The sequence below is a fragment of the Notamacropus eugenii genome, chromosome 5, assembly GCF_028372415.1.
Source record: "Notamacropus eugenii isolate mMacEug1 chromosome 5, mMacEug1.pri_v2, whole genome shotgun sequence".
NCBI classification, from domain to species: Eukaryota; Metazoa; Chordata; class Mammalia; order Diprotodontia; family Macropodidae; genus Notamacropus; species Notamacropus eugenii.
This window is the reverse complement of record NC_092876.1, coordinates 109,792,970-109,865,058: the sequence shown is the minus strand read 5'-3', so window position 1 is coordinate 109,865,058 and position 72,089 is coordinate 109,792,970. Positions and strand designations below refer to the sequence as shown.

Genomic DNA, 72,089 nt, shown 5'->3' with positions numbered 1-72,089 from the left:
TCTTTCTATATTTTTAAGTGGGCTGGCAAATTAATTTAGAAAATGGACATACACAATTAAACTGCTTCTGACAATGTGAAAGATTTCCTTGCATATGATTGCCTCCTCAAGCATTGTTTAAAAAGGTAGCAGAAATAATTACAGCTGATACCTTGTAAGCCCTTTCATCCAGAAATTTCAAGGAACTTCTCAGGCTTAAGATAAGTAGAATCGTATCTCTGAACTAAGAAAGGCATAAGCAAGAAATGAGTGGAATATGAAGGAAGCAAGTACCAACTTTTTCAGAACTTGGCCACAGCATAGAATTACGTAGTAGTTACAATGGATTTGATTGGCTAGCTGGTACAGTGGATAGAGTGACTTGGAATCAGGAAAGCCTATGTTCAAAATCCTGCCTCAGGCACCATCTGTGTGACCCTGGACTTAAGTCACTTAACCTCCTTCAGTCTGTTTTCCTGGTCAGCAAAATGAAGATAAATAGTAGTACCTATAACACACTTTGTTGGCTGAGAGTACAGAGAACACTGACTTTATTGGGACTGCAAGATAGTCACTTTATCAACAGAGTAGACCCTCTAAAAGAACTCCCATGGAAGTCAAAATCAGCTATGACTACTCCCTACACCTATAACTTAATACTGCTTCTGGAGAGCCAGTCCAGTATAGGAGAAATTTTGAGGTTTTTTTTTTTTTATTAATGCCAGTTTCTCTCATGGACAAAGCACCTATGAAAGCCCAAGTTCTGTTGATTTGTGATTGCTTCTACTGTTGATATTGCAGAAAGTTCCTGCTCCCTCTCTAGCTGACACTGTCCAGCCTGTTACAGTTCCCCCATGGTTGCTGCTGCCATGTGGTCAATGTTGCCCTTCTCTACTCTTTTGCCTATACATCCAGCTCCTTGAGTTCACAATCTTATCATTTCCCAAGTGCTTCCCTGGAGAGGGAGTGATTATACATTGTGATAACCTTGTTTTGACAAGGAATGGAATCATTCATTTTGAGTATATGTAGAATAAGGGTCTCTCTCTCTCTCTGTGTCTCTCTCCCTCCATTTGTGGAGAGCAATGGTCTGAGGGTAGACTGGTAGGGGTTGTAAAGTTCACAATATTTCTTGATTCTCCCTATCTCACTTGTGCAAGTCCTCGGTCTTTTGGATGCTAAAAGAGAAATCCATGCAGAATTTGTATATTACAGTTCAGTAAAAGGACTTTGATATATCTGGTATTTCATAAAAGTGCCATGACTCAGAAGGCTTACCCTTTCCCTCTATAGTAGGTTAGAGTCCTTGACCCACTTTCAATAACTACAACAGCAGGCATCCATTAAGTACTTACTATATACCAACTCCTTTGCTAGGCAGTGGGGATTTAATTAGTGACATTGCACAGAATTGCCAAGGGAGAGACTCTAGAGAGTAAAAAAAGAATATAGAGAAGAACAGAATAGCTGGGGCTACTACCACTAAAGGGGGTCAAAGGAGGAAGGGTCATTTGAAAAAAAGAAAGGAACAATCCGACAGGCAGGAAAAACAGGGGAGACTCACTTCACAAAACTGAAGAAAGATGAGGTATTCAGCAGTGTCAGATTCTATTGACAAGTCAAGGATGATGAGACCTCAGAGTGGAAGCGGGCTATGCTTAGAGGTCCACAACCTAAGTTTGAATTTCAATTACTACATACTTCTTGTATGACCTTAGGTAAGTCACTTTCCTCTCTGGGCTTCACCAGAGGTTTGGACCTCTGGTCCCTTTTAATTCCAACTGTATAACATCCCAAAAGTTAATTGAACATGACCATTAAGAAGTTATTGGAGATATAGGTGAGAACAATTTGAGTAGAATGATGGAAGGGAGAAAAAGGATGGAAACTAGACTAGGAAGATGATGGAGGAGGGAGTGAGTGGTAAGGAAGAGGAGAAAGGGAGCATAGATTACATTTTCTGGAAATTTGGTATTAGTGTGGAGTTAAGATATAGGTGTGAGGTAGTAACAAAGTTAAAGGACAGGGTTTTGTTTTTATTTTGGTTTGGTATTAATTTTTGGATAGAGAAGACTTGAGATCAGTCATAATATCATTGATATGAAACTGGAATGAATCTTATTGGCCATGTAGTCCAACTCCCTTCCTTTACAGATGAGGACTCTGAGATCTCCAGAGTGAATTACCCAAAGTCACACTGAGAGTGTGTAATGTTAATGAGATTTGTGTTAATGAAAGATCTTCCCAGTCCATTAATAGGTGTTACCTGGAGCCTATGCTAATGAGGCACTTGGACAGGACAGTTGGGTCCTCTGGCTCTGAAAAGTGTATATACTCTGAGGTGAGGTTTTGCTTTTGGGGGCTTCTTTGGAAAAAGGTTCATGTGCCAGATGAGACTCTGGGTAACCATTAAGAAGCCCCTCTCAGGCTTTGAAAACCCAGATATTGGTGGTTCTCTCTCTGGTAATTATGTATGTATGTAATGGTCAAATCATTGGATCTGTCTGTTGATCTGTGATGCATGTATTGCTTATGGTCAGACAGGTAGAAGTCCTGTCTATTGGTCTTTATTTCTCTGCTTATATTTTCTCTGTTGGTTAATATAATTAAAGTAGATTGTTGACCCCTCAAAAGTTACTTTCCTTTTAGAAAAGCAGATCTAAAGAACCAGTACAGCAGGCACTTCTGCGTATGCTGGGGTACTTGCTGTTACAGAGCGACAGAGATGGGATTAGAACCTAGGTCCTCTGACTCCACATTTAACATCTGCCTTCTGAAGCATCAGATGAGAGGAGTTTATGACTAGAAAGAGGAATTTCAGAGCCCTGCATCTTGGAAAGGAAGCAGTTTTGCAAAACGGTAGTGCTTAATATGTGACTATTCCTATGAACGGAGGAGGAGTCATGAGAGTTGAGTAGGTAAATGATATGAAATGCCAAGGTACCATAAAGGTCATCACCATAAATACTGAAGTCACTGGGGATAGGGGCAGATGTTGGGATGGGTAGGAAGATTATGAGTCACATCCTGAAGTCACTGAGGAAGTTGAGATAATGTTTTGGAGGTCAATATATGACAGTAAGAAGGATGGAGGTATGTGATATAATGTGTTTGCATGCATTTCTGAAAGGACAAGCTATTGCTAATTCAATGAGAAAGGCAGAGCAAGGAACTGAAAATAGCAATGAGCAGCAAGAAGTACCCTGACTTCTACTTGTCCCATGACTCAAGGGTGGGTCATGATAATAACAATTAATGACAATAATAGAATAGCTAGCATTAACATAGTGCTTTAAGGTTTGTGAAGCACTTAACACAAAGTCATTTGATCCTCATTACTCTGTGAGGTAGGTGCTATTATTATCTCCATTTTAAAGTGAGGGAAACTGAGGCTAAATGATTCACTCAAGGTCACAACTAATAAGGGTTTGAGGCTGTATTCGACCTCAGGTCTTCTTGATTCCAGATCCAGCCCTCTATCCACTGAGATTCAGCTGGCTTATTATACATGGATCATGAGAGAAGCATTGGAATGGGAGATTTGGGGTCATCAGGAGAATGCCAGGTTTTAGCTAATGCCAGGAGATAGGAGTGGAAGAGGAAGAGATCTGTGATGAAGAGATCAGTATAGTACAGTACCAGAGGATACAGTAGCTGGAGTGAGCCTAGGAGAATAGGTAATGGGTAAGTGTAGGATATGAGAGCTGTGTTAAAGTGTTTGAAGGACTGTCATGTGGACAAAGATTGTTTTATATGGTCTGGGAGGGTAGAACTAAGAGTAGTAAGTGGAAATTGCAAAGAAGTAAATTGTGCTGTGGTCCATGGGCTCATGAAGAGATTGATATGACTAGATGACTCAACAACAGCAACCACAAAAATAACAACTTCCTGACTTCAGGCTGGGGCTCTATGTACGGTGCCACCTAGGTTTCTCTATCATTCCACAGTCTTGGCCTAAAATCCCCCCCAGCACCATTTGCTTAATTAATACTTTTTTATTGATGTTTGCTGGTAGAGAATTATATCACTTCTAATTTTGGATTATAACAATCCAGGGACTGATTATGAAGGAAAATCTCAATGTGCCATATTGGCAAATGGGAAGACAGCATCAGATTTGAAGGCAAAGGATGGGAGAAAGAGAGAGAGAGAGAGACAGAGAGAGAGAGAGAGAGAGAGAGAGAGAGAGAGAGAGAGAGAGAGAGAGACAGAGAGAGAGACAGAGAAAGAGAGAGACAGAGAGAGAGACAGAGAAAGAGAGAGACAGAGAGAGAGAGACAGAGACAGAGACAGAGAGAGAGAGAGACAGAGACAGAGACAGACAGAGACAGAGAGAGAGAGAGAGAGACAGAGAGAGACAGAGACAGAGAGAGAGAGGAAGGGAGGAAGGGAGGGAAGGAGGGAGGGAAGGAGAGAGAGCAAGAGAGAGAGAGAGATATATATGAATTAGAGAAGACTGCTAGGGTGTAAATGGGCCTTTTAAATTAATATACAGGAAAAAATACATCTTGATGACTTCAAATTATGAGAAATTTCCTGTTTAATGGAGATAAGTCAGAAAGCAATAACATTAATCAGCTTCATATAATCCTCCTTTATTTTTTTTTTTTTTGATTTCTAACCTTCTTGGGGAATCCACTTGCCACATTTGAAAACTCCATCTTTTTAAACACTTTGTTATCAAACCTCACAACAGTTACAAAAACAATTGATCAAATGTTTTGAGGTTTACTACACTCTTTCCCTAAAATGACCCTGTGAGGGATATTATTCTCTAATAAATGGATATAAGAAGGCGTCAGGTTTTATTAAGGCTTTAGGGTAAACAAATGGTCCATTTTTAAATCTTATTTCCTACTATTAGCTATAGCCATGACTACCTCTAAACCAATTAAGAAACATTACTCAATAAACATTTTTTAAATCCCTATGAGGTGACAGGCATTATATTGTATGCAGTAGGGAACTGGATAAGACTAGCCTTTATGAGCAAGTCCAGAGAGCTTGGGTGATGCAACACTACTAGGGAAGAAGCTAGTAGCCTACTTCTAGAAAGAAATGATGAACTGTAATGGAAGGGCTCTGCTCTCTAATTTAGAGAATATACAGATATTGTATTTGACCTCCTTGCCACATGAAGAAGACAAACCTTTCAGGTGGCTGCTGGACCAGAGTTGAGAATGCTTTCAAAAGACACTAACCAGTCAAGGCACTTCCTTTTCCTACTTGGCTGTGTCTGAGTAAGAGAGACATACTGTAAGCCTTTGGATAGGGAAAGGTCCTTCAGTACTCCTCATCTAGGGACAACATCTGGACCGTGAATTTGGGTTTGTGTTCTTTGTCTCTGTTATTTCTTGTTTTTAGGGGAAGGAATATTAGAGATGGCTATGACTGTAAACTTTGAAAGGGCTGGGGATGAGAGCTACCACAAGGCCAATGTCTGGAGTTTAGACCAGAATTTTCTACCAGTCAAAGAATCAGCACATCCCTGGGGAGCAGCAGCAAAGTCTAGCAGTAACTGAAATGTGTCTAGTGATTATATCAGATTTGGAAGTGAACTTAGGGAGACAAATGCTTTGTAGAAACTGCTTTAAGTTTGATCTCACTCTTTGCAGGAGCCAAGGTGGTATAGGGGTTCGTTTGTCTCATATGTTGGGGGGAAAGTATGGTGTACTTCTGTTCTTGCTGTATCTTTTCAGTAACTATCCCTTTGCAAATGCTTAATTGATGTTAATTGGTTACATGAAACTGTGGGACTAATAACTGAAGATTAATTTTGGGAAGATCCCATTAGAATTTGAGCTTGAGCAAATAACATTAGAGAAGAAACACTTTGGCCTCTAGAGGTGCTCCTAGAACCAAGGGGTTGAAGAAGTACTACTGCCTTGCTCAGTGACCAATTCATCAATGAGAATGGAAATTGGGAAAAGGATCCTCATAGGTTAGAAAGACTATACATACATTGTGGATGATAAAAAAATGAGCCAGGTATGGTCCTTGCCCTCAGGATATTTATATTTCTGTTGAGGGAAAAGGCGTGTATATAAGTAATACACAACAAACTGAGCTAAGTGCCTCAAAAGAGTACAAATAAAACACTAAACAAATTTTGGAGGAGAAAAGTCCTAGATAAAAGGATGTGAGAAGCTCCTTTTCCCTCTTACAATTTAGTCTCACTGGAGTAAAAGTTTAGAGTTGGAGACCCAATGCATTGGAAAAATTTGGGCTGTTTTATCATTATGGTACAGGGTTAACAGAGGTTAGCAAAAATGGAGTGTGACAGTCGCTAGTTACTCTTTGTTTTCAGCATGGTTAGCTCAAGACTGAATTTAGGGGAAGGAGCTGGCGTCCACCCAGCATAAGGAGGCTCTTCCCAGGGTTAAGCTATTGAAGATGATGGCACTCCTTTCCCTGGCCTGATGCCTGCTGTCTCTTCAGGAAGAGAACTTATCTCTTTGCCCAGCCCTTTTCTCACTTGGCTCAGGGACACTGAAAGAGAGGACTCATAAGAGACTGTCTCTAGCTGCCAAATGGACAGACACAGCTCTGAAGGCAGAGTCTCTGCTGCATTTCCTTTTCTTACACTCCTTGTTTTTGATTCTGTATACCATTCAGGTAATGAGAAACACTAAAGAAATAGACAGATGGACAAAAGTATAAGATGATCAAAAATATATAAGGGAACATTAAGATATTCAATGAATCAAATGAAGAAAAAAGAGGATGAAAAACTATGGGAAAGAATGGAGGGAGTACATGAATCTATGTTTTGTGGAAGGTAAATTGCTCACATTTGTCAGGAAAAGAACGAAATTGATAAGACGTAACATCTCTTATGATTCAGTGAAGGGTGGCACTTGCAAAATACTGAGGGCAGCAATACTGGATAGAGAACATCTGAAAGAAAAGAAAGTGAACAATGGCAGACGTATCGCAGGTTTACGGTTTGTGGAGAGAAGAAGGGAAAATGCATCAGTGCTAGTCAAAGAAGGAAGGGACACTAGAAAGGCAATTTATTTGCAAGGTTTCCAAGGGTAGAAACTACAGACAAACTCCTGTTATCCAATGAAGAGCCGCATAAAGGAACAGGTGATGACCTGAGAGGCTAAGAAATCTAGGTAGCTTGAAAAGTTATAGAGCCTGCGGTAGGAAGGAATGTTGACTTGTAAAACAGCTATTGATAAAGGGTATAAAAGAATTCTCTTGGAAACTTTGGGTGCATGATTAAAGCAACATGACATAAATCCTAGGAAGCTGAATGAACAAAACAACCACTTCATATACAAGTGACAAAATCATTTTAAAAGAGCCCTGATAACTGGCCAATTTTATAACACAAAAAAACAACAAGTAAAGAGCTGAAATAAAGTTAAAATAATTCTGAAGATGCATAACCTTGTGCTATACTTACTTATGAGGACAAACCTTAAAAGAAAAGAAAAGTTCAACATTTAGAGTATCATCTATAGCCACACATATGGTCCACAGACATCATTTCACTATGGGACTCCATTGAACTACCTCAGGTTTAAAGTACTTTGAGGGTCAGAATCCTTTTGAGAACAGAGTTCACAAACCCCCATCATTGTGTTTGACTTTTCCACTAGTCAACCAGATGACAAACTTCATTCATAAAAATGACTTTTTAATTAAAAAGTAATATAAACAAAATTCCTATTCACACCATAAACTTTGAGCTCACTCTTCTATGGATATATGCACACAGTGCTAAGAGTAGATACTCATAGGACTTATGCATGGGGCATCCTCACCTGGGGAACATAAAGGTACCTTTGTGAAGGGATGCACATGCAAAGAATACATGACTGGGGTATTCATGTGGAAGACTAACTTTTTTCTTAAACAACATAAAGCTTCTGTCATCTACTGATGTCATTTTGTTGTTCTCAACCAGACTTGTTTCCTTTCAAGCCTTGTTTTCCACTCTCTCCATTGGTCAATGTTATCCAGCAGCAACTACTCTGAAGCTCCCTTCGATGTTCTCTGCTCCACCTAGTTGTCCACTTTCACTATTTTTCAAGCTTACCTAATACCCTGATACAACATGCACCAGGAATTTTGTTGTTGTAGCTCTTTTAGTCATGTGCACAGGATAATATGGTGGACATCACAGAATCCTAAAGGTCTTCAATCTGTTCTGTTAGCCTGCTCTTTTAGCCCCTTTCTATGCCTCACTAATCGTCCTCAGCTGAGGTGCTATCTTTAGATCCCTCAGTAACTCAATCTTCCATCTACTGGAGGTGCTATGATTAGTAAGCCTTTCCCTTGCAGTGAAGGCTATGGATTTCCTCAATCAGCATTCTCTGCCTGTAACCATGAGGTTGTGTTGACTCTCTTGCTAAGATTTTTCACGCAAAAGCTATGAAACTTTTTACAACTTTTCCAGATTTCTCTTCTCTGACAGCTAAGAAGCTCTTTCCATAAGCTAGGCTGTGCCAGAAAGTGGTAGACTTAGATTAGATCTGCACTCTGATATCTCATTAGCATTCTACTCTTAACTGAACTTCTTTTTATTGAGTTGTCTTCTATTATCTCCCAGTTCAACTCTCTAATTTAGCGTCAGAGCCTTGCTTTAGATTTAGGTCTCATTGTATCTGCAGCCTGGGGTATATCTCCCTGGGGTTTTTCTTTCTCAAACAGAAAAGTATTGAGAGACCCTGTGGCAAAGAAACTGCTTTAACAGCATCCCCAAAGTCTCTCTCTTTTATGTAGAATAATGATAGTTATGCCAGCTATAGAATTCTTAAAGGCTGTTGACATATCAAAGTCTGGTCTATCTTTGTGATCACTCTACATAATGCATTTTTTAAAAAACTAAGAGGCAAGAAAATTAAAAACTTGATTCTTATGATAAAATCATGAAATTTGTTAACAAGAGGTTATGGCAGATGTAGTATTCTTTGATCTGAAATCTTGTGCTTTTGCTCATGATATTAATACACATTTTCTAGGTCATGAGGACCATCACATGAAATAAAAAATACATGAAGGATGACAGTACCAGGAAATGATAACTGTACAACCATCGTATAAAAGAAAAAGATAATTTGGATACTGGGCTGATTAGTTTTACTTTTCTTAGTAATTTCATTAATAATCTAGACTTCCTTCTAGAATCATCATATAATTATTGCCATTCTACCATCTGTATTCATCAGTTTGACCAATGTATCTCACCAGGGGGTGCCTCTCTCACCATAAGCAGCTGATAGAGGAACTGTCAAAATCTGGCTGAAGGCTTCCTATGAAATTCACGCTATCTAACTCCGGTTAGATGTCCGGGTGTGCTTAGAAGTGGGGCTGGATGTGTAGGAGATATGTATAGTGGGAGAGATCAGAGCACTATGTTGAAAAAATGGGCAATGACAAGTTCAGTACTTTGATCCCTTATAATACTGTCGGGCTCTTAGCTACAAAGACTTAGGAATTTCCCTGATGCCTCAGTGGTTCCCCATATAATATTTCTGGTCTGTCCTCTCTCTTTTTCCCCGAGGTGATCATTCAAATGAACTCACACACAAGCATGTGTGCACACACACACACCCTATAGGTATGTATATATGCACAGACACACATAGAGTAGATATTTTTGAAAGAGGAAGGCACCTCCTTTACCATTGCTAGGAATGCCCATTACAGCATAAAACACTTCTTTCAGCAGATGGAGGATTGAGTTTTAGGTGGAATATAAATATAATTATATAAATGTAGTGAATCTTTTCTTGGCTCATTGAAAGGGCTATATTTTCTTCACTGTCAGGTGCAAAAACCTTGCTGTATTCAACTACTTCATATCATTTAGCTTTTAGAAAATGATATTTACTTTAAAGGTGTAGAAATAACAGAAGTACAAATATCTTCCACCCCTCCTGAAGCCATTGCGGGGGCACAATCCTTCATCCCACCCAGGTTTCTGGGTAGAGTAGGCTCACTCTTAGCACAATTTCTGCATAGCTTCCACCTCACCAAGTTCACATCCAGTACCTATGGACTGGGTCCTGAAAGTTACTCCTGAAGGTCACTACTTGCTCCTTGAGGCATTGGTGTTGAGCTAGGTTCAACATGGATTTTGACTCCCAGATTCTGAGAGGCTCACTTTCTCAGCCTTTCAAAACTCACAAGATTAGAGATTTCAGAATAATCTCCACCTAGAATAATCTCATACTAACATTTTAATTACTATATAACCTTCAGGCCATTTTATTTTGCAAACCTCACTACTCAATAAGCCCCACTCTCTATCTGTTGGTTAGTCAGTCCCTACTTTCTGTTCTTCCAGTCCCAGTGATCTAGAACTGAAGTCCAACTTCAGGTTGGTTAAAGTCCCTTCATACTGTTGTCTCTCCCCATGATCTCACCCCTTTCTAGCACAACTCTATACCTGTCTTGTCTACAGCCTTCTTTGTCTTCTTGTTCTGCTAAGCTTCCTGGAACCTCTATTGGATTGCAAGCAAACTCTTCTTTATCCTTGGTCTCTCCCTTTTGTGTTCTATTACTCGTCTTCATTCTCATAGAAACCTAGGTTTCTTCTAGTGACAATGCATCCCTTGGTACCTTTTGCCCTTGTTCTCTGGTTTTTTTAGTTCTCCTGCTGGTCTAGGTCAGTTTCTTATGGTTTTGGAAGTCTTGGGGAAGGACAGAGTGGTTGTCCAGGACCAAATTTCTAACATCTTGAGGTTTCTTAATTTAGGAGTTTCCCAGGCAGAAGGTAAGTATAGTCTACTCCTCTTCTACCTTCTCCTCCTTCACTAATAGCTAGGTAGAGTTGATGTGATAACGTGCTACAGGAAGGACAGGGGTGGGACGTGCAGCCAGAGAATAGGGAGTTCCAAAGTATAAGTTTATGTCAGAGTGGAGTATGGAGGCTAATGAGGGATGGGTGCTTACTGAGGATCTTAAAGATAACTCCATTATTAATTCATAAGGCTGTTACCCTGCTGGCCTGCTTGATTTCTTGTCCTTTAGAAACAACTGTAGTTGCTTGCTCTGTGGCATACAATTCCTATCTGTGTTTTATAAAGTTAGTGGGCACTGGAGAAAATGTCTAGACCTTCATGTTGTTGTTTGCATGATCTAGAAGTCTTCTTGTATTTTTAAGGTGCAAAAGTTTTTGTTGGTGGTGTTTAAGTCTCACAGAGCTAAAGTTTGAATTCACTTTTTAACAACTTCCTTTTCCTCATCAGGATGGGGTGGGGGGAGCGGAATGATCAGATGTGTTTTGACCATATCTCAGGAACAGAGGGCCCCAGAAGACAGGCCCTCTTTTCATGATTCATTTTGCTCTGTCTTAGGGCATTGGTTAATGAATTCATTACTCCGCAGTACGTGGTTGCTGAGATTTACTAAGTCATATCCTCTTTGTGCTCCATGATTTCCCCCTCCAGGATCACTAGGAACAATTCAGAAACACATGATTGATGTTTGTGTGGATCTTGTCTCCTGTACTACTTGTGCCCCAAAAACTGTGTGTGTGTATAAGTAAGGAATTTGCACACTGATATACATTTAAATGGATGAAGAGAGTAGTTTGAGGTAAAAGAACCCCTGTGGTGATATTTTTTGTACTGAATTGCTAGAATTCTTTCAAAATGTAAGTTATCACACTCAATAAATGCATTGTAGGGCCATATTTCTGTTTTCTTAAAGCAGTATTGTATATATAATACATTGTACCTTAAGGGCTGGAAAGAATTCCCTTTATTGTATTAATACACTGTTTTGGACAGTAGTCCAATATTTCTTATTCCTTGAGCACTAAAGGTGAATTTAGAAGTAGGCATGTTCCCCTCCCTAAAGGCTGATGATCTAACGTTAGACATCATAATTTAGATAGTAAGAAGTAACCCTTTGCCCTACTACTGTCTCCCCTCAAAACACAAAATAATGCAATTCAACACAATACAACCAAATTAAATCAAATACAATACTAAAAAAAAGTGTACCTAGCTACATGAAGGAAGGAAACAAACGTTTAAGTACCTCTTATGTGTCAGATATCATTATGATAAGCTCTTCACACATATTATCTCATTTGATCCTTACGACAACTCTGTGAGGTAGGTTATTATCTCTGTTTTATAGTTGAGGAGCTCAGGTAGACAGAACTTAAGTGACTTGTCCAGGGTCACACAGTTAATAAGTGACCAAGGCTGAATTTGAACTCAGGTTTTTCCTCCTCTAGGTCCCGTGATCTATTCACCTCTTCAGCCTGGAGAGACACAGAGTTTAGCCAGACTGTAGTTCCATTCCTAATACATAATAGAGTTTGCTATCTAGAGGATGCATTCCTTTTTGCTTCTTGGATTTAAGCATTCACACAACAAAGGCGATACCTTCATGCTCCCACTTCTCTGTTCCCCACCCCATAGAACTATAGCATTTAAAATCATCAGGAGGTTGGGCTAGACCAAAGATTTAAATCACAGCAAGGCATAACTAATTATGGTTGTGAGTCAAATGCTGTTTTAAAATGTACTGAAGCTTAACAAATATAGAATAATTAAATATATTGTGGTAGTTCTGGAAGAGGCTGAATAACCATTCATTCAAGATGCTGGAGCAGGGAAGTTGGAATAGATGACCTGTAGGGACCTCCAAACTCTAAGATTCTATTACTTCATATTCATATGGTTCTCTATTATAAACATTTTGAAAAGCATTACTATTGCAGCGTATTTGTTGATGCAGTTCCCACAAAGCTATGAGAAATGTAGACTATGAGATAAAGGTGACCCCATTATTTCACAGACAGAAGGATCATATTAATAGATGATAATCATTTATTCCCTAGAACTCCCAGAGAATGTCACCAAAACAGCGACTCTCTGAGATTCTCAGATGATGAATCACTTTAAAGGGGTTATTGAAGACACCAGCCCTTTGCTCTCCATGGTTTCTGAGAGAGGACAGAGGCATTCTAGTTTTTAAATGATGGTATAGCTTGAATATTCAAACCTCTAAATAATTCACCCCTTTACTTGGGCTATTGTCAAATAAACAGAAATTGAACATCTCCTCACTCCAATCCTCTTAACTAGAGAACTTTAAGTTAGTATTTCCAATTAGAGGCAGAAGAAAGGAAGGAATAAACAGACAGAAGCCCTGAAAGTCAATGCTCACAGTAAGCCCAAGACCTGCTGTTTGGGCAGATAATCTAAAGGATTTAGCTGACATGGATATTGCTTGAAAATTATTTCTTTTCAAGATTTACAGGCTTCTAATGACACTATACACATCTCTTGTTGAATAATCTTTTTATTTGTCTGATTTTTGATGTTTCTATTATCTTGGTGTTTTTAATAGTATTGTATTTCTCCCCCAATTACATGTCAAGATGATTTTAAGCATTCATTCTTACAAGATTTTGAGATCTAAATATTTCTCTTTCCTTCTCTCCCTTCCCTTCTTCCGAATGAAAATGATAGGCAATTTGATATAGGTTATATATGTGCTATCATGTATAACATATTTGCATATTAGTCACAGTTGTGAAAGAAGAAAGAGATCAAAAAGGAAAAAAATGAAGAAGAATAAAGTACATGAAAAAATATGCTTCTGTCTGTATTTAGAACCCATCAGTTCTTTATCTGGATGTGGATAACATTTTCCTTTGTGAGTCCTTTGTAAGTATCTTGTCATTGTTTTGCTGAGAATAGCTGTCATTCATAGTTGGTCATCACACAATATTTCTGATATTTTGTGCAATGTTTTCCTGTATCTGTTCATTTCACTTTGAATTAGTTCATACAACTCTTTTCAGGTTTTTCTGAAATCTGACTGCTTATTATTTCTTATTACATGATAGTATTCTATTAGATTCCTATACCACAGCTTTCTCAGCCATTCTCCAATTGATGAGCATCCCCTCAGTTCCCAATATTTTGCCAGTAGAAAAAGGGCTCCTATAAGTATTTTTTGCACAGGTAGGTCCTTTTTCATTTTTTATGATCTCTTTGGGATATAGACCTAGGAGTGGTATTGCTGGATCAAAGGGTATGCACAGTTTGATGGCTCTTGGGGCATAGTTCCAAAATGCTCTCCAGAATGGTTGGATCAGTTCTCAGATTCATTAACAGTGCATTGGGATCCCAATCTTCCCACATCCTCTCCAACATTTGTTATTTTCTTTTTCATTTGTCATATTAGTCAATCTGATAGGTGTCAGATGGTACCTAAGAGTTGTTTTAATTTGCATTTCCTTAATTAAAAGGGATTTTGAGTACTTACTCATATGCGTATAGATAGCTTTGATTTCTTCATCTGAAAACTGTCCGTTCATATTCTTTGACCATTTATCAACTGGGGAATGACTTATATTCTTATAAATTTGACTCAGTTCTCTACATATTTGAGAAATGAAGCCTTTATCAGAGATACTTGCTAGAAAGATTGTTTCCCAACTTCCTGTTTTCTTTCTAAACTTGATTATATTGGCTTTGTTTGTACAAAAGCTTTTGATTTTAATATAATTGAAATTATCTATTTTACATTTTGTAATGCTCTCTATTCTTGTTTGGTCATGAATTCTTAACAAGATGTGATTTCTTTTCTTGTCAGTTTTAATTAGATCTATTTTTGCTTTTATTTTGAGACCAGAATTTCTACCCCTGCTTTTTTAAAAAAAATTTCAGCTGAAGCATAATAGATTCTGTTCCAGCCCCTTAGTTTTACTCTATGTGGGTCACTCTGCTTCAAGTATGTTTCAGGTAAACAACATATTGTAGGATTCTGGTTTTTGATCCACTTCCCACTTGATGCGAGCATCCCATTCCCATTCACAGTTATGATTACCAACTGTGAATTTCTCTCCATCTTGTTTTTCCTCCTCTTTGTTCTCTTTCTCCTTTGCTTCTTTCCCTGTGCGCTAGTGTTTTGCTTCTGTCTACCAAGGATCTGCCCTCCCTTATGTTAGTCCCCTCTGTCTTTACTTAATTTCCTTCCCTCCTGCTTCCCTGTCAGGTATGATGAATTTCTATTTTCAACTGATTGTGTATATTATTCACTCTTCAAGCCAATATTGATGAGAGTAAGGTTCAAGTGATGTCCATTGTCTACTCTCCTATATTCTTCACTGTAATAGGTCTTTTGCCCTTTATCATGTAAAATAATTTACCCTATTCTGCCTCTTCCTTTTCTCTGTACCCAGGGTACTTCAGTTTCTCGTTCCTTAATTATTTTTTGAATATCATTCCCTCAGATTCACCTTATACTTATACCCTTTGTCTATGTATATTTTTAAGATTTGTTTTTTATATTTAAAAAATTTCAAGTATCTTCCCATGTAGGGATGAAAACAGTTTAGCTCTGTTGAATCCCTTGCTTTCTTTTCCCTTTTTACCTGTTTATGCTTCTCTTGGAGATCAAATTTTTGGTTTAATTCTGATCTTCTCCTTTTAAAAGCTTGAAACTTTTTTATTTCATTAAGTGGTCATTTTTTCCCCTTGATGTATTATGCTTAATTTAGCCAGGTAGGTGATTCTTGATTGTAGTCCTAGCTCTTTTGCCTTCTGGAGTATCATGTTCTGTGACTTCTAATCTTTTAATGTTGCAGCTCCTAACTGTTATGTGATCGTGATTGTGGCTCCCCAGTATTTGAATTGTTTCTTTTTGGCCACTTGCAGTATTTTTTCCCTTGATCTGATAGTTCTGAAATTTGGCTATACTGTTCCTTGGAGTTTTTATTTTGAGATCCCTTTCCTGAGTTGATTGATAGATTTTTTTCAATATCTATTTTATCCTCTGGTTCCATAATATCAGGGCAGTTTTTTTTTTTTTGATAATTTCTTTAAAGATCCTGTCCAGGTCATCTTTTTGATTATGGCTTTCAGGTAGTCCAGTGATTCTGACATTGTCTCTCTTGGATTTATTTTCCAGGTCAGTTGTTTTTTCCATGAGATATTTGCAGTTTTTTCTATTTTGTTCATTCTTTTGAGTTTATTTGATTGGTTCTTGATGTCTCATAGAGTTAATAGCTTCCACTTGCCCAATTCTAACTTGTAAGTAGTTTTTTTCCTCAGATTTTGTGCTTGTCTTTCTATTTGGCCAATTGTACTTTATAAGGAATTGTTTTCTTCAGTGGATTTTTGTATCCCCCTTTCCATTGGGCCAATTCAACTTTTTAAGCAATTGTTTTCTTTTTTCAAGTTGTTGACTCTTTTCTCACAATGTTTTTGCATCACTCTCATTTCTTTTCCCAATTTTTCTTCTACCTCTCTTACATGATATTTAAAGTCTCTCTTGAGTTCTTCCATGAGTTCTTTCTGAACTTGAGACCACTTTCCATTTTTCTTTTGGGTGTTTTGGCATTGTTGTCTTTTGAATTTATGTCTTGATTTTCCTTGTCACCATAATAACTTTCTATGATCAGATTCTTTTTTTGCTCATCATTTTTGACTTTTTCCCTTTCTTATAAATTAGATCTTTATTCCTATGGTGGAAGGTGCACTGTATCAAGTTTCTCATAAGAGTGACTACACGCCCTGGCTGTTTACCTGGTGCTGCACTGATGTTCCACAGGGGGCACTCACATCTGGTGCTGCACTGAGGGAGTGGGGTAGAAGGCTGGGGCTGCTGGAGGACCTTAGGGGTCTGGCAGCTTACCTGGTGCTAAACTGGGGTCCTAGTGGTGGTTTCTGGCATGTACTGAGGCCTGTGGGGTGTTTATACGTTCCCCTGGGGTTACACTGAAGCACATGGAGGTCTGGCTGCTGGTAGCTTCTGTTTGTCCAGGGCTAAGCTAAAGGATGTGGAGGCCTGACCACTACAGGCTGCCTGTTTGCCCAGCAGTAAACTGAAAAACATGGAGGTCTGGCTCCTGGAGGTTGCCTGTTTGCCTGGGGCTATACTGAAGCACTTGGTAGTTCTCAGAGCTATAGTCTACCCATTCCCCTGGCTATGCTGAGGCATGTGGGGGGGGTCTTGTTGTTGGTGTTCACTTGGTCCACCATACTGGGGCTCAGGATCTATCACTGGCTTGCTGAGGGGGGACTTGCTGCAACTCTTCCTGTCCTATCATGTGTTCCCGCTTTTCCCAAGTGAGATAGATCTTTCCTGATGATCTTTCAAGTTCCTTGGCCTCAAAGATTGTTTCACTATATTTTCCTGCTGGTTCTGCTGTTCCAGGATTTATCATGGGATGCTATGTTTGTTGTTTGTAGGTGAATATGGGAGAGTTATGGTGACTCATTGCTTACTCTGTCATCTTGGCTCCTGGAAGTATTGTTGTATATATATATATATATGTGAATATATATATATGTGAATATATAAAAATATATGTGAATATATATAAATATATATATTTTAAAAATATATAATTTATTTATTTTTCAGTTCTCAACATTCACTTCCACAAGAATCTGAATTAAACAATTTTTTCCCCATCTCTCCCCATCCCCACCCCAGGACAGCATGTACCCCATCTATCCCTTCCTCTAGTCTGCCCTCCCTTCTATTACACCCCCCTCTTCCACCAGTCTTTCTCTCTATTTTTTTGTGTGGCAAAATAGATTTCTATACTCCATTACCTGTACATCTTATTTTCTAGTTGCATGCTAAAACAATTTTTAACACTCATTATTAAAGCATTGAGTTCCATGTTTTCTCCCTTCCTCCCTTACCACCCACCCTCATTGAGAGAACAAGCAATTTAATATAGGTCATACATGTGTAGCCATACAAAATACTTCCATAATAGTTATGTTGTGAAAGACTAACCATATTTCCCTCTGTCCTATCCTGCCCTCCATTTATTCCATTCTTTCCCTTGACCTGTCATCCCACAATAATGTTTGCTTCTGATTATCCCTTTCCCCAATTTGCTGTCCCTTCTATTATCTTCCCTCTTCTATCCCATTCGGCCCTGCCTTCCTGCAAGGTAAAATAGATTTCCACATAGAGTGTGTGTTATTCCCTCCTTAAGTCAAATCCCATGAGAGTAAGGCTCACTTACTTCCTTTCATCTCCTCCCTCTTCCCCTCCATTGTAAAAGCTCTTTCTTTCTTCTTTTATGTGAGATGATTTGCTACATTCTACTTCTCTCTTTCTCTTACTCCTAGTACATTCCACTCAACAGTAAATTTTATTTTTTAGGTATTCTCCCTTCATATTCAGCTCACCCTGTGCCCTCTGTCTATGCGTATATATGTGTACATATATATGTACACACACATATAACTATGTACATATGTGTACCTACACATATATAATATATATATACATACATACCCATACACACACACACACATATTCTCTCAAACTAACTCAATACTGAAAAAGGTCTCATGAGTTACAAATAACATCATTCCATGTAGTAATGTAGATAGTTCAACTTTAATGAGTTCCTTAAGGCTTCTCTTTCTTGTTTACCTTTTCATGTTTCTCTTGGTTCTTTTATTTAAGAGTCAAATTTTCTATTCACCCCTGATCTTTTCAATAAGAATGCTCAGAAGTTCTCTATTTCATTGAAATTCCATTTTTTCCCCTGAAGTATTATATTCACTTTTGCTGAGTAGGTGATTCTTGGTTTTAATCCTTTCTTCTTTGATCTCTGAAATATTATATTCCAAGCCCTCCAATCCCTAGTGCAGAGCTGCTAAATCTCATGTTATCCTGATTGTATTTCCACAATACTTGAATTACTTCTTTCTGGCTGCTTGTAATATTTTGCCTTTAACCTGAGAATTCTGGAATTTGGCTACAATATTCCTAGGAGTTTTCCTTTTGGGATCTCTTTCAGGAGGTGATTGGTAGATTCTTTCCATTTCTATTTTACCCTCTGGGTCTAGAATATCAGGGCAGTTTTCCCTTAATAATTTCTTGGAAGATGATGTCTAGGCTCTTTTTTGATCATGGTTTTCAGGAAGACCAATAAATTTTATGTTATCTGTTCTGGATCTATTTTCCAGGTCAGTTGTTTTTCCAGTGAGATATTTCACATTGTCTGCTATTTTTTCATTCTTTTGGTTTTGTTTTATAATTTCTTTATTTCTCATTAAGTCATTAGCCTCCATCTGCTCCATTCTAATTTTTAAAGAACTATTTTCTTCAGTGAGCTTTTGGGCCTCTTTTTTCCATTTGGTCAATTCTTCTTTCAAAAGCATTCTTTTCCTCATTGACTTTTTGGACCTCTTGCCATTTGGGTTAGTCTATTTTTAAAGGTATTATTTTCTTCAGCATTTTTTGGGTCTCCTTTAGCAAGCTAATGACTTGCTTTTCATGATTTTCTTGTATCACTCTCATTTCTCTTCCCAGTTTTTCCTCCACCTCTCTTACCTGATGTTCAGAATCATTTTTGAGCTCTTCCATGGCCTGAGGCTATTGCATATATTTTTTTGAAGCCTTGACCTTGCTGTTTTCCTCTGATTGTATGCTTTGCTCTTTCTCATCTGAAAGGATAGAAGAAAATACCTTTTCATCAAGAAAGTAACCTTCTACAATTTTGTTTTGTCCCCCTTTTAGTGCATTTTCCTAACCAGTTACTTGACTTTTTAGTCCTTTGTCAAGTAGGGAGTATACTATCTTGGGTTTCAGAGGTTTTGTGCAAATGTTCTCTGAGATATCTCTTGGGACCTGTAAGTTCTCATTTCCTACAACGTGGCACAATCAAAGGAGAGGAATTTGCTCCTCTTCTAGTCCATGCTCTGTTCTGTGAGCAACCAAAAGCACTCTTTTCTGCCCTGGAACTATGAGTAGGATTCTCTCTCCACAGCTACCACCAGCTCTGCCATGCCAGTGCTCCTCCTCACCCCAGGACCACCTCTCAGGACTGAGACCTAGATTAGTAGCTTGATTCCTCCAGAGTCTTTAGGGCTCCAAAAGTAGATGCTGCTGTACTACAGCAGTGGCTGCAACTGCACTGGGGCTGAGATCAGTCCTTTCTTCCCTCTCACCCAGGTGAAAGAGCTTTCTTACTGACCTTTCAAGCTGTCTTTGGCACTTGTGGGTTGAGAAATCTGTTAACCACAGGAGCTGCCTCTGATTTAGTGCCCTGAAGCCTGCTCCAGTTCTGTCTGTGCTATGTGGCCCAGGTTAGGCTGTGCTCCACTCCTAGCTCAGTGAGAAACACTTTTCCTGTCAGTCTTCCAGGATGTCTTGGGCTAGAAATCTTTTTCACTCTGTCATTTTATGGTTTCTGCTGCTCTTGAATTTGTTTAGAGTTATTTTTTTTACAGGTATTTTAAGGGCTATGGGGGAGAGCTAGAGCAGGACTCTCCTTCTACTCCACCATCTTGTTTCCACTCTCCTCTTGTATATTCTTAACAGAAATTTGAATCAGAGGGATGGTTATATAGGTGGGAGAAGAGAGAACTTGTGAGAGATATTGTGAAGGTAGTATTGACAAAAATTTGGCAATTGATTAGATATGCAGGGAAAACAAAAAGGAGAACTTGAGGATAATTCTGGGGTTAAAAACCTGAGTGATTGGAAGGCTGGAGTTGTCTGACAGAAAGAGGGAAGTTTCAAAGAGGGGTGGATTTTAGGAGAATTTTAATACGTTCTATTTTGAACCTGTTGCATTTCACATGTCTAAGTGAATGCAGATGGAAATGTTCAAAAGGTAGTTAGTGAATAGGGCTGGATATTTCTATCTCTACTGCTATCTCCACCTCTCTCTTTATTGCCAATCTCTATATCTTATCTCTATCTCCATCTTCCTCTATATTGCTGTCTCTCTCTCTGCATATCTGTCTATACCATTTCTACATTTACATCTCTATTTACATATAGATCTCTATGTATCTATGTATCTATGTATCTATGTATCTATCTATCTATCTACCTATCTATCTATCTGGAATCATCTGCATAGAAATGAAAGTTGATGAGATTACATGAGAGAGGGTAGAGAAAGAATAGAAGAGGGTTAAAGAGGGAACTTTAGAGACAATTCTACAGTTAGGAGGTGTGAGGTGAATGCTGATCCAGCAAAGGAGACAGAGAGGGAATGGTCAGATAAGTTGGCAGAAAGCTGATGGAGAACAGTCATGAGAACCAAGAGAGGGGAGAAAATTCTGGAAGAGAGGATGATCAGGTGTGTTAAATGGTACAAAAAGGTAAGGCAAGATAAAGATTGAATTGAAGTGATTTCTTACTTTGGCTTCATTTAGCCTTATTTGGACCTCATTTCTCATGGGAACATAATTCTACCTGGGTTCCTTGTACTGCTGTGGAAAGAATACTAAACTTGGAGTTAAAAGACCTCAATTGGAATTCTGACTCTGCCACGGTGTAATCTTTGGTAGGACAGTTGGATTCTTTGAGCCTCAGTTTCTCCATCAGTTCTGGTAGGTCTCTAGGATCCCTTAAATAAATACCTTCTATGTTTATTTTTTTCCTGATTAACAAGCACTTATTTTCTCTCCCTCCCATAATTGAATGATTAAAAGAAAACCCATATAAAATATGTACAGTCAAAACAAATTTCCCTATTGTCCATTGTACATTTTAAGCCCATCACCATTCTGGCAGGAGTTAGGAAGCACGCTTTAGCATACTTTGGTTCTCTGGAATAGTGGTTCTTCATTGTATTAATTAGATTTCTAAAGTCTTTAAAATTTTTTTTTTAGTAATAATGTTATGTAAATTGTTCTCCTGGATCTACTTACTTCCTTTTGCATCAATTTATAAAGTTCTTCCTAATTATCTCTGAAATTGTACATTTTGTCTTTTTTTGCATAATAATATTTATTTGCATTATTATATCACAATTTGTTTAGCCATATCTCAATAGATAAGAACCTCTTTACTTTCCTGCTTGTTTCCATGACAATAAGAATTGCTGCAAATATTTTTGTGCATGAGTCCTTTTCTTTTATATTGTTGGGGATATGATCCTAGCAATAGTGTCATTGGGTCAAAGGGTATAAAGTCATTAATAATTTTTAAGGAATAATTCCTAATTGCTTTTTCAGAGTAGCTGGTCTAATTCACAACTCAGCCCCTCCAACATTTGTCATTTTCTACTTTTGTCATCTTTGCCAGTCTTATGGGTGTGAAAAGGGAGTGTGAGAATTACTTTAATTTCCATTTCTCTAATTATTCCTGGTTTGGAACATTTTTACACGCTTCCTAATAGCTTATATTTCTTCCTTTGAAAATTGCCTGTTTATATCCTTTGACCATTTATCTGTTGGGTAATATCTCTTAGCCTTACAAATTTGAATCAGTCCCTGATATTTCTTGGATAGGAAATGATTAGGTCCCCTTCAGCTTAAGACCTAGATAGATGTTTAGGGGAAGGAGAGGGAAGAAGCATTTATAAAGTGCTTATAATGTTCCAGTCACTGTGCTAAGCACTTTTATATTATCTCATTTGATCCTCACAACAATCCTTTGAGGTATATGCTATTGTTATCCCCATTTTACAGTTGAGAAAATTGAGGTGAATAGCTTAGGATCACCCAGTTAGTAGGTGTCTGAGAAAAGATTTGAACTCATATCTTTGACTTCATTGTTCTAGCTGGTATTCTACTAGCTGCCTTTGTGATCCTTAGTGTTTTATGATCCTTTGTGTTCATCTTTTCTGGTAGTGTTTAGTATGTGGATATTTTATTTTATCTGTGAACCCAGTACTCAAATCTTTGATAAATTCTTAGTGAGGCAGAATTAAATGCCATTTACCTTCTGGACCAAAGGCAATAACCCAGAAATAAAGGTTCTATAATATATACTGTAAAGCAACTTGATGGGTTTTCAGATGTGATTTAAACCTAATTAATTTATGATCACATTGATAATTGACCAGTTGGCATTTTTACTTGAGGATCAACTATGGGGCATATGTCTCCTAAATAGGCTCTGGGGCTCACTAGGGGACAATCACAAAACTTTAAATGTGCAAGGAGCCAGATGACTGTACCATCTGGGACTCAGAAACTTGCATAACTTATGAGTGCAAATTAGGCTTCAGAACTAGTCAGGATTGATTTTTGCTGTTCACACAGATCACTATCATGGCTAAATTACTCCATTTGGGATCAAACCCTCCTTTAGAGGGTTGCCACCACATCCAGTGACTGTGAACATTTATCTGAATGAACACCTATGAGAGATCCTGGAGGAAAGCAAAAAGGAGAAGGAAACTGTCTTCACACTTGGGAGGGGGAAGGAGGGGTTGGCAAACTCTTGTCACTGACTTGGACCCATGAGTTTCATTCTATTTAGTTTCTCCTTTTTAAAACAGCTCACTTTTAATTTTCAGTTCAATTAATTTATTAATCATCTATCATGTGCAAGTACCTACTATGTGCTACTCTAGATCCTGGGAATACAAAGAAGAAAAGTGATATAGTCCCTGCCCTCCTGGAGCTGACTGTTTAAAACAATTAGACACATACCCTAAACTAGTACGTACATGGACTAGTTTACACTAGTAAACATAGCACAAGTTATGCCAGTGATTCTCAAAGAGTGTGCCATTAACTTCCCAGGTCTGTCATGAAATTTTAGATTATATGTTAGATAAAAGAATATTTGTAAATAATTTAATTTAATATCAATTTTACTAACCTACCCTATGTAATAGAGCAAGTATATTATTCATGAAATAAACAAAACTTGCTTATTTACACAAATATATCAGATCCTAAACTTCACCTCTGTTTGCCTCTTTCCTCACCCGTAAAATGGGGATAACAGTACCTACCTCCAAGTCAAAGGTTATTGTGAAGAACAAAGGAGATAGCACATAGTAGGCACTATATGTGTTTAACCTCTCCCTCAACCCCATAGTATTATCTACTTAAATGTTTAATGTGCCACAATTCTTCAGACCATGTTAGCGCTGCTTCAGCTCCAAATTTCCTATCCTCTTATGTCATACCAAAGAGACTGGCTACAGGCATTTGTAGAGGATTTTCATTGAAGATGCCATGGGTGGTACTGGACTAACAATTGGAGAAGAATGAGACAAGAGTATTGAGTATTGGTATTGCGTTAATGAGAAAACTGGCATTTTTAGAACTGAGATGCAAGAATGACTTTATATAAGAACACTATGGGTCTTATTCTCTTGTACTTATGTAAGCCAACCCTTTTCAGCTGACTACCAGGAGGACAGAAGGGGAAGAATTTGCTTGTGTAGGTTTCACAGGAGTAGGATCTGGAGGTGTTATTACCAGACCTCAAAATTGCTGCCTCAGTTTTAATATTGCAGTGTTGGAATATTCTCATAAGGGTTATTAGTGAGCATGATTTGCAAACAAATGCCTATACTCCGCTACAGATTTCTTCGTAATTTGTTTTTATTTTTAGTGTTCAAAGTAATTAATGGCTATGTTGGGCTGATAGTGCCTGACTGTCCATTAATACGGTAAAGTCAATGACAGTTACTAATGTGGTGTTTTAGAATAAACACAGCAATACAACTAAATAATTAATTGCAGCTTTTCAAACAACACTGAATTTGAAGGACCTCTGGGTCAACCTCTACTCTCGGAGTCACAGAGAAGTTTTCCCCAGTTCTGTGGTAACTGGATGTAGCTCAAGTCAGATCTGGATACATGATAAAACCTAGTATTTTAATGCAGTTGTTTCCAGACTTTATGTAGTACTGGCTCCCTTATTTTTTACAAATGAGTATAAAATTGTTCCTTTAAGAATTTAAGGAAATGTAGGGTGTAGATGTGTACTGTTCCCAAGTAGTTTATGTATGTCCACACAGGACTGTATAGATATGCCTTACAGGGAAGTATAAATAGGTATCTCTAGAATCTCCTCCACCTACACTTCTCCAAAGAAGACTTTTTTTCCTTCCAGGAGAGGAGCAAGATATTGGGTCCATGAAACTAGTTGTTCATGTCTCCTCAGAAGTAATATATTGGACAAAAATTGTGTCTACTCCCTCCCCCTCTCCCCAAAATATTGTTTGTCAAGGGGAAATAATTTTTAGGTTTCAAGCTGCACTGCTGATCACTAACCGTTATTAGGAAAGGAATGGCCCAAGGGTAGGTGTCCAAAGGTTTTACTTTTTGCCACCAAATATCAGTTCCACAAAGACTGAAAAGACCGAGAGAGAGAGATTGTAATTTCACCCAAGGGGAAATTTCCTGAAGCCTAGTGTAGTATAAACTAGGAACAGGGAATGATCAAGATCAAGGAACTGGCTCCTCAAAACATTGACTTCTTTCTATAGTCTTTCTTTTAGCTTTTCTTTCTGTCCCTCCAGGGACCCCTTTTTGAAAAGAACCTGTCCTCTCTCAAAATTAGAATACAGAAGAACCAAGACCTCTCCTCTTCCAAACCCTCTCTAACTCTGCCCTTCATATAGCATTGAGTAATCTAGAATTTTAGGCAAATGGACTTGAGCTCTAAGTAACAGAAATAATTGTCTTGGCTTATATTTGATTCAAATAAAATTAAGAATTTATTATAATTTTATAACAACATATCAAGAAATCTTAAATGTACAATAAAAATAGCAAATAACTAATTGCTTCATTGCAGCCACTATCACAGGGTCATAGCATTAGAAATGGAAGGAGCCTTTAAGATCGTCCACTCCAACCTCTTTATCTTGTCATTGAGAAAACTGAAAACCAAAGACATTTAGTGACTTGTCCACTGTCAGGCAGGCAGTCAATGAGGGCATTTATTAAAAGCTTACTATGTGTTAGGTGCTGGGCTAAGCACTTAGGATTAAAAGAAAGGCAAATCCATATTCCCTGCTCTCAAAGAGTTCACATTCTAATAGGGGGAGACAACAAGCCAAACAAAGAAAACTACATCCATACAACATTACAGAACAATTCTCAGAGAGAAGACATTAATGTTGGGAAGGGAGACAGGTCATAAATTATGAGGGGAATTGCATAACAGTGCTGTAGAGTTAGAAAGTGGCTGTGTGTGAAGGTCTTTAATAGAGGATTTTATATTGTTTGATCTTGGGAGTAAAAGGTGGTCATTGGATTTTGGAAAGTAGGATGACATGGACAAACCTGTGCTTTAGGAGAATTACTTTGACCTCTGGATGAGACATTGGAGAGAAATCTGGAAGAGAAATTGGAGAGAGGCCAACCAATCAGAGTCCAGGTAAATAGTCCAGGTGTGAGGTAACAAGGGACTGCACCAGGGCGGTTACTGTGTGGGTGGAGAGAAGGGGACATAAACAAGAGATGTCACAAAGATAGAAATTACCAGGGTTGGCAACAGACTGAATATGTGGGGTGAGTGAGATGAGGAGATGAGAATGACCCCCAAGATTGCTGGATTAGAACACCTAGCAAGTAAGTGACACAGTTAGGATTTGAATTCAGGTCCTCTTATGTCAAATCCAACATCATTTCCATTGTACCGTGCTCCCTCTCAAAGGCAAAATATAGTCCCAGCAGGCAGTCCCCAGTCTTTCAAATTCCATGCTAAGCTGGGAGATGCTTAGATACCTGGGACCAGGAGTAGGCAAAAGATCTGAAGTAGTTGTTTCCTTTTCTTTTGCGTGGCAGGCTCCATTTGGACTTTCAGCATACCTCACCCCTATCTAGCTAAGCCCAGCCTGAGCAGATGGGGGACTAGGGACTGGTGTATGGTATGGTAGGTCAACACCTGGGAGCTTCTTTTGACCCCTCTTTCTATTGAGGCTGGAATAAGGGGGTAATATAATAAGCATCCTAAAGAACATTGGGAGGCACCATTGCTGTGCCTTCCCCTTCCCTCTTGCAGTAAATCTTGGACCTTTTTACCCCTCTTCCCAGGGCCTCAGTAGTTACCAGGAGTTATTGATTAGTTTTTGGCAAGGCTTCCTGGGCCAACCTTCATGGATGGATGAATGTGGGCTTCTCTTCTGTCACCCCAATCCTGTTGGAGTGAATATGCCTTCGTTTGCTCTTTGTTTTTCAATGAAAAAAGTAAATGAGTTTATGCAGGAATTTAACGAAAAAGATCTAGTTTCAGTCATTGCTTTGGGCTTGATGTGAGAAGGTATTGTGTCCCTTCTTCCCTACCACATAGCTTTGAAAAGTCTACCTTAATCTGTAACTGAAGAGTTCTACAGAAAGTACTTAAAAGTCAGGAATTAAGTATCAGGTGAGAACATATCAAATCTTTGTGTGCTATAGTTGTATTCAGTGCTCAGGTTTAACCAACCAAAATGAGCTACCTCATTCTGAGCTGTCACTTCTGATTGTCCCTCAATTCCCTCCAACACCAAAGGCTAAACTCATTTTCTGAAGCAAGTCCAAAACTTTATATAAAGAATCCATGTCACAGTATGATATATTCATGTTATCCCCTAAATTAATCATAACCAGGTTCTGCAATTGAGCTGATGAATATGTGAAAGTAATTGCAATTTGTGTGCCAATATATATCCCAGGAGATGAAGATAAAGATTCATTCTAGAATGAATGTGATTAAGTTAACTTGGGAACCTCAGTGCAAAGCTGATAGGGAAGGATGGTGAAAAATGTATTGCAAAACATAATTCAGAATTAAGAAATGGAAGAAGTTAAAACCTTTTAGATTACTTAGAAGTCTATCATTATGAATAGTTAGCCACTGAACAAGGGGGCCACAGGACCATCTCCCAAGAAATGACATTGATAGTATCTTAAAGGCTAGAAAACGATTTGTCACTGATGTGGGAGTCATGTTGAAATAATTTGTCCTTGTGCTATCAGATTATTGGTTAGTTAGGGCAAAGGTCAAAAATCAATGTCAAACTAGAGAAAGGATGAAGATGAGAAGAAACTGCATACAAATTGTGAGATCTTCAACTTAACCTCTTCAGACAAGTTATTGATGCTAATGTTTAACACTTAATGGACCCATGATCTTATTGCCATAGATAATCCCTTCAGCATTAGATTAGAATGAAATGTAATGTTTCCTATGCACTTGTTAAAGTCATCCAAGAGTCCTTGATACCTGCTACCATAGAGACAAGTTGTTCAATAATTCTGATTTCCATCAAGGTCTAAGATGGGGAAGATGTGTCCTCACTGAAAATGTTGGCCATAGTCATAAAGGTCAGGATGGATGTGCTTTATAGAGTTCAGATGGAAGGGGCACTTCTATAGATGACAAAGTTCACCAGATGCTCCCATTTACAGCTGACATAGCGCTGGTTGCATTAATCTCTTGTCCCCTTGATGAGATCCATGACTACTCAAGAGATTGGTTTGATAATTCACATACTACAAAACCAAAACCAAATGAATGAATAGTAGTTGCTACCTAGACTAGGACACGTAGTTAATCTATTAATATTTTGGGTAGGCTCCACAGATGGGTCCACAGTAATGGTCTTGAATGTATCTGAAAGGAAGCAGCAGGCTGGAATGCATTTAGGAAACTGGGGACTTTGTATGCAAAGAGAATATGAGACTAAATGTGTGAGGGGGCACATAATACACAGTACTTTCAACAGTCCCAAGATGCCCCGTTTTTAGAACACAAGTATCTATCTAGTGATGATATAGGGCTGAGAATATAGAATACCACAATTTCTGATGAACTAGGATTTTAGGTTACTTGAAAATGCAATGAAGAGACAAACAGTGGGTTTATGTTTTGTTGTGTTTCAGTTGTTTTCAGTTGAGCATCTGGCCCTTTGTCATCCCATTTGGAATTTTCTTTGTAAATATGGGAGTGGTTTGCCATTTCCTTCTCCAGTTCATTTTACAGATAAGGAAAATGAGGCAAACAGGGTGAAGTGCTTTGTCCAGGGTCACACAGCTAGCTATTAAGTGTCTGAGGCCAGATTTGGAGAATGGTGGGCTTGTTGTCCAGAAAGAGGGTAGAATAACAGCTAAGCAGCTTGACTCTTGCCTTGGTACCTATAGAAAGTCAAAAGACCTAGAGGAAATCCTCTAGAATGCTCAGAAGGTCCTCCATGGAAGATTTGTGGGAGGATATGAGAATAAGAACCTGTGAATTGGTTGCGATTGCCATAATTTCAGATGGTGCCCATATCAATGAGATCACGGGTCCATTGAAATACAAAGATATTGACCCTTTCTAAGAGCAATGTTGTATATAAACTGTATACACAAACATTACATAAAGTATAGAAGTTATTGAGATAGGAATTAGTTTAGAACTTAATTCAGAAAAGGACTTGAATTTACTTTTATTTTGAATAATATCAAATTTCTTTAATATCAAGGGACCATTTCCTCTCCCCCATGTTTTCAGGCTCAGGTCCTTTTCTCCCATTACCTCTGTCCTTGGTCTGTTAGGTTGATGGTCCAACCAGGAAAAACTGGATTGCCTAGAGGTGATCTAAAGGTTTTCTTTCAGGTGAGCTGAACTCACCTTTCTATCAAGCACATATGATGACTGCTGAAAGTCAGAAAGTTAGAAAAATGAAGCTAAACTCCTCATTCCCCCCACCCCCACTCCAGCTATGCCTTTAGGCTTGATGTGCCAGCACTGTTAAACACGTCCTAACTGTTCTTTTCATTTACATTGGGCTGCCCTTGAATGGTTCTGCAACCCTGTCTGAACATGCCAGTTAATATTCCAGCCATTATTATGTCATTGTGACCTCAAATCAAGAAGATGTAGTGAAGAATAAATAGTTTCTACAATGTGAGAACAGAAATACCTGCTTAGTTAGAGAAGTTGATTCTAGTTGACAACTAAATCTCCCAATTACCTTACAAGAATATTAGCTCCCACATCTGTTTTGGTAGGAAATAAATCAATTCAAAATTTGAGTGCTTGTTACCCATCATTCAATGCAAGAATGGGGTAAAGCTGTACCATTATTATAGAGTGATTATTCAAAAGATTCTACAAAAAGGAAAATGAAGATATATCACCCTGAAATAAACTGTGAGGTAATAAGATTTAATTAGTTTTTGAGGAAGTGGTGTCCTTCCTCATTTCTAAGGTTAACTCTTACCACCTGTGTTAGAATTGTAACTAGGTTGGGGCAAAAAACACTTTCACTCAGGGTGCTGCAATTTAGAGGCACTGGCCACTATACTCCCTCCAAATGCACAAACAATTGAGTTTGGCATCTTCTAATTAGCAAGTATAATTAGCTGAACTAGAAAACTAGCTCCATCCAGGCCCTTCTGCTGGGGGCAGCCATACTAACAGACTCCTTGTAGTATCCTGAGGTCTTTCACAAATTTTTTGTGTTCCACATTCCAAATTTTTTTCAGATTTCTTTGTGGTCACACATGCTCTTGATAACTTCTTTTATATCTTCTCACATATGTAAATTATTATTGGCAATCTGATGCAGCCTACTTATACTTATCACGCATTTCTCTTTCATTTCCCTTTGTCTCCATGGTGCTGATGTGATTTTTCTAAGATAATGGCATTTTATGATTTGGGAGCCCTATAACAATACCAGGCACTATGGTAGTATTAAAGGTGGTATTATTAATGATAAAATTAGTGATATTTTAAAAATGGCTTTTGTGGCATCCAACAGCTTTTGGTCAGAGAAAAGTCCCGGAAGCTAGTGTTTATGCCTGCAACTAGGTAGCACAATGGATAAAGCATGAGGTCTGGGATTGGAAAGATCTGAGTTCAAATGTAGCCTCTACATGTAATAGCTGTGTTATCCTGAGTAAGTCACTTTAATAGCTGTCTGCCTCAGTTTCCCCATCTGTAAAATGGGAATAATAATAGCACCTACCCCTCCCAAGGGTTGTTGTGAGGATTGAAATAATCATTGTAGAACACAGCACAATGTGGAAAAGAAACTGAAGTAGAGATCTGAGCCAATGGCATTTTGTTAAAGGGTCCATGGTCCCCTCTAATGAAGTAGACCTCAGATCTTCCTCATGATCTGAGATGCCCCTTGTCCCTAGGACCTTACTTTTATAGGGTTTGATACCCAAATATGCAAAAGAGGCATGATAAAATACAGAATCTCATTAGTTGATAGAGCTTTCTCTTTAGGGTCAAAAATGACATATCAGCATGGAGGGGGGTGGTGTCACAGGTTGGATGAAACATGGAGCATCTTCACTGACTAAGTGGTCATGACATGGTCTGAAGATGGTCACCTGCTCATGTTGGACAAGAGAAAGTGGTCCAGAGGTACAAAATTAAGTTGAAGGAATTTCCAGAGAATCAAGGCATCCCACACATGTTAAGTTTGGACATGGAATTTGAGTAAAATGGGATAGAAACATCTTTGTCAGCATTCTTGTGGTTGCACAAGTGAGCTTCATAACTGGTAAACAAGTAGTGAACATTACATTAAAGTTTGAGGTCTATCATACAGGCCTACTATAAGATCCTATCTTATCTAATTATCCCTATATGATTTATATAAAATGTTAAACTGACTAATACTGATTGGAATTGAGTGGGGGTTCAAATGAATCATTTCTCACAGTTATTATTATCCCAAATATTCCAGTGGGCTGTCAAATAATTGCATGTCATAATCTATACAATATAAATAAGGAGGTACCAACAGAGCATAAGATGAGGCAGACCTACTGAAATAGAGAGGCTTTCAGTCAGGAGCAACTGAGAGCATTCTGTGTTTCCAAAAGGTCACCCTCCCCAAGTACCTAGGCCTATGACCAAAAGATTGGATACTCAGTAATGGATTTATTGACCCTTATAATCCATAAGTCAGGCATAAATGAATTTCTTGGAAAAAATCTTATCTAACAAAGAACCACACAGCCTCCCCATGTGGATAGAACATCCTAAAATCTATCAGTCATTTATTAAATGACAGCTGTGTGCTGGGTTATGTGCTAGGTCCTAGGAATACAAAAACAAAAATGAAAATATTGTTTTCAAAGACCTTCTATATCATCAGAAAAGATCACATGTGGAAAAATAATCATATAGAAAATAACTGCAAGTTAAATTTGAAAGGACAGTGCATTACCATCTGAGAGGATCAGGAAAACCTTCATCCATAAAGTATAATTTGAGTAGAATATTGAAGGAAACATGAGATTCTAAGGGGAAGGTTGGAGGATCTCCAAGATGAAGTGAGGAAGAGATAGAGGTAAGATATCTCCAAAAGTAGGAGACAACTAGTGGAAAGGTACAAAAAAGTGTGTGATACGGACAGAGAAGCAGCAGACAGTGAGAAGGAAATCCTAGACAGGTATGAGGAGATCTAAGAATAAGTACCATGACGATCCATGAAGAAGGCATCTAGGAGCAGAGGGTGGTCAACAGTGGGAAGTTCTGGAGAGAGGTAAAGAATGATGAGAACTGAGAAAAAGCCATCAGATTTGTAAATTAAGAGAGCTCTGTAAACTTTGGAGACCAAGTGGTTAGAGGCTGCCATGAAAAACAGTGAAAGGAGAAGGAACGGAGGCAATAAATGGAGCCAGCATTTTCTGGAGTTTGGCTATGAAAAGAGGAGACATACAACATAATAGCTTAAGGGGATGGCAGGTTCTAGCAAGGTTGTTTTTTCCCAGGAAGGTGAGACTGAGTCATGTTTGTTAACTGCAGTGAAGGAACTGGTATATAGGGAGAGATTTAAAATTAAAGACAGAGAGATGATTATAGGAGCAATCACCTGAAGAAGACAGGAGGGGATGAGATTGGAGTAAGTGCAGAGGCATTAACATTGGCAGAGAGAAGGCTCTCCTGTTCATCAGAGAGTGGAATAAAGGAGGGGAGGCTGAGAGATGATTTCAAGGAGGAGTTGTTTGTGAATGCACTCTATCTTGTCAAAAAATATGAGAATAGGTGCTCATAAAACACAAACTTTCCCACTGTGTCCTAAAAGATTGTCACATTCCTATTTTCTCATATTACATAGGAAGGTTCATAAGTTGTCAAAGCCCTCTTCGAAGGCATTTATTTCTGACCCCCAGGACATCAAAGGTTTCCCTAGTGGCTTTGCAGGTGGTTATGACAAGTACTAAGTCAATGAGGTTCAGTTTCCCAGGTGTATTTAAATTTCTTGTACTTTCCTATTTTCAGAAATCTGAGTGCTGCCCGTCACCAAGGTGATGATGTCAAGCAGTGGTGCGGAACTCTGATAGGCCAAGTGAGGAAGACTGATTTTGCTGTTTTAAGGACAAATTTGTGGCTCCTCAGGAAATCATTTCTCACAAAAGAGCAATCATTGTGCCTGATTATTTCAGTCATGGGGGGAAAATAGCAACTCAAGATGCAAGCTGTATACTGTCGCGGAGATCTTCCCAGGATAGAGACCTTTCAGCAGCAGCTGCAAATGACCCAGTGAACTGGAATCACCTGAAGACTGAGATGCAAAGGTGTTGGTCAGCAGAGTTCTGCCATGGGCTTTAGGAGGGATTTTCATCCTTGTTGTCGTTCCTAGCAATTAAAATGAAATGGAATCTGATGTTATTTTTTTAATTTATTATATGTCCTTTAAATGATGCGTGAAATGGTGGAGCCAAGGATCAGCTAAGATTTATGCTTGCCTTCTAAACCAGTCCCTTCCCAACCACTATGTCCTTATGTTCCTTCACAGAACTCATCCATCCTGCGATGGAAACTTCAGTTACAGAACTCATGAGGACTGGGCCAGCTAGATGAAGGTGCTTCATAGGTCACAGAGCTGCTCAGTGAAGGTGCAAACGTAGCGTTTGTAGGACCTCCCCAGGACTGAAATAATGTTTTGATGTGTCATTCAAACCTAGCTTGTCTTTCTCTGGAAAATCATTTCTAGGGGGAAAAAGATGAACTGTTGGGGATGGGAGAGGTAGTGAAGAGGGTGTGTGGTAAAGGGCATGGAATGATAGTTTTTCTAAAAATAAAACAGCAGAAAGCAAACATTGAGTGTGACAAAAAAATAAAGATTTCCTCTATTTCCAATGGGATTTTTGATTTCCTTTGTACAGTTACTGGAAAATACTGGCTTTTAAAGTAGCAAATTAATATAATTATGTCTTGCAGTTTATCATAAGTGAAAATTATCTTTCATTTGGGGATCAAGTCTCTTTAGCATGAGCCTTATCCTCTCCTTACCATCCCAAATTATTTTTCATTTACTTTGTATAAAACATCTACATATATTCTAATACACACGTATACATTTTCTATCTATTTTTCTCTCTATCTCTCTATCTCTCTATCTATCTATCTATCTGTCTGTCTGTCTATCTATCTATCTGTCTGTCTGTCTGTCTGTCTGTCTATCTATATCTTGACTATGGGTAAGATTGGGGAGTGTTTCAAGGGGTTACTTGGTTATGTAATATACACATGCAAGGAATATCATATATACATATTTATGAAATGCTTTCCAACTTCACCCCTGGTCAAGATATAATGCAAGCTCCTTGAGGCTAGAACCATTTGGTTTTTATCTTTGTATTCTTAATATCTAGTACAGTATCTGACACTTAGTAGGTCCTTAATAGTAATTGCTAGAATTTATACAGCCCTTTAAAGAGTGTGAAGTGCTTTACAGATGTTTTCCTGTTTTAACCTCACAGCAACTCTGAGAAGAAGATACTACTGTTATTTCAATTTTGCAGATTAGGAAATTGAAGCAGAGGTTAAATGACTTGCCCGAGGAAGGGTACACAGCTAGTAAATGTTTGAGGTCAGATTTGAACTCAAATCTTCATCATTGCTTTATCCATTGTGCCACCTAGTTGCCTAATGTGTAGTTGATGACTGATTAATTCATATTTTCCATCCAGATTTAGAGCTGGAAATTGATGTTGAAGTCACCTAGTCCAGCTACTTCGTTTTACAGATGAAGAAACTGAAGACAAGAGAGGGACGAAACTTTGCTTCTACAAGATACAAGTAAGAGACTTTAACTGTAGATTGTTGATATGACTAGTAAGTGGGGAAAGTGAGGATTAGAACTCATTTCCAATATTGCCATGCAAATATACCATGAAAGTTTATGGTATAAAATAGACAGCCAGTCAGATGAATCAGAATTTATTAAGTACTCACTATATTCCAGACATTGTGCTCAGTTATGGAAACACAAATACAAGCAAAAATAAAGACAGCAGGATCTTCCTTTCTAATATGGGAAGACTGCACATAAAAGGGAGCTAAAAAGTGATGTAGGTTGGTAAGACTGGGTCTTTTCTCCCAGAGAAAAGAGGGAGCAAAAGTACACAAATGACTGCAATGATTTATAAGTCTACAAAAGTAGCCCTCCAATATCAAGGTAATTCTACTAAGCACTGTGTTTATCTTTATATGAATTCCTCCTGAGTGGACTGCTCAAAGGTGCTTGGGGTTTGCTTACCTTCTATCGGTGCATATATAAAAGTTCTACTTTTGTTTGTTTATTGCAGAATAAGATCATAGGAATTTACCTGACTTTGTCTAAACTTGACTGGGGTGGTATCTACAAATGTGATCTGGGACTAGATCTGGCCTACACTATCTCCAAGGAAACTATCCTTCTTTGTGGGCAGGAAAAGAAAGACAACACTAGCACTCCCTAGATAGGGGAGGGGAGATCTCAAGGTTCAGAACCACCAAGGCTGGGATCTTTCCTATATCCAAAAGGACATCGTGCTAGAATTATGTCTTTCTGTACCCCTCAAATATCTCTGGTCTAGGAGCATGCTAGACAAGAAGAGGTGCTTTCCCTATTTCTTTCAAGGCATGAAGGTAGTACTTAGCTTATACTCACCAACTTAGTCTGCTGTCACGAAAACGTGGATTGAACAAGTGACTATTAGAATCACAATAGTGAGTAATCCTGATTATCCAAGCAAAACAATAGACAGAAATTGGAGAAATTCTATATGTTAGAATATACTAAATAATATACAAGAATAAATGAACTCTTAGGTAGGAGAGAGATAAGATCTTGGTTCATATCAGGAGAGAAAAAATTTCACCCAAAGGAGGTCCACTCTCATGAGCCTTTAGTATTTCAAATCACAGAGGTCATGAAATGCACCCAAACATGTCCATGGATCTGAGGGCTCTAGGTTGGCACTGAAAAGTCACTACTTACAGCCTTTCTAGACAGCCTCTCTCTACTTATATCTTCAAAAACTGCAACAAAATGAAATCATTTCCTAGGAAGGAAAATGACATCTTGCTCAGCATCCTTTTGGGCAACAAGAGTCACTTTTCACTTTGCATATGCAGAAGATAGCATTGGATTGTACCTCTGTAAAACTGCTCCAGACTTGGAGGAAAGCAGGATAACCCTTAGCTATGGCTGCATACCCCTTAACAGCTTTAGGCCATTCCAAATAATCCTAGAGTTCTCAATAAACCTGATTTGTTGAGTGGTAATTATGTGTGTGACTTCATTTCTCAGAAGCAAAAGAAGACAGGAACCCAAGAATCGTGGTGAGGTGGATGCAATATATCTCTTTATGTCAATTTTTGAGAGTGAGGGTTATCAGTATGCTATTAATAAATTCCATTTTGTTGTTTAGTTGCCTTACTCTTGTCCACTCTTCACTGAAGTGGTTTGCCATTTCCTTCTCCAGATCATTTTATAGAGGAGGAAACTGAGGAAAACTGGGTTAAGTGACTTGCCTAGGGTCATACAGCTAGTAAGTGTCTAAGGCCAGATTTGAACTCAGGAAGAGGAGTCTTCCTGATACCAGACCAGGCACTCTATCTACTCACCACCTAGCTGCTATTATTCTATTATTTCTGTTCATTGAGATACAGAGTCAAATTGATATAGTGGATTAGTCAGTATGAAGAGAATACTTTTGGTAGAGTGGTGGAAATTGGAATCAGATTACAAAGGACTGAAGAGTGAATGAAGAGAGGGAGGTAGTGGAAACATGGTATATTGATTACTCTTTATAGAATTTTAGCAGTGAGGGAGATGTGAGATCAAAGAAAGATTTGTTTTATTTGAACAACATTGAGGGAGAGCTAAGCAAGCTTGTGGCACAGGAAGAAAAAATCAACAGAGAGGAACATTGAAAATTCATGAGAAAGAAGAGAAATTGATAAAATTAAGATCAGGAAGACAAAGTTATGGTTTTTTAATCAAAGGCACAGGCAAAAATGTTATTCTTGGTAAGGAGGAGTGCCCCCTCTGAAACAGGTAGGATGACAAAAGGAGTGGGTAAGGACATGAAAGGATTTACAAGAATTGAGGAGGGTAGAGTTGAGGGGGATCATACCCAGGAGCCCTATCTCTCTCGCTAAAGTGGGGAGTAAAGTTATTTGCTAAGTATGGTGAATGAAGGTGTACAGTGAAAATCTGAGGAGATAAAAGGCACAGAATTGGCAACTAAGTGGTATAGTGGCTAGGGTGTCAGACTTGGAGTCAAAAAGATTCATCTTCCTGAGTTCAAATTCAGTCATAGACTAACTGTGACTCTGGGCAAATCACATAACCCTGTTTGCCTCAGTTTCATCATCTGTAGAATGAGCTGGAGAAGGAAATGTGAAATCATTCCAGTATTTTTGCCAAGAAAACCCCAAATACGTCATGAAGAGTTGGACACAGCTGAAAAGACTGAACGATAATGAAAAAACGTAGGATTCCAAAGGGCTTAGTGGTTTTTTTGTATTAGTTTTCAGTTTCTTTTTTTCCTTCCGAAATCTGTGTGGTCAAAAGTACTTTGTTATTGTTTCAACAGATCCTCCCACCCCAAATAGAGATCAGAGGCTTGGCATATTTTTGTAGAGGAAAGAAAGATGTTTCTGTAGTCTGAAATATGAGGTCTGGAAGCCAGAAGAGCCCAAAGAGATTGAAGACGCTGGATATTTCTTCACTCTCACCACATCTGCCCCATCTCTCAAGCAGGTGTGGGACATTAATCTCTATCAATGAAAGAAAGTCCTATATCATACTTTGAGAGTTGGGTTACATATGGGAAGGAATCATGTTTTTCTTTTTTCCTCTCCTCCACCAATAGTGTGTGTTGGTCCTTTGCTGCTGAAGAAGACCATGCCATCAGAGAAATAGTGACATGACTTGCACTTGACTTTCATTTTGAGTGAGGGAGGGCTGTGCAGATCACCAACCTCACTTCTCCTCCAGAGCCATCTGAATCCAATGACCAGATATTCATCAGGATGACTGGAGGTGACCCAGGATGAAGCAACTGGTAATACAGCTAGTGAGTGTCCAGTGTCTGAGGTGAGATTTGAACTCAGGTCCTCCTGACTCTTGCACTGCTACTCTATCCACTGCACCATCTAGCTGTCCCCAATAGCACAAACTTAGAAAAGGAAGAGAATAACAATAGAAAATCACCATCTGATGATGTGCTGGAGCCAGCTCATACCCTCTCCTGAAAGCTGATTGCTAAATCTTCTGTATGAGTATTTACATCTTGGAAACTTTTTTTAATTAAAAAATTCTTTATTGCTAAAAAATGCTAACCATTATCTGAGCCTTCAGTGAGCTGTATTTTTTTAAATTTTATTTACTTTTAGATTTTGACATTCATTTCCATAAAATTTTGAGTTCCAATTCCTCTCCCCATCTCTCCCTTCCCCTCATTCATAGCACCTTGCAATCTGATTTCCCCATCCCTCAATAAGCCCTTTCTTCTATCACACCCCACCCTTCCCTTATCTCCATCTTCTCTCTTTTCTTGCAGGGCAAGATAGATTTCTATACCCTATTACCTATATTTCTCATTTCCCAGTTATATGCAATAACAATTCTCAACATTCATTTCTACTGCTTTGAATTTCAACTTCTCTCCCTTCATCCCTCCTCATCCATCCCCACTGAGAAGGCAAGCAATTCAAAACAGACTATATATGTGTCATTTTGCAAAAGACTTCCATAATAGTCATGTTGTATAAGACTAACTATATTGCCCTCCATCCTACCCTTTCTCCCCCTTGTTTTTGTTCTCTCATTTGACCTTGTCCCTTCCTCAAAGTGTTTACTTCTTGTTACTCCCTCCTCCCATTTGCTCTCCCTTTTATCATCCCCCTCACCCCACTTGTCCCCTTCTCCTTTACTTTCTTATAGTGTAAGATAGATTTTCATACCAAATTTAGTGAGCATGTTATTCCCTCCTTAAGCCATATGTGAAGAGAGTAAGTTTCACTTTTCCCCTCTCATCTCCTCCCTTTTCTCCTCCATTGAAAATGATTTTTCTTATCTCTTTCATGAGTGATAGTCTGCCCCATTCCATTTCTCCCTTTCTCCTCTCAATATTTTCCTCTCTCACTCCTTAATTTTATTTTATTTATGGCTATCATCTCTTCTGATTCAGCTCAATCTGTACTGTGTGTGTGTGTGTGTGTGTGTGTGTGTGTGTATAATCTCTCCACCTACCCAAATACTGAGAAAAGTCTCAAGAGTTACAAATATTATCTTTCCATGTAGGAATGTAAACAGTTCAACTTTAGAAAGTCCTTTATGATTTCTCTTTTCTGTTTACCTTTTCATGCTTCTCTTGATTCATGTGTTTGAAAGTCAAATTTTCTATTCAGTTCTGGTCTTTTCATCAAGAATACTTGAAAGTCCTCTATGTCATTGAATGACCATTTTTCCCCTTGAAATATTATACTCATTTTGCTGGGTAGGTGATTCTTGGTTTTAATTCCAGTTCCTTTGACTTCTGAAATATCCTATTCCAAGCCTGTCAATCCCTTAACATAGAAGCTGCCAGATCCTGTGTTATCCTGATTGTATTTCCACAATACTCAAATTGTTTCTTTTTAGCTGCTTGCAATATTTTCTCCTTGACCTGGGAACTCTGAAATTTGGCCACGATATTCCTAGGAGTTTCTCTTTGGGATCTCTTTCAGGAGCTGATCTGTGGATTCTTTCAATATTTATTTTACCCTCTGGTTCTAGAATATCAGGGCAGTTTTCCTTGATAATTTCATGAAGGATAATGTCTTGGCTCTTTTTTTGATCATGGCTTTCAGGTAGTCCCATTATTTTTAAATTGATTTTCCTGGGTATATTTTCCAGGTCAGTTGGTTTTCCAATGAGATGTTTCATGTTATCTTCTATTTTTTCAAACTTTTGGTTTTATTTTGTAACTTCTTTGTTTATCGTATAATCATTAGCTTCCCTATACTCCACTCTCTTTTTTTAAAGAGCTGTTTTGTTCAGTGAGATTTTGAACTTCCTTTTCCATTTGTCTAATTCTGCTTTTTAAAGCTTCCTCCTCATTGACTTTTTGGACCTCTTTTTCCTATCGAGCTAGCCTCTTTTTAAAGATGCTATTTTCTTCAACATTTTTTTGGTTCTCCTTTAGTAAGCTACTGACTCACTTTTCAAGCTCTTCTATGGCTTGAACCCATTTCATATCAATTTTGGAGGTACTGGAGGCAGAAGCCTTGGCTTCCTCTGACAGTATGCCTTGTTCTTCCTCATCTGAAAAGATGGAAGGAGACACCTGTTCACCAAGAACGTAACCTTCAATGGTCTTATTTTTTCCCTTTTTTGGGAATTTTCCCAGCCAGTTATTTGACTTCTGAATCCTTTGTCAAGAGGGGGGTCCTAGTGCTCCTCCTCCCCCCAGTATAGAGCTCAGGGCTGAGATTCAGATCAGTTGCTCAACTCCCCCAGAGACTTTAAGCTGAGCTGCTTGGACAATGGACCCAGGCTTCTTCTGTGGTCACTGTAGCCACCCACTGTCCTCTACTGCTGTTGCCGCCACCTCTGCCACCCCCTGGGGCCAGTGCTGGGGAGATCCTGCTCTCCTCTTGCCTACCTGGGAAAGCCCTCCCACACTTACCTTTGAAACTTTCTTTGGCACTTGTGGGTTGAGGGATCTGGGATCCTCCCTGCTGGGGCCTGTTCAGGTCTTGTTCCTCCCTCCCTGCCATGTGGCCAGGGCTGAGCTCCATTCTGCTCAGCATCCCATGGAATAGACCTTTCTTGTCGGCCTTCCAGGTTACCTTTGGCTGGAAATCTCTTTCACTCTACCGTTCTGTGGCTTCTAATGCTCTAGAATTTGTTGAGAATCATTTTTTACAGGTATTTTGTGGGCTGTTGGGAAAGTGTAAGAATATATGTGTCTCTCTATTCTGCTATCTTGGCTCTGCCCTCACACCTTGGAAATTTATCTTCAAACACTAAAACCCAGTTGTTTTGTTGATTGACTACATTTAAGAAAGTGATGTAGAAAATGTCAATAATATAGATTAAAGTTGAAAATATATTGTGCATATTTTTTTCCCTAGAGAGATTGTTAGCTAGCATAGCACACCAGTGACAATATTTCTGTTACACCTACATTTTCATTGGACCATTTGGCATGGGTACCTTGACTTCTGTTGGGAACATTTGGTGGCTGAGGAGTAGAAGCAAAGAAGATATATTGTGGGAGTTAGCCAGAGTTGGGGATTAGCAAGGTTTGACAGAGAATGTCAGCATCCCAGGTAAGGCAAATACTTTCCATTACTAAATTGGATTTCTTTCTTAGAGGCAGCTGATGGTATAGTAGATAGAGTGCTAGATCTAGAGTCAGAAAGATCTGAATTCAAATTCTATCTCAAATTCTACTAACTGTGTTACCCTGGGCAGGTCATTTAACTTCTGTCTGCCTCAGTTTCCTCAATTACAAAGTAAGGATAATAATAGCACCTATCTCATAAGGGTTGCTTTGAGGACAAATAAAACAGTCTGTACTCCAAAGTTTATGGCCTTCTCCTCTTCCTCTCCATGATGATATGTATGACATTGCACTGACACATATCCCTCTTTCCACCTCCATCCCAAATGTTCATACAGTCTATTTGTGTCTCACCTGTAGTAGAGCCTTCTGAGCTCCTATTGGTCTGATCAGTCACAGTTGGATAAATTGTACATTGATCCTGGCATGGTGATGCCATTTTGGTCATCTTTGAGTACAAAGGGCAACAACCTACCAACCAACTCCTCTTCACATAGAACATCCACCCTGAATCTCCATTTTCTCCCTTCCCCCTTCACCTTGTAGAATCTTGAGTTTCCTTCAAAACTCAGTTCAAATGATCTTTCTTTACAAGACTTTTCTTAATTCCCATTTCAGTTAGTACTTTCCCCACTCAAACTATGTCATGTTTTTGGTACATATTTTTCATATACTTACATAGGTACATGTTGGTTCTCCTTCTAGAATGTAAGTTCCTTGAGAGAAGAAACTGTTTCATTTTTTTCTTTGTATCCCATGGTACAACATGGCAGGCAGACTATGTAGTAAAGAGGAGGTTAAAATCAGTAAGACTTGAATAAGAATCCTGTCCCAGATACTTATTTGTTGACCATTAGTCACTTTAACCTCTCTCAGCCTCAGTTTCCTTATCTGTAAAATGGAGATATTCTCACCTATTTCACAAGGTTATTGTAAGGATAAAATGAAGTAACATGGAAAACACTTTGCAAAACTAGCCTCCTAGTTATTTCTTACACTTGATAATCATTTCCAAACTGACCTGGGCTGCCTCCTATACCTCAATTGGTCTTCCTCCTCATCTCCATCTTCTAGCTTCCCTGGCTTCTGTCAAGTCTCAGATAAAATTCCACTTTCTTCAAGAAATCTTTCCCAGTCCTTATGCTTAGTGCTTTCCTTCTGAGATTGCCATTAATTTATCTTGCCTGGATCTTGTTTGTAATTGTTTTCATATTGTTTCTTGTATTAGATGGATAGGTCCTTGACAGCAAGGACTGTTTTTTACCTTTCTTTGTATCTCCCACCTTAGCACAGTGCTTGGCACATAGTAGGCACTTTATAAATGCTAGTTATAATTCATTATTATTGTTGCTATTTTTATTATTATTCAAATAATAGCTGGAACTTGGTAGTAATAATGCTTGTTGATTAATGACAAGATTAGCTATGTGCCCTCATGGGATCTTTTTCATCAAACATGGTTAGAACTGTCCAAATTTATTAGCATAGTACTCACAGACAGTGTTTTTTTTTTTTAAATAAACAATTGCATAGGAATTCAAGGCAAAAAACAAAATTATTTGCCAAGAATTTCACATCCCTTACATTGGCCCTCTTGACTTTTCCCTCCTTTTCCCCCCTGGTATCTGTATTTGTTAAAAATGATATTATTTGTCTAATGGAGAAAATAGGAGCCCTGGAGGTAGGGACTGGCCATGTCTATACTTGTACCTGAAGGCTGTCAGAGCTTAATGAACAATCACAACAAAGAAAAGGCAATTGCAATAGTTTGGATTTCATATTTACAACTTGACCTATTGGACCTCCATAGAATCACATTTCAATTTCTTGAGCAGTGGTAAATATATCTACTTCAGGCTGTTTTCTAATTTCTACTTTTGTTTATAGTCAAGCTTTTGAGGGAAAAATAGTTTTGTGCATTTGTGACCATAAAAGTCAGGTCATGATCCATGTGGAAATCTGCCCCCAAAGTCCCGGTAACTTACACTCCTGAAAAAATTAAAAAACCCAAACTTTCCCACTTAGTTGTTTAGCATCCTCCCTCTGGATCCTATGCCTTCCTCCCCCAACAAATTTTCTGTAAGACTGTCAATATTGCTTCTTGAGAAGAGTGATATGCTGTCACCGTGGAGACTGAGGCTTAGTGGAAGGAAAGTCTCAGGTTTTCTTTCTTGTTATGGTACCTTCCTGTTATCACAATCACAAACTTGCAGGCATGTTAGTTTTTGAAGTGCTCTACAGTACATCTGTTAGACTGTAAGGGCTTAAGGCTGAAGTGATCTCAAGTGGTTTTTTCCTCATCACCCACTTCCTTCTCCATCTTTAATCTCTTATTTGACCTCCTTTTTCATCCTGTCTCTTTGGAGAGGAGCTACTTAGGATCACACAACTAGAGCTGGGAACGACCTCAGAGGCCCTTAAGTTCAATCCCCTCATTTTACAGATGAAAAAATGAATCCTATGGAGACTAGTAGTTGCCTATGGTTGTATCAGCTGTAAGCCTCAGAGGAGGGATTTGAACTCAAGTCGTCTGAATTTTGTGCCAGAGTTCTTCCTCCTGAAGCACTTTGCTCCCTTAAAGATTTGATTTTCATCTATGTTGTCTGTAATATTTTCTCAAAGAACAGGCAGTTGCTCTGTTCTATAGCTCTTGATCCCTGAAGCTCTGGTATAGCGACAGTCATAATTATCTAATTTTACAACTGCTGGGTAGGTTTGTGGGATATGTGAGTGAACTGGCTAATTCAAGTTCTCCACTGGTTAGGAAATATGGAGATATAATCATTGTATCATATGGAATCAATCATATGTATAATTTCTGAGCTACACATCTAAATTTCTTTGCCTTAGCCTTGCAAGAGTTACTTAGAATAGTAAGGAGGGAGAAAAGTGTTTTTTCTACGTATGTGAAGATAATGCTATTGACCCATGGAACACATGTTCTGACATGTTCATTTCGAGGTGCTTCTGTTTTTTTTTCTTAACAATCAACACTTAAAATAGAGGTTCTCAACATGGGATCTATGAATTTAATTTTTTTCTAACTATTTCAATATATTTCTTTTTTTAATCCTACATATTTTATTTTATAAATTTAAAAACATTATTTTGAGAATAGGTCCCTAAGCTCCATCAGATTGTAGGTTAAGAGCCCTTAGACCAGTTAGATTTTAGTGTGTTTAATGCCATTTTCTGACTAGGTACCTCCCCAGGGAAACAAATGACTCCATTATTTGCGGTGTAATGGAAGGAGAAGCCTGAAACCACAGATCTTTTCTTTTGAAATGCACAATAAATTAAGCACGTAACTTTTAAAGCTGTCTATTATAGATAAGTTTACTTTATTGATGTTTGAAAATTTAAGAACAAAAACCTCAAAATAAAAAAAATTATTGAAATTTGTTTTTCTTGAGAAGGATAAATATAACTCTGACTAATGAAATTATTCCTGCCTTTCTGTAACTCATATTAGTTATTCTTTATGTTCACAGGGAAAACTAAGTTAGCTATGTCCACAATCATGTGCTTCAACATTTTCATGAAAGATTGTTTTTGTTTTTTCCCAAATTCATTCCAATTCCAAAACAATCTTGTATATGTGAAAGCCATATCAATCATGGCCAACTGCCCACTCTTTTTTTTTTTTTTTTTTTTTAGTATTTTTTCATATCTCTAGTAGGTGTTTCTTTTCTTAAGATAAGGAATTGTTATTTTTAGGGTTATTTGTGATTTCTAATTTTGATTATTTTGAGATTGTGATATTCCATGATTCATAGCTATATGGCATCACCAGGAGAATGCAAGTTAAAAAGAGGAGTTTTTGAAGCAGAAAACTGTTAGACCTCACTTAAAGAGCTACTCAGTATCATAAATTACCCAAAATACAATGGAGATGGTGCAGAGGAAGGGCATGGGATTCACAATCAAATAATGTAGATTCAAATTCCAGCTCTTCCACTTACTGCCAAATCACTAACTGTGATTTGGGGCAAGTTATTTAATGTCTCTAGGCCTTAGTCTCCTTATCTGTAAAAAGAGGGGATTGAATTTGATGATCTCTGTGATCTCTTCCAGATCTAAATCTAGAGCCTATTTAAGGTGGATATAACAACAGCAATATGCATCTATTAAACACTTACTGTGTGCCAGGAACTTTGCTAAATGCAAGGGATACAACGAAAGGCAAAAAACAGTCAGGGTTCTCAAGGAGCTCTCAGTCCAACGGGTGAGGCAATATGTAAGTGACGACATATAAACAAGATATATAATGTATAAATTAGAGAGAATCTCAGAGGGAAGATGCTAGAATTAAGGGGGATTAGCAGAGGGTCCTTCTAGAAGATGGGGTTTTATTTAAGACTTAAAGAAAGTCAAGAGGTAGAAATGAGGAGGGAGGGTATTCCAGGCAAGGAGGATAGTCAGTGAAATGTACAGTTGAAAGATGGTGTGTCTTGTGCAAAGAACATCAAGAAGTCAAGTATGATTGGATCAGAGAGTACATGGCAGAGGAAGGGGATAAGGTATAAGAAGACTAAGAAGGTGGGATGGTCAAGCTATAAAAGGACTTAAGGGGCAGAATTCCCATGATGACAACTTACATGCAAGAAATGGTCCAGACACATAATAAAAAATGTTGGAAGTGCTTAGCATACTTTAAACCAATACCTATGGGCTGGCCAAGTAGCTAGAAATGTAACCATGAAAGACAACAAATGTAGAGCCTGATGGCTAATACTGAGTCCCCTGAGATATTAAAAAGGCAAGATGATATTGGGGTAGTGCATTTGCTGTACATTTATGGAAAGAATGTACAAAAATCCCATGTGGGATATGAATATGAATAGGACAGAGCATGAGATAATGTGATCTGCTTTGGTAGAAGAAGCATAAATACCTTTTTAAATCACAGATTCATGAAAATATCAAAAAATGGGTCCATATGGCAGCATTCTATTTCATTTCCTCACTCAGCGAAGGTGACTTCAGCACCTCATCTCCTGTTGTAGGTGTGAAAGAGAAACAAATCCAGTTAAAATGATAATTCATTGCTTAAATCCTATCCTATTAAGAACTTGGAAAATGTTTTATAAACTGTTACTTAACAACACTAGTTCCACATGCTATGCAGCTCCAATTCAATTTTATTAATCAAGCATTGACTAAGCCCTTACCTTGCTCAAAGAGCTCACAGTTCAATAGAGGCATTAAGGAGCATGCACAAAAAGCTATGATATGTGTTAGAAAATGAGATGTGCATAACAAGTCTACAGGAAAAAATGCTATGAAAGATTCAAGGAGAGAGAAAATTTTGTTTTCAATAGAAATCAGAGAAGGCTTCATCATGGAGGGAGTGGCACTTAGTCTGAGCCTTAAAGGATAGGTAGGATTTGAATAGGTAGAAGAGAAAAGGGTGGCTATGTATTCAAAGTGAAACAACTCTCAATGATCTAGGTATTCAGGGATACTTAACGTGAAATTCATGAACTTTAATAATATGTTCTATAGACATATGTATATATGAATGCAGATACGTATATATTTTTCCTCTTGTAATCTTATGAATTTTATTTTATGATTTAAAGCATTAGTTTGAAAAGGGGGCCATAGGTTTCATCACACTGCTTTAGGGGTCTGCTATGGAACTTATGAACCAATGCTTTAGAAAAATATGGCTGGACTTCATTTTGTCACAACCATAAAGGATAAGAATGGGAACAATTTTTTGGCTGGTCCGATCAGTAAATGGGGCAAGCAAATTTTGAGTTTGACATCATTGTCTTTATTAGGGCTTTAGCCCGTAATACAAGAGGTGGCTGGGGATGTGCAGAAGACTAGGAAGTCCAGAAGTGCTCAACAACTCCAAGAAACGGTTTTGTGTATTCTATGAAATCAATTTATAGTATTGTGGGAACAGTCCATAGGTAAGGCATGCTGATAAAGGAGTAGTCCAGAAGCACTTATTAATTAGCCTGGTAGAGGTCTAGAAAACAGTAGAAACCACTGAAATACAACAGGCTTGGTGGCACAATAGTGTTCCATTTTATTCCTGTACCAATGGGATATTTTGAGAGAAATCTGGGAAGAATTGTATTAACTGGAGCAGAGTGAAATGAGTAAAATCAGAACAATAGTTTATATTATGACATACATATTGTAAAAACAAAGAGCCTTGAAAGTCTTAAGAACTTACACCAATGTAATGACCAATTGTGAATGCAGAAAACTGATTATGAAGAATGCAGTCCACCTCCTGATGTGAAGAGCTAAATATGCAAAATAAAGCAATTTTTTTGGATGTGACTAATAAGGGAATTTGTTTTGCTTAATTATGAATATTTACTATAAGGGTTTTCTTTTTTAATTGGGGGATAGTAGGGAGAGAAAATAAATGCTTGTATATTAAAAATAACTTTAAAATGGGATTGAGGTGGGCTCTGGGAAGCTTGTTATTAACCAGGAGACTTTGTTTGGTCTCATCTCCGTTTTTCAGCTTTACCACTTTTGACAACCTCAACTGGCCTTAGACCCAGGGTATTGCATCCCACCAGTACCATGGAAGAAAATTGCATGTTTCAAGTCCTACCCCTCTATGTCTCCTCATCTTTTCCAGCAACATCATGAGAATTATTTTCTCCCACTCTCTTTTCTTTGCTTCCCTTGGTTCCAGAGTTATAATACTCATTTGAATGTTCCACAGACATTTTCCCCATGACCCATCCACTCACTAGAACCATCCAGTCCTGGTCCTCCCATTCAGTAAGAAAGGATAAAGACATGGTTAATGGCAGAAAGGATCAGAGCACTATAGTGGTGCTTAACAGGGACAATGTACCTCTTGAGTTTGCCATCTACATTCTACACTGGCTTGGCCTGGTTCAGAATGAGGTCTTGACTCTTTAGTTCATTACCTTTAATTTCTGGAATTAGCTTAGATTTTTCTTATGGGGCAAAGAGTGGGTCCTACATGTGTAATGAGACTCCAGGTATTGCCAGGGAAGTGAACCAAGAGATGGGGGCTGGAAGCCACCATTCTGCTCTCCTCAGAAAGAGAGGTTACTTTTCTCTTAAGCTTTATTACTTTAGTGGATATGATTAGGTTCCATTTAACTTTTGATCTTTTTGTCATTTTGGCAGTAAGGGGAACCCCAGTTCTATATCCAAGGTTTAACTCCTTTCCCTCTAATACCAGTTACACAATGAACACATCAAATAGAAAAGAAATCCATTTATGTAAATCGTAGCAAAACAGAAATCTGAGTAAGTATACGTAGGAGAGGGGGCAGCTAAGTGGCACAGTGGACAGTGGGCCAGCCCTAGAATCAAGAAGACTCATCCTCCTGAATGCAAATCTGGTCTCGGACACTTACCAGCTGTGTGACTATAGGCAAGTCGTTTCTTAATCCTGTTTGCCCCAGTTTCTTCATCTGTCAAATGAGCTGGAGAAGGAAATGGCAAACCACTCTAGTATCTTTGCCAAGAAAACCCCAAATGGACATTCAAGAATGTCCATGAAGGGTTAGACATGACGGAAAACAACTGAACAAAGAACAATGCATAGGAGAACATATACCAGACAACAGAGTGAAAGAGCTCTTCCATTGTGAGGTATCACAATTCAACTAAGAGAGAGTACCCTGGATCTTATCCAAGGAGAAATTCTCTAGTCTTTAGTCTAGTAAACTGGGAATAGGAACATGATGGAGACTATCAGTTCCTCTTGTCTTCACAGCAATCTGATGGGAAGTTGGTCTCTTCTATCTTATCTCTTAAAGATGGAAACTGACTTAATACTCAAAAAAAATTTGAAACTTGACCAGTCCCAAAGAAGGGACTATTGAGAACTGAAATTCTCTGTTTCCATCCCAGTTTTCACATAGGACAGGACCTTCATATCCATTAATAATGAGAATTCCATACCAAATGGGCTTTGGGACTGGGCTTACACTTACATTGTTACATTTCAAATGACAAAATAAGTAGCAGATAGCTTTAGAAAAGTTTATCTTATTTTTTCACATTTGACTTAAAAATTAAAACAGCTTGTAGAAAGGAATATTTTGTTAAAGTAGGGCAGACTCCAGCTTTGTTGTGATGTTTGCTTTATTATGAAATTTATTATAATGAATTGATAATTACACCCTGGGGAATCACATGGTTTTATTCCTAGAATTTTTTTGGAGGAAGGAAGGTGGCCACAGGTAGTAAAGTTGTACATAATTTATCAACTATCTCATTATGTTGGGTATGGCTGAAGGAAAAAAACAGGAAATGGTGGGTAACATAAAAAAATGCCAAATGTTTGATCATAAATAAAAGGGTAAAAATTCTGAAAATTGTAAATTCTCTTTACATGATTATAAATGTTCCTCTGTATTAATAAAGCTTTTATTTTGAGTTATTCTATCTTATGCTATTGGGCAAAATTATAGTTATTTTAACATTATAACTTTGTTGTTATAGGGCATCTAGGTGGCAGAGTACAGGGCCTGGAGTGAGGAAGACTCATCTACCTTAGTTGAAATCTGGCCTCAGACACTAGCAAGCTGTGTGACTCTGGGCAAGTCACTTAATCCTATTTGCCTCAGTTTCCTCATTTGTAAAATGAGTGGGAGAAGGAAACGGCAAACCACTCCAGTCAGTGTCTTTGCCAATAAAACTCCAGGTGGGTTCATGGAGGGTCAGATATGATTGAAAATAACTCAACAACAAATGGTGTCTTATCACCATTTTTTCTTTAGAATCTTCATGATCTTTCAAAATAATAACTAAAGCTGCAACATTGTCTGAAATAGGTATACTAAAACATCTGTCACCTGGGCTAGAAGGGATCATAGAGATCATCCAGTCCCTCATTTTAGAGATAGAGGAAATGAGGTTCACTGATGTTAAGGCTTCTATTTTTGTTAATATGCTTTTATATTATTTTCTTTTTTATCATTAATATTCTTCTTAGCCCTAATCCTTGTGGTGAAACTAGGGGCCTTTTGAGACATTAACCAGATTCTGATATTCTCTGGAGAATCTCGTTTGGGGCAAAATGAGTCACAGAGATTAGTACTTTAAAGGCTCCCAGGAATGAAAGTGGTGCAAGGTTGAGGTCTGACATTTGTATCATATAAGTACCACCTATATGTTAAGGTGGTCTTGAGTCTATAGTAAATGATTCTTGCCCTCAAGGAGCTAACAATCTATTAGAGGGATTAAGATAGAAGCCCAGATAACTATACTACAAATCAGATGCTAAGTGAGTTAGTTGCTCAAGGTCACACAAGGAATAAGTAACGTTGCTGAGAGTCCAAAACCAGGTCAGTCAATCATTTATGAAGTACCTATGTTTATTTATTATTTATTAAGCCCATGTTTTAGGCACTGGAGATGCACACATTCAATGCTCCTTGTACTTCCATGTTATCTGGAGTTTGCATAGAAGGAAAAAACAGAATAACAGGAGAGACAGGGAGAGTCAGAGACAGATGCATGTAAGGTACAAAGAGAAATAAGAGACACTTCCATGTAGTCCTTGAAGGAACTATTTAGCAAGGGTGTAGGTATAGAAGTGAAGAGTATTCTAGGATCATAGGTTATTTACATATCTATATGTTTCTTATGGCTACAGTGTCCTTGTTGATAAAAGAGAAATGTTTGTCATTAAATAGAAGTTGTGTCCCCAGAGCTTAAATACTTTTCTAAAGTGTTATCTCCTCTTTCAAGAGTACCCTTACGAGGCAAGTGGATGTCAAATGTCATTATTTTCATTTTGCAACCAGAAGCCTAGAATTCAAAGAGGTTCAGTGCTTTGCATGTGAGAAGTGGAGGCGAGGCTAGGACTCAGGTCTTTGTGTATGTGCCTGGCCCAGCAAGAGCCTCAGCTTTATAACCATTCGTGTTTGGGTCTTGGGCTGGAGCCAATGGAAGTCACCTTTGTACATGTTCCAAAGGAACACTTTGTTTCTAATTTCTTGCCTCATTTGCCCTTTAGAACAAGAGCTAACCAAGCAAGGAATGGAGAAGAAGGAGAAGAAAAGGGAAAGGAACAAAAGTAGAGCTTGTATGAAAAAATGAACTCACTGGTATAGCCTCATTGAGGACAAAATTGAGCAATAAGAAGTTCTGTCATGTCCCTACACTGAGAAGTAGAATTAGTTTGGAAGGAGCAGTTGAGAAGAAAGAAAACCTTTAAAATGATGTAGATTATTTTTTCTTTAAAAAATATCAACCCCAGGAAAAAAATTTAAAACTGAGGCTAAAATTTAAAACTGAGAATATGTGAATAAAACTGACCATGTTCTACATATAATAAGTGCTAGACACCACTTACATACTGCTGAGGCTTTTAGTATTCATGGAAGTTCAAAGAAATGAAGACATGAGCTTGCTTGAAGATTAAGACCCTAGGATTTAGCACACATCTGGACATACCAAGAGACCTGTGTTTGTCCATTGGAGGCTTTGGTGTTGGGTGGGAGACTGAGCAGCATTCACCTAAGTTTGCTGCAAGTAATCCATTTCGAGTGGCTTCCTGGAATGTTTAGGAGGGTGACAGACATCAAACTGAGTTATTTAAAGCAATCCTGAATAGATGTGGGCTTTAAAATTCTTCTTTTTCTTCCCCCTTCTCTCCCTCAATGCTTTTTTTTTCAGAAACACTATTCGGAAGGCAGGAAAGAGGAAAAGACTGAATGATGAAGATGTAGACATTGCATTTTGTGCTTTTTTCGTCCTTCAAATTAAATTCAGTCCCATGTTTATGATGCAGAGATTCTATCAAACTTAAAATTCAGCATCTAGGCTCAGTCATGACAAGCCTGGAGCAAACAAGGGAACTAAATATATACCTATATAAGTACATGCAGTATTAGAGTTAGAAAGGGCCCTGGGATCATCCAGCAAAATCCCCTCATTTGTCAGAAAAAGAAACAGAGGTCCCATTCTGTGGCAATTGGGAAAACAGGAAAAAAAGGTGTAGTTCTAGCATTGGTGCCAAAAGTGGTATGTCTAGAACCCCCAGAGCTTATGACTAGAGACTTTGAGTTGGAATGGACCTCTGAAGCCATCTAGTCCAACTTTCCTCTGAGCAAGAGTCTGCTTTTTAGCACGCCTGACAAGTGGTCATCTTGTCTCTGCTTGAAGACATTTAGGGATGAGGAATTCATTCCTTCCGAGTGCAACCCATTCCTTTTTGGGGTAACTGATTGTTAGGAAGTTTTACCTTACATCAAACTGAAATGAATCTCAACAACTTTCATCCTCTGCTTCTGTCCTTTTGGGTCAATGTAAGCAAAGCTAAATCTTTCTCTTCTGAAAGTCCTTCAAATAAAGTTCATTATCGTAAGTTAAGAGAAAATTCACCTATATTTTTCTTTCAAATTCCTTCAACTAAAGCTCATTTGGAACGGCTTCAAGTCTTTTCATTATCCTCGTAACTTCCTGTAGACGTACTTCAGCTTGTTTTGAAATATGGTGCCTATGTCTCAGCACAGGACTCCAGAGTGGCCAGATCAGGGCAGTTAACAGCTTAATAAAACCTCTATTGCCCCAGATATAACTCTATTAATAGATTCTTATTTTGTTTTTGATATTAAATAATACTTAGCTTACAGCGTAATGAAATACACAGATTTCTCCCCCCTCCCCCCCGAACTTCCCCATCCTGTACTTTGGTCATTTACATTTTGACACTAGGTGTAGGAATTTGTATTTATCATTCATTCAGTTTTATCCATCATCCTAACCTGTTGAGATCATTTTGAAGCCATATTCTGCTACCCAACATTTTTTGCCTCCAAAGAGTTTTGTTATTTTCAAATTCAATGCCGATGTTTTAATTACAATTTTAATAAAGATATTAAAGATTTCAGGAACAAATGACCCTTCACCAGACATTTTTCTCCTGGTTGACATGGACCACTACTATATTGACATTCATCAAGTGCTGAATCCTTCTTACTGTATGATGATTTGCCTACATGCTGACATCTACTATCTACATGTCTATATATCTATATCTATCTACCTACTTTGTCATACGCACCATGCTAAGTGCTTTAAAATATTATTGTGATATGCGATATGTGATACTGTGAAAGACTCTGTCAAATGTCTTGTTGAAAGCCAGGTATAGGATGTCTGTGCTTTTCCCCTGATCTCCCACCATAACAGTGTCCAAAAATTGATTTATTTCATCAGGAATGATTTATTCTTTCTGAACCCATCTTGACTTTTACTGATCACAATTTCCTTTTCTCAGTGTTCATAAATCATTCTTTTAATGATTCAGAATTTTTCCAGAAGTCAAAGATCATTCTTCTATAATTAGAAAAATCCTTTCCCTCCCCTCTATTAAAATTCAGGATCACATTTGCTTATCTCTACATCCATGGTTTGCTTTTTCCTATTCTTCGTACTTTTTCTTGTATGTCCCAAACATCTCCTATCCTACACAGCAGACAAATAAACACATTTGCAAGTAATTTTAACACCATGAGATATAGTTACTTCAGCCCTCGGGACTTGAACTCATTGAAGGCAAGTAGGTGTACTTTATTACTGTCTCCTCACATCCATTGTGTTTTAGTTTCCTATTAATTGGCCACTTTGGCTCCATACTTTTCAGTCTGAAGAAGAAAACAGAAGCAAAAGAGGAATTTGTTAAACTGGCTTCCCCACCCTTCATTTGTCATTAACACCAAAACACTGGTATTTTGTTGTCTAATGGAACTTAGACATTATTTTTTTAGCTTGGAGAAAAAATTATTTGAACAGTCATGATTATTGTCTTCAAATATTTGGAGGTCTATTATGTAGGAAAGAGATTAGGCTTCTTCTTCTTGTCCAATGGATGGAATTTGCAGTAAGGCATATTTGTTAGCATCTGTTTAAACTTCTCACCAGTTGAAACATATCCAAAATTGAAGCAGGTTCCTTTGAGAACTTTTTTGTTTGATATTCTTTTTTTGATGCCAGTACCACTAATAAATTCATTTTGTTGTATTCCTCAGCTCAGGCTGGGCTTTAGCTTTTCAAAGACTGCTACATTTTTATATTAAGCCTTAGTTACTCGCTCTTGCTTCAATTTTCAGTATAGTAAAAAAAAAAATCCAAGTTGCTCAGTGAATTACTTGCCTTTGTAGTCACTTTGATTTCTTTGTGGGAGAAGAGAAGTAATATCTTTCTATCTCTACCCATCCTTCCATCTATCTATCTATCTATCTATCTATCTATCTATCTATCTATCTATCTATCTATCTGTCTGTCTGTCTGTCTGTCTGTCTGTCTGTCTGTCTGTCTGTCTGTCTGTCTGTCTGTCTGTCTATCTATCTAGCTAGCTAGCTAGCTAGCTAGCTAGTTATCTACATGTGTATATATCTATAACTATCTATCTACCTACTTTGTCTTAGGCACTATGCTAAGTGCTTTAAAATATTATCTCATTTACTCCTCACAATCCTAGGGGGTATGTGTTTTTAGACAGATCCACCAAATTTCCTTCCGCATAAGAATCATTTGTGTGGTCAGAATTTCATTCTTGAGAATAACCTATCCATCTTCAGCTGACTTCCCTTGTAGAATCCATGAGATCCTATATATTGTTGTTCTAAACTCTTTAAAAATCCTAAATTCTACAGCAGGCAACGGCCAACATTCTTCTCTTCAACTATCATTAAATCAATGATGTAGTAAATACTTCCTCTGAAATAATGAATTCCATTTACAACACCAATAATCAATATTTATCAAACATGTACTATGTGTCAGGCATTGTGATAGTTGTTAGGGATATAAATACAAAGAATGAAATAGGTGGTCATCCATTTATTCAATCTCTTCTTTAACATCTACAGTGACCAGAACTCTTTTGGATATGTTTCAGCTGTTGGGAAGTTTACAAATGCTGAGCTCAAATATGCCTAATTGTAAATTTCATCCATTGGACAAGAAGAAACCTAATCTCTTTCCTACATAATAGCCCTTCAAATATTTGAAGACAATAATCATGACCCTTCAAATAATTTTTCTTCTCTGGGTTAAAAAATACCCTGCCCAAGTTCCATTAGACAAGATCTTAAGAGAATTGAGCCTTCATCCTTGATTTGATTTGTAATCAAACATATTCTTCCTACTACCTATGTCAATGAGATAGAATATTTGCACGGATAAAATTTCAAAGGTTTCTTCAACTGAACCCCATATGGCATGTTTTCAAGGACCTTCTTTCTCCTGATTGACCTCTGGACATGCTCCAACTTTGCAATGTTCTTTATGAAATGAGCTTTCTTGAAATGAACCTAAAGTTTCATATATGTTCTAACCAATTTACAGTACAGCAGAATGAATAAAACCTTTTATTTTCAGGGTACTATGCTTTCATAAATGTAGTGCAAGAATACATGTATAAAAATAAACACTCTTTTCATAATTTCCCAGTTCAGTGGGAAAATCATTGACTTTGGAGTCAGAGGACCTGGGTTAAAATCCAGTCACTTCCACTTACTACTTGTGTGTTTGTAGAAATCAAGTGTCTCTCTGGCTTCAGTTTTCTCAATGGTAAAATGAAATTGTTGGACACAATAGCCTCTAAGTTCCTTTCTAGCTCTAATTCCTTGATTCTGCAATCCTAGATTAGGGGTCAGTGAACTATGGACAATGGACCAGATCTGGCCTGCTTCCTATTTTTGTTTGGCCTGCAAGCTAAGAATTTAAAAATTTATTTAAAAATTTAAAAATTTTAATTTATTTAAAAATATTTAAAAATATATTTTAAAATATAAAATTTAAAAATATAAATATATTTAAAAATTTAAAAATTTTAAATTTAAAAATATTTAAATATTTAAAATATATTTAAAAATATAAAAAAAATATTTTCTCATAAACCATACAAAAACCAGCAGCAGTTTTCTGACCCCTATACTACATGGTCTTTGAGATATCTTCCAAATCTTGATCTATGATGCTGTAATCTCTTTGCTGTTCTGTGTTTTTCAGTTGTGTCTGACTCTTCACAATCCCATTTGGGGTTTTCTTGGCAAAGAAACTGGAGTGGTTTGCCATTTCCTTCTCCAGTACATTTTATAGAGGAGGAAACTGACACAAAGAGGGTTAAGTGACTTGCCAAGAGTCATATAGTTAGTACATATCTGAGGCCATATCTGAACTCATAAAGATGAGTCTTCCTGATTCCAGAACCAGCACTATCCACCACACCTTCTAGTCTAACCACATTGACTATTTATCACCTTCTCTTGTTCATATCATGCCCACAACTTCTTTTATTTATCCCTTCCTTCCATAATTCACTTCATGCTCTCCAAACTTCTTCTAGCTCAAGAAAAAATCATTTTTAATGGATTTAAACTCCATGGATTGCTTTTGTTTCCTTATTCTCTATCCCTAAACACTTACTCAAACTCTGGTGATCTGCCACTCATTCTCATCTTTATATCTTAGAGCTATCAATTTTTTCTGAATTTGCTTGTGAAGTCTTCTCTTCCTGTTTAGTTATGTTTCCTTTGCAGTCAGGAAAACTCAAGTGGTAACTTCCCTCTTGAATCTCCCTTGTGAATCCAATCTGTGCCTGTGTTCTACCTCTTTAATTGTGAATGGTGGGAGGAATGTTTGGTTATTATCCAAGTCATCAAGACAGAAGAGTGGGCTGTCTTAAGAGTTTGCTGTCTGATGAAGTTTGACAGCTGGTGATTTTGTAGATGACAATTTATTTTTGAATTAAAATAGTTCATAATGTGAAATAATTGCTAAAAAATTCTTAAAAGCTGCAGAGCTGTGTGCGTCTTGTCTTGTAAAACTGTTTTGTAGTGGCGACCATCATGGTGAGGTGATTTGAGATTGAACTTCAAAATAGATATTATCAGACAAAATTAATCTACACCATTGGCTGGCCTACTTGGTCACAAGTGGTAGTCTAGCCTTGGAAACAGATTGAGTCACAGTATAATAATAATGGTTAGCCTTTAGTCTTAGATGAAAACAAATTCTCAACTAGGGTCTATAACCTTTCAGAAGTGGAATGTCAAGTTGCTAAACCCTGTCCTTACCTGAAATTCCAATCATTATCAAATATTTTTAAGAGGCAGTGTGGTGTAGTGGATTGAGTATTGCATTTGGAGTTAGCAAACTTGCTTTTGAATCTGGCCTTAAACACATATTATGCTTGTTAACCTGGTCCCTTAGCTTCCTTATGCTGCCTAGTTATTTTAAGTAGTCTACAACAATATTGATTAATATGGCTGAAATATAGTGGTTTCCTTATTTTTCTCTTTTGATTAAATCTATTTTAGCTTTAACTTTACCTGATTTCATAATTACTACCCCTGCTTTTTTCCTAATAAATTTTACTCCTGATATTTATTTTATAAAGTTTGAATGTATCTCTTATTTCCTGTCTCTCCTGATCCCTCTACTTTACTTCTACCCACTGCTTTGCCCTTCTATTACTTTACCTACCCCCACCAAAGATCTCTCCCTTATCTTCTCCCTCTTTCCCTTTCCCTTTTGATTCTATCTGAATTTAGAAGACTTTCACAGCCTTCCAAATATATGCCATTCCCTCTTTTTCTTATTCCCATTAATCTAGATATTCTTCTATATTCCCCTTATCTTATTCCCTCATTCTCTTATTTCTTTTTAAATATTCTCTTCTAAATGTATATCTTGTTCTCACTTTAGCCCAGATCTGAGGGTAAGTTGGGTTTCTTCTAAAAATCCTTTCCTTATCCTCCTCCTTCCCCATCCTCTTAAGCCTCTTATTTCTTTCTGAATTTAGAAGACTTTAATACATACACACAGACATATATATGTATATATATTGTTCCCTCTTTAACCCAGTTCCAATGAGAGTAGGGTTCCAGAACTACCAGGCCTCCTCCTCCATCTGATTCCTCTATGTCAGTTCTTCCTCTAGCCTTTCATTTGTATAATTACTCTTTTTAACTTATTCTGATTTTACTTTGCAGAATCACATCACACTCAGGGCTACCCCAGTCTTGTTTGTTGAACTTCCCAATTACTAAAAGCAATCTTAGATATTCCTTTTAGATTTCCTCATATAAACATTCTGTCTTTATTGAATCCCATGTAATTAGTTTTTGATGTATACCTTATATTTCTCTTGGATCTCATATGTCAAATTTTTTATTAAGTTCAGGGTTTTTTTGCAACAAAATCCTGAAAGTCTGGTAATTCATTGAATGTCCATTTGTTCCCCCATTTAGTATCATGCTTAGCTTTGCTGTGTATGAAATTTTTGGCCACAAGCTCAGTTCTTTTGCTCTTCAACATACAGTGTTCAAAACCTCTGGTCTTTTAGTATCACTATTGTTAGGTCTTGTATAATTCTAATTGTAGCTCTGACATATTTGAATTGCTTTTTTCCTTGTTGCTTGTAATATTGTCTGTTTGAGGGGCAGCTAGGTGGTGCGGTGGATACAGCACCAGTACAGGAGTCAGGAGGACCTGAGTTCAAATCTCACCTCAGACACTTAACACTCCTTAGGTGTGTGACCTTGGGCAAATCACTTAACCCCAATTGCCTCATCCTGGGTCATCTCCAGTTATTCTGATGAATATCTGGTCACTGGATTCAGATGGCTCTGGAGGAGAAGTGAGGCTGGTGAGACCTGCACAGCCCTCCCTCACTCAAAACTGTCAAGTGCAAGTCATGTCATTATTTCTCTGATGGCATGGTCTTCTTTGGCAATGAAGCATGAACACACACACTATTTTCTCTTTGAGCTGGGGGTTTCAGAATTTAACTACAATATTCCTGCAGGTTTTCCTTGTAGGATCTCTTTTGGGTCATGATTGTGAATTTTTTTTCCATTTCTCCTTTCCCCTCTTGTTCTAATGCTTCAGGACAATTTTCTTTAATTATTTCTTGTATTATTGTATCAAGGTTCTTTCTTTGATCACGCTTTCAGGTAATACAATTATTCATGTGTTTTTTCTTTTCTTTTTCATCTGTCTTTCAGATCAGGTGTTTTTCTTGTGAGATGCTTTACATTTGCTTTTATTTTTTCATTCTTTCAATTTTGTTTTATTATTTCTTGGTCTCATTACTTTACTGCCTTCTCCCTGCTCAATTCTAATTTTCAAGGTGACATTTTCTTCCTTAACATTCTGTATCTCCTTTTCTAGTGAGTTGACTTTCTTTATATAATCTTGGTTTTGGTTTTTTTTTGGGTTGTTCTCATTTAAAAAAAAATTTCCTCAATCTCTCCCATTTTATTTTAATGTCTTTTTAAAGTTCTATGAATTCTTTTTGGGCAGGTGATCATTGGATATTATTCTTTGGGGGTAGGAGAGGCTTTTATTGCTTTAGTATCCTCCTCTGAAGATGGACTCTGGTCTTCTTTATTCCCATGTTAACTTTCTATGGTTGAGTTCTTTTTCTGCATGCTCATTAAAAAAAATTGTGGCAGCTTAATATTGTAATCATATCTAGTTCTGAGGTATGGGGAATGGTGCATCTGGCCTCAGTTCCTCCTTCAGTTCTCCCCTCTGGATTGGAACCAAAACTAAGAACTCTACCCTCCTGTAAGTGCCCCCGGCTAATGGCATCCATGCCCATCACCAGGCATGGACTGGTTCCTTCTCCCCCAGGACCATATCTTGGCAGCACAGCTGGGTCTGGCCTCTTTTATCAGCCAAGTTTCCCTTACTCTTCCCATGCTTAGACTCCCAACTCCCCACACTGTCTGGGAGGTGAAAATTTCTGTGACTAGGAAGGCTACCTCCCACCCCAGTTAGACTCAGGGCTAACTAGCCACTTGCTGTTTTAGCAGAACTGCTTTGGAAGTGTTTACACTTCACAGGACCAAACCTCAGTCTTGGGATTTTTCTTTGGGTGTTGTCCGGTTGTCCCAGGAATACCACTGTTCTGCCTCAGCTCTTGTTTATTTTTACCACTCTGCATTTGCCTGAGATATTCTTTTGTCCTGTTTGTGGGGGTAATCTGGAGAGCTGGGATTTTATGACTGAATCTGCTATTGTCCCAGAATCTTCTTCACAAACTTTAATATAATCATTTAATTGAAGAGATTGGGGACAGTACATGTAAACAGAATTACAGAGAAGAATGTAAAGTATATGAGATATGCCTATGAAGAATAAGGACAATATATGTTGTAGGATTTCAAGGATGGAAAAGATTCTTTTTGGATGAAATTGCTGAGAAATCTTCATGGAGGATATGAAACTACCTGAGCCTTGCATATTCAGCAACACGCAAGCAAGGAAGACACAAAACTGTGTGTAGATTACAAGTAAGATGTCTATGGATGTGGAAGTCCATCTCAGCTAGTTATTTGGGAAATCTATCTCTGGCTACCAGAGCCACTTTCCTCATCTGAAAAATTAAGATGATAGCACCTGCAGTGCCTCAAAAGTTTATTGTGAAGGTCTGATAAGAAAAATTCATGACCTGCCCTATAAACAATAAAATAGAATGATAATATTAACTTTCATTATTTTTTTTATTAATATGACTGAAGACTGATTATAGCATGAAAAGGATTGGGGAGGGTTTGGAGAGCAGTCTTTTGGACTCATTGTTTTGGCATTGTGATATAATTCTTATCAAGCGAGACCTATGTGTTCCTGAAGGACCAGTCTAGTAATATTTGAAGAAGCTCATCCCTAGAAGACTGGTGATAGGTGATGACTTTCATGAAAATTGCCTACCAAAATATGGAAGGGCTATGTAAGGAGGGGCATTGTTGGAAAGAGTACCCATGTAGATGAAATCACATACTCCTGAAGTGTCTTCTCCACCCCAAGTCCCACCCCTCTGCTTTTGGAAACCATATCCCATTGAACTCTGTGATGTCAAAATTGACCTCCTTAACTTTTATGACCTACATCTTCACTCCAATCAAGGGATCATTATACCAATATCTGAGCATAACTGTTTTACCTTCATGATCAGAAATTCTTCTGACCTTAATCTTCTATTTCTTCATCTCTGTTTATGCCTTATCTCTCCTAAATCTTTTAACTCCTCATCATCTCCTATCCCTCAATCCTTTTCTGCTCACATCTGCTGTGGTCTTCCTTTTATCCTTTCACAGTCTTGAACCTATGGTTAGCCAGTTCAACCTATACTACTGCTTACCTTTTAATCCTTTGCCCCCTTGTCCTATCACCAATAACACTTTCCCAAACTCCAACTTCAGATTACCCTCACCATTTACTTCCTCTATTCCTACTCATACACTCAAGGAGAAAATCACATAACCATGTCTACAAATGAGTTATCAAAACTCAGCTGGGTCCTAACCACTACATGACAATCTTTTTTATTCTTCCCTTATCATATTCTTCATAGCAGCTGTTCTAAATTTTCCTTACTTTTCTCAGGCCTCCTACATCACTTACTCCCTACTTTCTCTTAGCTAAGCACCTTGTTTCTTATTTTGAGAATATATAGACCATCTATAAAGAGCTTCCTCTTCTTTCGCTTTTGTACCTCACATATCCTCTCCCTCACTCCTCATTCTTTCCTTTGCTCCAGTCTCTTAAGAAGAGAAGTCTCCCCTGGCCAAGACTACCCACTCAAGGGCACTCCTATGAACCTAATGGTCTCCCCCTCATCTCTTCTCTGGAAGACTGCCTCCTTGAGCCCATTTCTTTTTCCTGTATCTAGTCTCTCCAAATCCATTGGCTTTTACATAACCTCCCACATGAAGTCTTTCCTGCCCACTCCCCCTCCTCCGGTTATTAGTATCCTCTCTCATTTCAGTTTACTTTATTTAATTTTGCAGCCACTTTGTATTTGCTTTTTGTGCATTTTGTTGTATTCCCCAATCCAAGGAAAATGTAAGCTCCTTGGGGGCAGGATCGTCGTACTTTTATTTTTATATTATCTTATTTTTATTTGTACTTATTTATATATTTATTACATATATTTATATATTTATTTTTATATTATTTTATAGTCCCAGCACCAAGGACATAGTGCCTTGCAAGTAAGTCCTTAATAAACTGAATTAAAACATTGTTGCTATTATTTTATGGAGTAGCTTAATTTTGGAAGAAATCAGAAATGAACTACTCTTTCTAGATTTTTCTTCCACCTCTGAAAATTATTGCTTCTCTTCATTCCTGGGAAGGCACAGAAGCCAGAAAATGGGGATTTATTTAGTCACTCTCTCAGAGAAGAGCATGAATAATTGTTTTTTAAACATTTATGGTCCTTAAGTGTAATCTCCTCTTGTTAATTTCCTCTTCCTCAGCAATGACTCCCATGGAAAAGTTGAAGCTGTGCCTGACTTTTAGTTAACTCATAAAATCTCTGCCATGTTGAATGCTTAGGCTTCTCTCACCAACCATGATCCAATCATCTTCCACACTCTTCAAGCTCTTCTTGGAATAGTCTAGGGCAGAAATTTGAATGGTCTAACACATGGGGAGTGTTTTCTGGCTGCTAATAAGATATGAAATGCACAGACATAAAAGCAAATGATCATTACCTGAAAATTGTTCCTAAACACATGTGCTCATATTGATAGCTCATGTCTATAAAAGACCTATGTACATTTCAATTAGTCTTGAGCAAAACCACCTGTTTCACTGCTCTACCAATCTAATAATTATTTACAATGATTAAGCCTACCACTTGCTACCCTGCTATCAAATCATTAACATCAACCCCCCGTTGAAAGGGAACAGTTGACATGAAATCAGAAACATGCTTCCTAATTAAAAACAAGATGAGAACTTGAATCACACCAAAGCACATTTGATCTTCATGAATTTGTGGGAAAATCTATAACTACTGTTTTTAAAGAATACATACAGAATAATTTGTAATAACTTCTTTCAAAAAAGCTGTTATTTTTGTGGGAACAATGGACATAATTAATTAGTTAGATAAAAGAAGATGAATGAGAAAATAAAAGCAAAGTACCAGTGAAAATTTGCAGGTGGTGGGAAATATGAAAATTGGCATAATTATGGTTGTTGCAAAATGTTTATTAATCATTCGCAATTTATTAGATTCTGCTGATTGTGGAAGTCCAGTGTGGACAATAACAGGTATACTACCTCCCCTTTTTATTACCAGATAGATATTCTTTAAACTTATAAACTGGATGCCAAATGGAGACTGGAAATCATGATGATTCTAGGGGAGCAAAACATCTGATACTAAAAATTAACATGTTAAGAAAAAAATTGGGGGATTAAGGTGGAAGGAACCATTGTGGCTCTCAACAAGAAAGTAAGTGCCTGTTATGTTCCAGGCACTATACTAGACATGATATTCAGAGACAAAAATAAAACAATCCTGTGCCTTATTCAATAGAATGTAAGTAACATGCACATGAAGAACTGAATATATATATACATATATATGTATATATATATGTACAAACACACACACAAAATATACTAAAAGGAAATACAAATTAGTTTTAGAGAGATGTGCTAAGTCACTTGAGGTAGCAGGAAAAGCTTTGTTTAGGAGATAGAACTTGAGCTTTGAAGAAAGTTTGGGGTTCTAAGAAGTGTAGTAAAGAAAGAGTACATTCTAGGAATAACAAGCAGCATTTTCAGAGCAAGCGATTAGAGATGGAGTGTTGTATGTGAGAAACCAAAGTAGGATAGTTGGGCTTCATTGCAGAATGTATGAAGGAGAGTAATAGATAGACCTGGAAAAGGAGAATGGGACCAAGTTGCAATAGGCTTTAAGTGCCAGAAAATTTTGGATTTGATCCTTTATTCAGATCAGGAAAAGGAATTGGAATCACTGAAGGAGTCTTTGACCAACAGCAATAGTTCTCAAGTCAAGAACCTTTCTCAGAGCATAACAAAGCAGCTAGAAGGCATCTTGGTATAGGAGGAATACCCCTGGCTGGGAGTTAGGAGCTACAGAGATAGGACTCAGTCCAATCATTATGAGGAAAGCAAGAAGATATTGATCTTATGCTATACTCATGATATTTGTCTTTATTGGCTATATAAACATGACTTTAAGTTCCACCCTTAGGTGGAAGGGTCTTGGTTGAGGGGGGAGAGGGCCAAAGAAGTTGAGAAGTTGTTACATCCCTAGCAGAGGAAAAGAAAAGGTGTCTAGACCCTATTGACCTTAGGGTGTTTCTGTTCACTCTATACTGCTAATAGCTAGGAGCTCACTACAGCAAAAATGCAGAACTAGAAGTCCAATTACTTTAGAATAAGCAGGAGGATGGTGGGGTGATATGAAGAAAGAGGCTCAGAGGACATTCTATGGACCTATGACCCAAGGCATACATGAAATAGGAATACATGAATAAGAGGTAACATACTTATCAAGGTCTGAAGCAACCAAAAAATACAGCTAGTGGAATCTGCTTACTGGGATCAGTGAGAAAGAGAGAGATGAGGCACAGTGAGAAAGTATAGAGATCTCTGAATAAGGGTAAGGGAAGGCCAAGACCTGTCACATGCCAGCTGAGTAGGGAGAATAGATTTGTAATGCTGATAAGGAAGACTTTTTGGGGAAGGAGGACACTTTCCCAACTATAGCTGTTGCGTCAAGGTGAGATATCTTAAGAATAAGCATGCCAAGAAACAGAAATGACTTCCTACGTTAAGAGTACCTTATCCCATAATTGAAAGCTAGAAAAGCAGATTTTACCCTATCCACATTTAGGAACATGATAGCCAAATGTACAATGTAAGAGAACCAGAACTGAGTTAATATCAAGCTGAAAGTTGAGAAGAAGGAGCTTAGGCAGGAAGGATCTAAGAAAGATCAAATGTCTTGCAGTTGGTTTGAAAACCTAGGATTAAATTAGAAGAAATTTTCTAGCCTGTGATCTTTATTTGCAGCACATGCCACGTTCCCCACCTTCCCCATGCCAAGTAGATTGAAATGCCTTCAGGGCAGGGTTGTTTTGTTTTTGTACCCCCAGCAGTCTGCAGAGTACCTTAGAAATAATAGGCACTTAATTGTCATTCAATTGAAATTTTATTATTATTGAAAAATCAGAAATGAATTATCAGAGGGACCATGAAAGTTAGGAAAGTGGAGCATCAAAGTTTCATTAGTAAGTTCTAGCTGGCTAGGACTGAAAGAGTGGTGACTTGAAATTAGATGTCTTGGGGTGCCAGCAAGGTGTTAGTGGGGCATCCATTCCATGGTCTCGGGGGCCATTGCAACCTAAAAACCCTGGGTTTTAATCTCAGCTCTGTCATTTACTAAATAGCTGTGTCACTTTGGACAAATCACTGTACCTCTCTAGACCTCAGTGCTCTCGTTTGGGAGACAAGGCAGATGAAACACTTGAATCTTTAAGGTGTCTTTCCACTCTTATTTCTGTGAGTAAATATACAGCCCTAGCTGTAGTCTTACAGTCATGTGATGTAATTTGAAACATAGTTAAAGGCTCTCACTTACCTGAAGCATTTTCCTCAAAATTTGTCAAGTTTAACATTTCAGCATTTTATATCAATTAGAACATTATGTTACCCAGGAGTAATTAGAATCTTAAAGCATTAGAGCTGTAAGGAACTAATTCAGAGATTTAGTCCAATCTTTTTACTTTACAGATAAGGCAATGGAGACCCAGAAAGAAGTCAAACTATTTGCCCCAAATCACAAAGCAAGTGAGTGCCAATGTCTTTGAAGTGCCATGCTATTACTCATCATGTTTCCTTACACAGCCCTTCTAATTATCTGACTCAGTTTGATCTAGTTGAAATGACCACCTATTTTTCAAACCAAGCAATAACTCTTGAAAAAGGAGTTTAGGCACAAAGAGTGCTATTCAGCATTGTTGGGTGCCCAAAGCATGGGCCTATGGGCAACCAGGGATATCTTGGGGGAGAGAGAATGAGACCTGAATGACTATAGAGCTAGGAACAAAAGAGAATGGGTAAAACTGAAGGGAAGGTAGAGGGCATCTATTTTATTACTTTGTCAAGGCTTCAAAGGCAGTAGTCAGTCCTCTAACCCAGTTCAAATTTAGTACCCTTTCCATCACAGCAAAAATACGTAATATATGTTGTGGCATATGCTTTCCAGTATATTTTCTATAAAACATCTCATTTCGAAATTGGTATATAACTGTTGCCCTTCTTAATGACTCCAGTAGCTGCCAAGTACTCAGTCTTGGTCTGCTCTGCATACAAAGGGGAAAATGCCTTCCTCTCTTCTCTCCCCTCACTCCACTTCCCAGAAATTAATTTCTTAAAGCACATCTAAATGAAATGGCATTTTAAAAGAGATATAAAATGATTATTTTACATGTTCATAAAACAAATCTAATTTTTCTTTTCTTTTTCTCAATTACATGTAAAGAAAATTTCTTAAGATTATTTTTAAAGAATGACTTTCAAATTTTCTCACTCCTTCCATACTCTCCATACTTATTAAAAAGGCAAAGGATTTAATATAGATTATACATGTGCAATCATGAAAAATATTTTTGTATTAGTCATGTTGCAAAAACCTCCTACAGATCAAAACAACACAAGAATAATAAGGAAAGCAAAAAAAGTATGTTTCAATTTGCATATAGACTAAATCATCCCTGGAAAGTATACTATCAAGATAAGTGAACTTATCCACAGCGTTCAAAACTTTTCAATTTGTTGTAACCACCAGTTCCATGTTTGGATGGTGTGGTGGAGCACCTGTGTTCTCTTGGTGTTAATTATTAGACCAAAGTTATCACAGGCAGCAGAGAATTGATGCATATTTTGTTGCATCTCAACTTCAGAAACTACATTGAGTGCATAATCATCTTGCAAACAGAAAATCATTTACCAACACTCCTTCCACTTTGGTCTTGGCTTGTAGCCTTTTCAAATTGAAGAACTTATCATCAGTACGGTAGTTGACCTTGATGCCGTGTTCATCCTCATTGAAAGCATTTGACAACATAGCTGAAAACATCATGCTAAAAAGCAGGAGAGCAAGCACACAGCCCTGTTTCACTCCATTGGTGACTGGGAAGTCATGAAAGCATTGTCTACTATCAAAATGCAGGCAAACATGCCATCATGAAGTTGACATACAATACTGATGAACTTCTCCAGGCAGCCAACTTTTGACATAATTTTCCATAAGCCCTCATAACTAACAGTGTCAAAGACCTGATCAGATCTATAAATGTTGTGTACCTTTACAATGAGGTTGATGCACACATTGGCAGAGCTAGCTCAGTGTTTGGGAAGCTCTGAAGAAAAGTTTGGGAAAGAAGAAGTATTAGACTTACTGCCAAACTGAAGGTCTACAGAGCCATTGTGCTGATTTCATTGTTGTGAAACATGGACAGTCTACCAGCACCATGCCAGGAAACTGAATTGCTTTCATTTGAACTGTCTTAGGAAGATTCTGAGAATCACCTGGAAGGATAAGGTACCAGACACTGACACCCTTGTTTGAGCTGAACTGCCAAGCATTCAAACTATGCTTCAGAGAGTGCAACTCTGACGGGCTGGCCACATTGTTCAAATGCAAAATATATGCTTGCCAAAAAGACTATTTTATGGAGAACTCATAATGGGTCAGGTGGTCAGAAGAAGCGATACAAGGACACTCTCAAGGTCTCTCTCAAGAATTTTGAATTTGACTATATAGCATGAGAGACACTGGCACAGGAATGCTCAGCTTGGTGTGCCCACATCAGAAAGGGTGCTGTACTCTATGAGCAAAGCAGAATTGAGACAGCAGAAAGTAAACATAGGATGCCAAATTTGGATTATCTACCCCAAAAATTCATACTGACTATCTGCACCCAAGCTGTGGTAGAGCATTCTGAGCTTGTATTGGTCTGATCAGCCATAGTGGGAAACACTGAAACTTCACTTTATCATGGTGATGCCATTTTGGTTCTCTTTGAAAACAAAGGACAACAACCAACTAGACTAAATCTGGTTTGTTTTCTGAAGTTAGACAGCATTTTTCATTAGAAGTCTTTCAGAATTGTTTTGGATCATTGCATTGCTGAGAAAAACTAAGGCATTCATGCAATATTGCCATTACTGTGTACAATGTTCACTTGGTTCTGCTCATTTCACTCTGCATCAGTTCAAATAAGTTTTCCTAGGTTTTTCTGAAAGTACCCTGCGTGTTATTTCTCTTTCTTTTGATGGCTAGCATTTTTAAATGATTTATTTATTTTAGTCTTCAACATTTATTTCCACAAGATTTTGGGATCCAAATTTTCTCCTCATCTCACCTCTCCACATTCTAATTTTTAAAGAATTATTTTCTACAGTGAGCTTTTGGACCTCCTTTTCCATTTTATCAATTCTGTTTTTTAAGGTATTCTTCTCCTCATTGACTTTTTACCATTTGGGTTAGTCAATTTTTTTAAACTGTTATTTTCTTCAGAATTTTTATGGGTCTCTTTTAGGAAGATGTTGACTTATTTTTCATGATTTTCTTGCACCATTCTCATTTCTCTTCCCAATTTTTCCTTGACTTTTCTTTTTTCTTTAACGTGTGCACTTTTATTTGAACTGGTCTTAAGTCAGTGTACAGGTAAAGCTCCTCCCCTCCCCCAAGTACTGGCATCAATCTCATAAAACTCTCAGGGAGACTGTGAAGTCTTATCTTCATTCACATCTATGTTGGGGGCAGGGAGGGAATTTAGGGGGGCATTCAATATGGCTGACAATTTTAAAAAAAGGAGCAAGTATTAAGGCGGAAGATACAAAAAGTTTTTTTAAAGGATTACATTAATTTACATGTAAAACAATACTAGTACCTTCCCCCTCCCCCCCTCCCCATCTGGATTTGTTACTTAGCTCATTTGCAGAGCTAATTTCTCTGTAACAATGCATTATACAATATTTGGAATGACTATTAAAAAAAAACATAAATGTACAATCAAGAGTCCTGAATAGGCACTGTAGAACTTTGGGGATGTTTGCCTCCAACATACTTAGACTGCTCATCACCTTCACCGTTCCAGTTTTTAAATCCTGAGTAAAGGGCCAAACAAAACAAAACAAAAACAAACAAACAAACAAAAAAACCAAATAAAGCCATGCCAATCTCATCTCTTTTTTTGGGCAATTATCATGTCACACCCTTTTGACAAAAAAATAAAAAAAATAAAAAAACCACACAGTCCATTTAGAAGCATTTGCGGTGGACAATGGAGGGCCCAGATTCATCGTACTCCTGTTTGCTGATCCACATTGGCTGGAAGGTGGAAAGAGATGCCAGGATTGAGCCTCCAATCCAGATAGAGTATTTGAGCTCAGGTGGGGCAATGATCTTAATTTTCATTGTGCTGGGAGCTAGGGCTGTAATCTCCTTCTGCATCCTGTCAGCAATGCCTGGGTACATGGTGGTACCACCAGACAATATGGTATTGGCATACAAATCCTTACGGATGTCAACATCACACTTCATGATTGAGTTGAAGGTAGTTTCGTGGATTCCACAGGATTCCATACCTAAGAAAGATGGCTGGAAAAGAGCTTCTGGGCACTGGAACCTCTTGTTGCCAATGGTGATAATCTGACTATCAGGGAGCTCATAGCTCTTTTCCAGAGAGGAGCTAGATGCAGCAGTAGCCATCTCTTGCTCAAAGTCTAGGGCGACATAACACAGCTTCTCCTTGATGTCACACACGATTTCCCTCTCAGCTGTGGTAGTGAAACTGTACCCTCTCTCGGTCAGGATCTTCATGAGGTAGTCCGTCAGATCACGGCTAACCAGATCCAGATGGAGGATGGCATGGGGAAGGGCATAATCTTCATAGATGGGCACAGTGTGGGTCACACCATCACCAGAGTCCATCACAATACCAGTGGTACGACCAGAGGCATACAGGGACAGAACAGCCTGGATGGCAACATACATGAGTGGGGTATTGAAGGTCTCAAACATAATCTGAGTCATCTTCTCTCTGTTGGCTTTGGGGCTCAGGGGAGCTTCTGTGAGCAGCACAGGGTGCTCTTCAGGGGCCACACGGAGCTCATTGTAGAAAGTATGATGCCAGATCTTCTCCATGTCATCCCAGTTGGTGACAATACCATGTTTGATGGGGTACTTCAGGGTCAGAATACCTCTCTTGCTCTGAGCCTCATTCCCCACGTAGCTGTCTTTCTGGCCCATACCCACCATCACACCCTGATGTCTGGGGCGCCCAACAATGGAGGGGAAGACGGCCTGAGGGGCATCGTCTCTGGCAAAGCCAGCTTTGCACATGCCAGAGCCATTGTCAACAACGAGAGCAGCGATATCCTCATCCATGGCGAACTTTGAAGTGGCAAGTTTAAACCCTTAGGAGAGAGAGGAGGTGGTGCCGCACCTGGAGGCAGGGGAGGGCGAGTGCACGCAGGGTGGGAGAGCTCACAGCTCGACTTTTCTTACTTGGTTTTCAAAACCTTCTTTGAGCTCTTTCATGGTCTAAGATCAATTCATATTTTTCTTTGAGGTTTTTGATGTAGGAGCTTTGACTTTTATGTCCTTTTCTGGTTGTATATTTTGATTACACTTGTCATCAAAATAAGATTCTATAGTCTGATTTTTTCCCCACTGTTTGCTCATTTCCCCAGCCAAGTACATAACTTTTGATCTCTTTGTCAAGGTAGGTCTTTGCTTCCAGTGGGGGTGGTGATGTACTGTCCCAAACTTCAGGGGTTTTGTGCAGCTGTTTTCATAGATACTTCTAGAGATCTACAAATTTTCAGCTCATCCAAGATTGTGTGATCAAAGGAGACACGTTTCCTCCTCTTTTGGTATGTGCTCTGGTCTGTGAGTGAACACAAGCCCTCTTTTCTGTCTTGGAACTATGAGGAACATTCCTCTCCTCTACTGCTACAAACTCCACCATTACAACACTGCTCCTCATCACAGAACCACCACCCAGGACTCTGACCAAGATCCAAGCAGTGTGAAGCAAGGGAATCCCACATCAGCACCAGCAAAGAGATCCCTGAAACCCCTCTCTGATCAGTCACTCAATCCCCCCACAAGCAGTGGACCTAGAGCTCGAGAAACAGCCACTGCTGCTGCATTGTCTGACAGCCTTCTCTGCCTCTCCCTCCACCACTCCAGGCCTGGGACCAGACTGTTCTCCACTCTCACCTAGGTCTGACAGAGTTTTCACCCTGACTTTCTATACTGTCTAGTGTTTGTGAGCCAAAAAGTCTGAAGACTGCCATAGCTGCCAGTGATTTAGTCCCCTAAGGCCTGCTTCAGCTTGGTCTATGCTGGTGCAGTTTACTCTGGACTAGGCCAATGTGATAGATCCTTTCTATTGATCTTCTAGGCTGTCTTGGGCTGGAGATTTGTTTCCCTCTGTCATTTTGTGGGTTATGTAGCTCTAGAATTTGTTGAGTGTCATTTTTTACGGGTATTTGAAGTGATTTAGGGGAGAGCTCAGGCAAGTCCCTGCTTTTACTCCACCAACTTGGCCTTACATGTTACTTTTTATAGCAAAATAGTATTCTATCACAATCATGCCACAACTTTCAGCCTTTCTTCCATTGAGGAACAAACCTGCCATTCTATCTTTGCCACCACAAAAAGAGTTGTTATAAATATTTTTGTATAAATAGATCTTTTTTCCTTTATCTTTGATTTCTTTGAGATACAGACCTAGTAGTGGCATTGCTAGGTCAAAGGGGATGCACAATTTTATCAATCTTTGGGCATAGTTCCAAATTGATCTCTAGAATCTTTGGATCAGTTCACAATTCCACCAACCATGCATTAGTGTCCCAGCTTTTCCATATTCCCTCCAACATTTGTCATTTTCTTTTTCTGTCATATTAGCTAATCTTGTAAGTGTGAGGTAGTACCTCAGAGTTGTTTTGATTTGCATTCCTTTTGTCAATAGTGATTTAGAGCCTTTTTCATATGACTATAGTTAGCTTTGATTTTTCTTCTAAAACTTTCTTTTCATATATTTTTTATTTACCATTTATCAATCGTGA

The 72,089-nt window shown here is 38.1% G+C and overlaps 1 protein-coding gene and 1 long non-coding RNA gene across 3 annotated transcripts; one reads left to right on the top strand and one right to left on the bottom strand.

The window, feature by feature from the left end:
- Positions 1–26,099: 26,099 nt before the first annotated feature.
- On the top strand, positions 26,100–33,250 carry LOC140508875 (uncharacterized). The gene is made up of 2 exons (XR_011968513.1): positions 26,100–26,222; positions 32,866–33,250. It is a non-coding gene; the product is annotated as an uncharacterized lncRNA (long non-coding RNA).
- A 35,730-nt stretch (positions 33,251–68,980) lies between these two features.
- On the bottom strand, positions 68,981–70,474 carry LOC140508874 (actin, cytoplasmic 2-like). 2 transcript variants are annotated; one of them, XM_072616790.1, is made up of 2 exons: positions 70,276–70,474; positions 68,981–70,149 (listed from the first exon to the last, which is right to left on the bottom strand). In XM_072616790.1, the coding sequence occupies exons 1-2, from the start codon at positions 70,399–70,401 to the stop codon at positions 69,274–69,276; spliced, it is 1,002 nt and encodes a 333-aa protein (XP_072472891.1). In that variant the 5' UTR covers positions 70,402–70,474; the 3' UTR covers positions 68,981–69,273. The 2 variants fall into 2 exon arrangements, with proteins under 2 accessions (XP_072472891.1, XP_072472890.1); XM_072616789.1 differs by having other exon boundaries at positions 68,981–70,474.
- Positions 70,475–72,089: the final 1,615 nt, after the last annotated feature.

What these genes read in the sequence shown, in the direction of transcription:
- LOC140508874 (XM_072616789.1), bottom strand. Translation starts at nt 70,401, where the DNA reads ATGGATGAGGATATCGCTGCTCTCGTTGTTGACAATGGCTCTGGCATG.